This window comes from Anopheles merus, chromosome X (assembly GCF_017562075.2).
Source record: "Anopheles merus strain MAF chromosome X, AmerM5.1, whole genome shotgun sequence".
Classification (NCBI taxonomy): Eukaryota; Metazoa; Arthropoda; class Insecta; order Diptera; family Culicidae; genus Anopheles; species Anopheles merus.
In genome coordinates, this window is record NC_054081.1 from 19290535 (window position 1) to 19362623 (window position 72089).

Sequence of the window (72089 nt, forward strand, 5' to 3'; positions counted from 1 at the left end):
CGGCAGGTTTTGAGTGAATGATTTATGCTTATGATCAATTTCTGGCCGCGCAGGCGCGCACTCCAGCTTGATTTCCGGATTGGACAAACGCACCAATAGATGAAAACCAGAAACAACGAAGGCGGCAGAAAAGTGAAAAAGGGGGGTTTAAAACAAACACTTTCCGCCACCATCCGCTGCCGCTTTTAAAGTGCACGCCGTTGCATGTTTTGCTCATTTTGCTGTTTTATACTCCCCACGGTAATGTTCATGTTCGCCAGCGCGCATGTGATGCATTTGGCGTGGCGAGAGCTTTTTTTTTTGAAAGCACGGCGCCAAGCGATGCTTGCTTTTTTGGCGTTCATGCCGCACATATTTACGTATTTAAATCGCTTAATAAGGTTTAAAATATTGCGATAATATAAATCTCCCTGTTGGAATTATTTGATTCCTTCGATCATATTTTCAGCAGACTCTCTCTCTCTCTCTCTCTCTCTCTCTCTCTCTCTCTCTCTCTCTCTTTCTCTCTCTCTCTCTCCCTATTTCTCTCTTTCTATCTCTCTCTTTCTTTCTTTCTTTCTTTCCATCTTTTATTTTGATTTCTGGCTAAACCTGGACATAACAGTAAAAACACAGAGAACGACAAAAAACAGGCTGTACAGATTGTTTTAAAACACCAATTGTGGAACAGCAGAAAAATGCCGATGGCATAGCAAAAAAAACAATATAAACAATGAATTGGACAGGGGGGAGCCCAGAAGGAAGATTTAACCAAACAGAAATATTTTTCCATTTCATTTTCATCTAAAGCGACTTAAGTACACCGATAACTTATTGCTTTCTTCGTGGCCTCTCTTTATCTGTTCCGTTTCCAGTTTTTTCAGGATTTTGTTTATTTCCTCGTTGTTCATTTTTTTCAGTATGATTATTTGTAGGACCATTTGCATTTGAAACATCATGGAACACAGTTACACTGTGCTGAAAAGGTGACGAAAGAAGAAAAATAAAATGATAAGTTATCTAGTTACAGAGAGCAACTCGTTGACTGATATAAGATAATTTTCATTCTTCTTTTTGGCTTAACGACCTATACTCTTGAAGCTTTCGAGACTTACTAAGTTCCAAGCAGCTGATCAGTCTTTGCTACGGGGCAGGGGCCATACGAAGCATAGGCCCGCCACGGATATGTTGTGAAGTTGTGCAAATCGACGATTGCCCCACTTACCAAAGATAAATTTAATAAAACATCTTATTTTTCTGTTACAACTAAAGGTGATGATGATGATGCATACCTCATACCTCTGCAGATGATTGAGATGACGAAGCTATCTTTAAGTTGAAAACATTTAAAAAAAAAGTTGTTTATTAAAAGAACCACAATAAATATACACACACGAATAAGTTTATGATCAATACACAGAAATGTAGTACAACAGAAAAAACCCGGTCTGTGCGTTGCACCTCTTTAAAGGAAACGAGATTCGTATTTGTATAAACGCGATTTCCACGCAAAAAATACTTCAGATCAAAGACATCAATTGCCGCACAAAATATATTGTTTTCCTGCCGATCGTACTTTGTCATGTTGAAAGCATTTTTTCTCATTTTTGATCATTCTAAAGTTGTGGCTCCTAGAAGCGATGAAAGTCTTTTATCTCTCCTCGAACCACTTTTTTTCTTCCTTTTTCGATTGAAATCTTTTCCTCCGTATTTCTCCGTTAAACCACACTTTTGTTTTAAATATTGATTTCAAGCGTCAGTTCGATTTTGATCGAGTAAATACATTGGCCGATTTGTTGTAGCCTGTAATTCCACCTCCGAGTACCAATCATTCAGTAAGATGCACTCTCCCTCTTTCTTGATCGTTCGTTTCAATGCAACGCATTCTGCTGTCGCTCGCTGTCATGTTAAAGGGTGTGCTGCTGCGCCGTTGCATTTGCGCTTTGTGGTAAGCCGACGCGCATAAATCTCGTCTGCCGTGCACATAAATGGAATACCGATGCAAGCCAAACCGTGTGCAGCAAACTACACCCCATCCAAGCCCGTACAAAACACGCGGAGGTGCGTAGCGTTTGGTCCTTCAAACCGGAATTCGTAGACGAAAAACAAAGTCAGAGATTTGGATTGCGTGAAGCGACCTCTGGCCTGACACATGTTGCTGCTTCATACGCAGTGAGTGGCACGCGAAATGTTAATGGACAATTCTTTGACTGGTAAGAAACTGCCAACGAGGCCATTGTCAACCATGGTACAAAACGTACAGCTGCCAGTAATGGTGGACGGAATGGCTTCGAAATGCTACAAGAAGTACAACATTAGCCTAGTGTTAGAGAACTTGGCGCAGAGATTAAAATGGACAAAGATACATGCAAACAATATTTTAACGGTGCACTGCGTCATAGTTCGTGGTATTTCCGAAGGAATGTTGTTCATCGAACAACAAAGCGAGCTAAACCCAACGAAATTGCGAAAACAAGCAGGAGGAAATCAGATATCTTATCCAATATTAAAAACCCCAAAAACACACCACCAAGTTCACAGTGCAATGTTCATTGGATGGACAACTTGGCGATGCGTTTTTTCCCGTTTGTTTCAGCAAAATACAACAACAACAGCAACACAAACTAGCCCAAGAGGAACAGCCGAAGACGGCGACAATCAGACTCATCTCACGTGGTGGTATCGTATTTCAGGTTCTCGAGATCTTCAATCTGATAGTCTTGCCCCTGCTGTGTGTGTGCTTTGGGGTTTTTTTGTTTTCGTTTCATTTTGTTTCTGGCATGTGACCCGTGCTGGTACGCGGGTGCTGGTCCAAGAGGAAGATCAACGGGTCCCGGGCGATAAGGCCGAGATAAGCGGAGAGAGCAGCATATCATGAAGGAACCAAAAAATACATAATCCTGAAAGGCCTTTCGCTTCCCCCAATGGGATATCGTGTCAGGAATTATTGGGCACCGAAGGAAGACCAAACAAAAAAAAAAACAAGGGGTGCAAAAGGGCAGTAAACGAGGTAAACACGGGCTCCTCTGGAGGCGTGTATGGAACTTAAAGACAGGTTTAACAAGATTCATCCGCCTTAAAAATCAGTTTTAATTTTAATTACTATATAGCATAATAATCAACTAAAAAACAACAAAAAGACAAGCGAATAAAACATGAGCCCCAGAATGAACGGAAAATAAACATAGCAATTCTTTTGCTCACTCTTTCTCTTTCTCTCTATTTCTCTCTCTCTCTCTCTCTCTTTCTCTCTCTCTCTCTCTCTCTCTCTCTCTCTCTCTCTCTCTCTCTCTCTCTCTTAGTGTATTTCCCTCGTTTTCTCTGTTATTCGGGAATGGATTAGTGTTGATTGTTAGATGAGGATCGAAACACGCCGTCGCTGGTGTGTACCGGTGGCCGAGGAAAAAATGTATGTTAATTTTTCCTTACCGTGCCATTCGGCACTTCGAGCCGAGGACTCGAAGGCGAGGCACGAGAACAGGTCGAGTAGCACGGCAGCATATGCAGGGGATGCGAATATGCTGCAGAGCACACAAACTAGATGCCATGGATCAATGCCTATGGTGCGCGCCGAGCCATCATCTGCGCTTGCGGGCCTTAACGTCAACAAAACCAACAGACAACACGTTGTGCGAAGCGGAGTAGTTCATCGATTTAAGACAACGCCTAAGAACAAGACACCTTACCAAACTACACATGCGAATTCGTTGCTGATGCCGTGCATCTTCAAATGTATCTTCTTAATATCGCAAGGCACACGGCGAAAACTAACAAAAATATGCACCGAGAGAGTATGTGTGTGAGTGTGTGTGTGTGAGAGAGAGAGAGAGAGAGAGAGAGAGAGAGTGGGAGAAAGAAAGAAAGAGAAAGAGAGCGATAGAGCGAGAGATAGAGAGAGAGATAGAGAGAGAGAGAGAGAGAGAGAGAGAGAGAGAGAGAGAGAGAGACTGCTGAGTCGTCCGGTCGATTTGTTGGAGAAACACGGGATAAACGGTGGTGCTGCTGCCTTCCTTAGCATGCATATACATGTCTTCATGCCTCTTGTCCGACTCCATGTCGCACAAATGTGATGGTCCAGCAAATTTGAATACAAGAACAGAACAGAATTCCTCTAGATTGGAACGCAACAGGCGCATGCAAAAAGTGCTGGACGAGCGCGATACGGGCACGCTCAAGATCCCGGAGCCGTCTCGTCCCGAGCGAGCGAGCCTCTTCGGGAGATAATTTATGGGACGATGAAGAGGAGATGATTGAAAAATTAGGGTGTAATTATACAGCCCCGCGTGGAGCTGCCTCGATGCGTAGAACTTTCTGCTCTGGCAGTCTTGCAGCCACCAAGGGATTTGCTGCAGCGAGCGATGCTGTGAGATGGCCGAGAAAGCGTTCGCTGTTGCAGTACGTGTTTTTCAGCTGCATAGATGAACATGGAAAGGGATCACTATTGTCACCTTGTGAAGCTTCCGCCCAAGTTCGATTAAATCAAAAATAGGTTATAACAGCAGCCGTTGGCATTCGAAAACCTATGCCTATGGTTTGGAATGCGAACGAATGGCATGCACAGATGTTAATCTCAATTTCCTAGAAACCGATGACTTTTTTATCAACGTCAGCATTCCTACCAACATCATCCGGGACTCTGGGTATGAAAAAGACGTTTGGTAGCGCCGATAGTAACCACCACTGAATGCCTTATGCCGAAGTAATTTATTAAAAATCGGGGTCTCGTCCAAGCGCCCTCCTAATTACAAGACACTGGACACTCATCAACAAATTGCCATAAGACTTTGGCAATCATCATTCCTTCCTCATAGCTTCCCGTTGTTACCGGTCATTGCCTTTTCTTAATTAAATTTAATTGCAAGTGTTCAGTTCGATTGTAATCAGGACAGCCGTTAGTAGCGTAATTTATTATCACATCTCGAAAACCCTTGCAAAACACCCTAATGATAGCCGACAATCCAATCTGGCCACTCGTATTGAACGATGTTTGTATCGCGTTCGACCAGTAGCTTCAGCTGCCGCCGCTACTGCTATCAAAAACTGTATGGGAAAGATGAAAGGATCATCACAACGCAACAGAGTCTTAATCGCTTATCTTCTCAACCCTTATGTGGATGTGCTCCGGAATAAGCGACGAGGATAAACACCGTCTAATATGACTCCCACGTCAACTCGATTTGCATCAAGTTAAATGGAGGCTGCGCATATTGCTGAACACGTTTGCTTCCATGACTGTATGTTTTTGTGACTTCTTGGTGTTTGGTTGGTTGCTTCATTTACTCGCCACGGGCTTAGGGAAATACCACTGCGCGTACTCTCGGTTGGCAATGATTGATGATCATATCACTTCGAAATCAAGTCAGTCAGGCTCCATGATTGGATAATATGCGTGTCCATTAAAGGCTTCTTTTACGACTACTATTTGATGTAGAGCATGACCTGGTGAGCTCGGTTCTCGGCAGCGAGATACAGAAATAAGAAAAAACAAAAACAAAAACACAAACCAATAACATAACCTTTCAGTGAAACGCGAACAAGGGTTGAGGTTATGCGCGTTCACACTGCCAACGCGTTCGGTAGCGTTTTTGGAGCTCGAAAACTTTCATTTTGCCACTAACATTGCAAATGATATGTAAGTTAAGGGTTCTGCTTGTGATAACAGATGAGCCACTGATTTGCCAATATGCGTGCATTGTTCGGGCGTTTAAAATAGTCGTACTAGGTGAAGAGAAGCATGTGCATGAAAACTCGACTACAGAGTCGATCACACGGGCTCCACACACCATATTTCGCATCATCTTCACCGATTTCATTTAGTTACCACCTACTGCTTTTCGTTTTGCGTTCTCCTTTTTCTTATTCCATTTTTATTTTACTAATCATCAATTTGCATGCTGTGCAGCGTGATCCAAAGGTAATTCCATCGCACTGGGCAGACCGGCAGGGCAGACTAGAGCCTGCCATAAGGTATATGAGTATTCTGGGGGAGGGGGATCGTCTGTTGTGTGTGTCGTCTGTTGAATTCAGGGATAAGTAACGTGGAGCAAAGAAGGGCACGTGGCGACATACCATAAAAATCAAAAACAGGGGAAAACAGGAGGAGAGGATTCGAATTTAAATGCCCATTTCGCTTCCATCCTGCTTGACCGAGCTTATACGACCCGATACACCAGTGATTCCAGCAGTTTTCGTTGGGATCCTGGGGTGATGTGTTTGTTTTAGACCTTTGTCGAATCCGGAGCGCTGAGTCAGTCAATCAAACCTGCTGCCTCTCGTAAACGGACGCTGGAGCGTGATAGCTCGAATACGGCTTACCGACGCCTTATTTTACAGATTAAAAAAGCAAAAAACTTGTGCTGGGAATCATTTCGACTATTAGGGAGCACTGGAGTGACATCCAGCTGATCACGAGATCTCACCATGGTTCGAATTACCTCTATACTCAAAGCTGAAAAATTGCTAGGGAAAAACGGTGGATACTCGAAAACCGGGCGCTCTTTTCAGGGAAATGCTCCAGGGATTTGATTGATACGGGTATGCACTGCGGGCGGCAGTGGATTTTTTTGAAGCGACATTCCACGGGATTGCAGAAGCTGATTGATGACATACAAAACGATGTATGGGGCTCGGATTCCCTGCAAATGGCCGAAGGGCACTTCCACGGGTTGATTGATGCCGGAACGAAGATAACCGAGAGCTTGAGGCTCGAGATTACCACTCTTCCGAGTTATAGCTCCCATCTCAAGTAACTTTTGCACAAACAGACCCGATAATTTTTACGAATAGTTACCTAGAAAAGTATCTAAACACACAAAAACAACACACTTAAGAAAAGTAGCTAAACACACGCTGCTGATCATTTAGCTTTATTTACACACTTCTGAACACGGGAGATTTCCTTCCAAAAATAATAATCCTTTAAATTGGATCAAACGCCTTCTGTTAACGATCTCTATCCGTGCTTGGGCAACATCAGCCTCCTCTTTTACTTTTTGCCCTTCTTCTTCTTCTTTTGACCCTCGGGCCAGGCGAACCCACGCGACTTAAGTACATCCTGGATGTTGTGACAGATATAGTACGCGTTCTCCATGGCCGCCTCGTTGAATATGTCACCCTGGAACTTTGACGACTTGCTGCCCTTGCCTTTTCCCTTCTTGCCCTTGCCCTTTTTCGGTTTTGCCTCACCATCCTCTTCGTCGCCCTCTTCCGCCTCTGGTTTGTCCTTTGCTGGTGCACTAGGTCCACATCCGCCACCACTGCCTGCTGGACCGGTCCCAGTAGCGCCCCCGCCGGACGAATCCTTGGCTCCCTTCTTTTTCTTGCCTTTACCAACCATCCGATTGTAGGGAGCTGTGTTTTCACTACGACTATTGCTTGAAAACTGCGTCAGTCATCGCTAAACGCCGACACTATCGATTAAATAGTCAGTGTGGCGGTAGCATGGCAACGAAAGAATGGAACGTTGTTTTTTGCTTACCACAGTGCCCTCTAGTGTTAACTACTTGGAAGTAGGTGTTCGCTAACTAGAGTGTGTGTACAGGGTGGCAACGTAGAATTGATGCACTTACTCGAGAGTGTTTCTTGACACATTGTGTTTCTTCTTGCCTTTATTGTGTTATTTGACACAGCTTGTCAAATACGTGCGTAAATTTTGACGGATTGTCTTATTTACTATTTTTTCGAAATAAACAACGCCAGTTTTTAGTCCAGCTCTCAACACAATTACTATGGATTCAGATAGCAGTAGGCTAGTCGGATCTTGTATGCAGTTGAAAACGCATGCTGGCCAATGTATTATTTTTTGGACATATGATTGATTATTATGGAGATAGCTTTGAACGAGCAAAATGATCATATTTTTGGAGCATGTCTTTGTGATATACCAGCCGTCAAGTAGCAGTCTAACGATATCAAAATGAATCACCAGGGTTGGATTGACGATATCTAGCATAGCATATCTTGGGGACAAACTGTACAAATAAATTAAACTGCTTGAAGATGTTGTAAATATCGATTCCAAGGATAAATAAAATCTGGTTGAAATTTTATAACAAATAACTGTTACGATGCCACCCTGCACATCCAAGATAGCGGACAATATTCATTATGACCTGAATTTATGAAAGTTTTGCGGCAGCACGTTGAGATTTTCATGATTTATCTCGAAGGCGACCGCATATTTGCCCTCTAAATTAATTCGAGATTTTTTTGTATCCGTTTTGGTTTTAAACGTGTGGAATACTGTTCATGAAAGGAATTAAAAATGAAACCAATCGATTTGTTGCTTTGTTCCAACAAAGATGTGAAGGAATAAAAAATCTAATGGTTCTCTGGATGTACTATTTCAGCGGTTTTCAACCGGTGGGGAATCCCCGCCCCACAAAAATATTTTTAATTTTTGGTAGGGAATTTTGGTTAAAAATTTAGCCAAATACCATGGATTGTCATGCTCTCTCCCACTCATGAACTTGAGAGTGGGGAATGAAATCCTACATGCACCCTACATTGGCAGAAAAGCTGCAAAAATTTCGAAAACTACTGTAATATGTTAATTACCGTCTGTTGTGGAGTTTTAATTGGGCTTCATATTTTTTAATTATGAACTTTTTTTATTTCTCGTAATAACGACTTAATCATAAGAACTATTTTAATCTTAAAAACAAAATGGACAGAAAACAAAACATTTATATTTTTTGTTTTACTTTACTTTTTTTATTTATGTTTTAGTATTAATGTAACCCCCGTGCAATATCGCAATCGTTTGAATTTCACAGGGGTCTGAGGTAAGGAGACGGACTCTCCTGTCTGCTCTTCAACATCGCCCTGGAAGCTGTCATTCTAAACGTGGGGCTAGACCACGACATTCGTGCCACGATCCTCTACCGGTCTCTCCAATTTCTTGGCTTGGTGGATGACATCGACATCCTCGCCAGGACAACAACAAGGGTGTGTGAGGCGTACACCCGACTCAAACGCGAAGCAGCAAAAATTGAATTGAAAATCAATGTAACGAAAACGAAGTCCTGCTTCGCTTGTTGGAGACTCAAAACGTCTGGGAAGCAGTGTATTAGATGACGGTGACAATCTCAAGGTAGTAAAGGAGTTCTGCTATCATGGGACGGTCGTTACTTCGGACAAAAACAGCAGCGAAATCCGGAAACGGACATATATGATGAGCGTACCGGACTGATGCCCCACCAAGAAGGTGTTCGACACCGTGCCCATGTTTTTCACGAGGCGCAGGCGTGCACAGCAAGCTCGATGGCTGGATAAGGTTTAGCGAGACCTGAACATCAAAACTAATAATTGACTATTAAATTAGTGCAATATCAAATAAAATAAAGCACTAAAAATTTTAATTTCTACAAAATGGTCATAGCAGAAGCAAACCCGGGTAATATAATCAAACGATAATAAAAAATTGAAAATGAGGAAAGCAAATGTTTAGTTGAGATCAGTATTTCAGTTAGACGTCAAATGTTTACTTATAGTTGAACAATGTTCAAAAGCAGCTTTACATTGCTTATTTGGGTTCGATAACGGTGTATGTCGATAAGTACTTTCAGGCTATAATTCAAACCCTGGGATTTCTCTCATTGGAATCGTTCGAGTATCGACGATCTAACTTGGGTAGCAGGACACAACTAAACTCTTTGAATGAAAAGTCGTTTTATTGCAAGAAGGACATAGTCATATTCTAGTCCGAATTAATCTGACCTGTCATTCACGGAGATGGTTTTAATTATACTAAAAATGATGGGTTTCGTACATTTGGTTTTGTTTTTGTTCTAATTAAAGGTTGTTGATATGTGTCTATGCTGTACTTTTGGGTGTTTACTCTTCCGGGAGTGTTGCTATGGTGTGCTCTGATTTATTGAGTGCGTTATAATCAATGTGTTGCAATGTTGTGCTTTTTTTGGTCGGTCTAGTGGTATAGTCGTCAACTCGTACGACTTAACAACATGCCCGTAATGGGTTAATGCCCCGAATATACTGTCCCCCCATACGTAACACTGACTATTCTGCTATGTGTAATCAATAAGTCACTGAAAGCCAAGCTCACTAGTGGTACAGGTAGGCCTTGTCCGACAACCGTTGTTGTGCCTAATAACAAGAAGAAGAATGGTGTGATTTGGTTTTCTTAAATGATTAACATCATTTACATGCAGCTATACTTTAAATAGTGTATTTTAATAGGACCTTTATAGCAAACTTGCTACACTAAGATATAGTATGATGATCAAAGTATTAAGTTCACGATATCAACACATTTCTTAAAAAATAATTCGTAAGTCCTTGTATTAGGTACAAATTACACTGGCGACGAGTGTGTACCCTTTTTAGCCAGCCGATAAATGATAAATGAGCCATGATAAATGATGGGTAGTGAGTTTTCTTGCAACGTTCGCTTAGCGAACATTCTCAAACCCCCTTCAACTAACCTTTCCTCCCCCTACCCACCAAAATCTTTGAAATTGCCACCCAGTTCTGCAACTCTCCAAAAGGCAAAAAGTATAAATATTCATGTGAGAACCAGAGTAACCACACTCCGTCCAGGTCCTACCCGATCCCGCATCGATTTTATCTGGATCTCCACTTTTTCACGTCCATGAGATGTGGTCAATAAATATCGAAATTAAATTTTGCGCTCTCGCCTACCCCTATTTTTTCGTGCGATCATCATCGCTCGTTCCAGCAGCAGCAAGTGTGCTCGGCTGTCATCGAGGGATGGGGATAGGGCATGTCTAACAAAAGCTCGTAACTCTTATCGCCCAGCACGGCCGGAGGTCTTAGTGCGGGAAAATGAAAATTCTTGTCTTTTTTTTATTTTTAGGAAAACGATGTTCGTCATATTAGCTGAATACTTTGTTTATCAGCGCCTACACACATTACCAGCAACGTGTGGTAATTGCGCAATGAGGTTAAGAGAAATGAAGAGGGGGATATAATAAGACAATAACCATCATCCCATTCTTGCCGTCCAATGGCAGAAAAACAGCCAAAGCGAAAATATAGAGGAGATTCTTAGAGAGTAACAGAGTTGGTGCCGTGACCAGGATCCAAGATCCGAATTTTGCTGGGACCGATAAATCATGTATCAGTGCAACACTGCCTAAACTATAGCCCTGAATAAAACGACGTGGTTGGTCCTAAAGGGGGTGTCTGGCGAAACATCGTCCCCATTCTGGTCCTTCCCATGGCAAATCACGCGCCATCTGCGCCATCGGCGGCCACGATCCGGAGCTGCCGTGTTTGAAGATTTATGAGCACATTGCCACCTGAAAGCTAACGGTGTGGAAGAGAAGATCCAGAGGATCCCCTCCTTCTATCTCCCGCTCTCTTTTCTCTCTCTCTCTCTCTATATATATATATCTCTCTCTTTCTTTCTCTTTTCCTCTCTCTCTCTTTCTGTCTCATTATTTCACGATACCGAAGCGGAAAGGTCGTAGCCGTAATTAAACGGGGTGTTTGCGAAATTGACCCGGAATCTTTCACCACGTTGACCTTATGGAATCCTTGCTGAATTGCTCAGTATGGATCGTAACACCTCTTTACCAAGGCCAAAGTACTGACAGTAAAACCAAGTGAGCTCAGTGCACAAGGTGCCAAGTGCTGAATCGATCCCGTAATCCAAACCCTAGTACAAGAAAAGGGGCATTGCCAAACACGCGGGTGCAAGAAAGAGACACTCAATTTACAAGAATAACAAAAAAGCTTAAGACAAGCAAAATAAACGTCTAACAAGGCTCCGACAGACAACGGCTGCATAAAATCAGGAGGATGTGCTACTCAGCATCCACGCCACTCTACGCCATCCTTTCGCCCTCTTCTATTACCACCATGGGCGATGCATTTCAGCGCAACGGTGCCAACGTGGGTGCTACAAGCTCCGGACGCACTCTATAATTAGGGCTTCATTAAAGGGGTGGTCCTATCAATTTTTCCATTTTCGTGAAACCTGCAGACGCGCTTTTGCGGGAACGTGGACAGATAGCAGCACAAAAAAGGACGCACATCAGAGCCGCTGTTATTGTGGATGTTGGATGGTTGGTTCATGCCCCGCGGTCACCCCTTGCACAAGCGCGGCGACGCTGCGGCTTTGTGTTTGCACACTGTACTATCTTCAGGTTGTGTGCAGGCACGCGGTTTTGGTTTGCCATTAATACTTTATTGTTTCTATTACTGTTACTGTAGCTGTGCTATTATGCTGTTCCCTTCTTTTCATCAATTTGCGTTTTCTGCTTTGCTTCTTTTTGGGCGCTACGTTGACCAAACTGCAGCTTGAAGGACGAGATGTTTGGTTTGCCGGAACGGTTTGTGTATTTAAGCAACTGATTTTTAGGACGCATCGATGCTCCTGGGAAACGAACGAAGGGCTTGAAGTAGGGAAAACCCTGTAGTTCTGTTGCAAAATTGTGCGAGCTGCAAATAGGACGTGGAAGAGGAAAGATTAGTCTGTCTATGCTTTCGGTGGGATCAAGTATTGGGAGAAATTTGAATTTAAAGCGCCTATAATGTTACGGTGTAGTTTGCAGCGCTGAATGTGGTGAATATTTCAACAGGGTTAAGAAATATAAATTTATTAGCCTTCAAAGTTCTAGAAGATTTATACTGGTAGTTTACATGCTCTAGAGCAGGGGTCTCCAAACTTTTCAGATCGTGAGCCTTATTGCTTCACAAAAAAAATGTTGAGGGTCATTTTAAAGACAATTTAGCTATAGAGTGATCTTTTTAAAATCGTTTCGATGAGAAAATTATCTAATTTCATCTTATTTTTAATGCTTTCAATTATCAAAGTTTGATTTAGGTCTTTAAATAAAATCAATGATCCAAATAATAAAGTCATCGTGGGCCGCATTACAGGCACTCGAGAGTCGCACGCGGCACGCGGGCCGATGTTTGGAGATGCCTGTTTTAGAGACATATTCAAATTTCTACATTATCTATGATTTATATATGATTATAGAAATTATTATTTTAATATATTTGAAATTTTCTAATGTCACGTCATTTACTAAATTATTCTATACTTCCTACAAAAGTTTTTTTCTATTTTGGTCATTATGGTTGAGCTCGCTGCTCGAAATAACAGGCTTTTCTGCCATTCCTCTCCAGCCACGGACCTCAAAAAGCTGCGTCAGAAATTAAGAATATGCAAAAGATTCTGACTCTCCCGTGCACACACTACATCATACACAACATACTTGCACAGGGTGAGCAGGAATGAATTATGGACAACAAAATAACGGAATTCCTTGCAGCTTGCCCAAGCTCTCCAAAACTTATATGACTTGGTCTGGCGCGATTAAGCCTGGCGCTAGCAGGACAGCGAATATGCACAAATTAGCACGGTGGACAATGAAGCAAAGTGGGCAGGGGTGATTATTTTAGTTATTACTCACCGTTTTGCATGCCCTTTCTATGTCCCTAAGAAGAAGGAACTAGCTATTCATATGAAGAGAGAGAGAGAGAGAGAGAGAGAGAGAGAGAAAGAGGAAGAAAAAGAAAAAGAGAGAAAGTAAGAAAGAGAGAAAGAAAGAAATAGAGAGTAGCCTTGTGAAGCAGCCTCTCTATCTGGTTGGTAATCAATTTTCCTGTTAGAAATAAATTGACAATTAACATACTAATTAGGGACAAGCTGCCCGTTCTCATATAAATTTTGCACATGTGTAATGCTCCACTCTTCGCCCTGCACGGGACCACCGGAACATCCTCGAGGTCTCCCCACTGTCTCGAAAACGGTTTAAGGTGTATCGTTAATATTGATTTATGTGCGTGGAACCGCCCCGATCTGAACTGGCCTCTACCGTGAACGTGTGTCTTACGCGGTGTGTTCTTCCCTTTTGGAGCAGGACTGGTGATTTTTATTGTTATTTACTTTTTTTGTTTGCCACCACCTCGTCGACGTTCATAAATGGTAGCCAGCCCAAGAGGGCGTATACAGTTTGCACCATAGACACGTTGCTTCCGATCCGTGTGATCTGAGCTGTTTTTTATTTGCTTTTTAAGGCAAATAAGCGTTTGGGACGGGTAAACTAAGATCGGCTTGGAGCCTGAAGGTCTGTCTTATAGAAGGTTCTCTAAACTTTTTCACTAGCACGTATAAGAGGCCCCAATAAGCTTTCAATCGATCATCCCCCAGTTATTTCGGCCGCTTCTATCTAACTCCAACGGATTTATGAGATTTTTTAGGCGATGCACAGTTATAGAGATTTTAATCGCTTATCACGTTAGTACCAGACCATTATTATGTTTCTCTGGGAGCCAAACACTTTTTGTTTACATTTTTATGAGAAGTGATTAGTGACAGAGTGTAATTGAATATAAACAAACTAAAGGATGGCAAAAATAATTAATTTTAATACAATTTTGGCTGATTTAGTGTTATATTTTCATTGTTTTGATCATTAAATCGGGAAAAAAACAGTTCATTTCATTGAAAAGCGATCATGTAAACAACGTATGTTGACATTTACATTATATTTGAACTAATATCTGCTGTATATTAGACAATTTGAGAACTCACATTATAACTAAAATATATGTGGCTGCATTATATTGATTGAAGGAATTGTTAATTTGCATTTATATTCTCGATGTTTGATCGTTTATGGGCATCAATGAATTATTCTATAAAAAGGAAATAAATAAAAATTTGCTAAAATCGTATACATTACAAAGTTATTTAACATTTTTGAACTGTTTGAAAAAAATCATAATAATACGCCCTATGTGTTACAAGATATTAAGATTTCAAGTCAAGTTATCCCTGGCTATCATATATGATAGCCATGGCACTCAAAGTGTTATAGAGGTATCCAAATACATCTTGTTATTCTTTTTGGCGTTACGATATACGCAGTCATGCCGACCTTAATAAGCTTCCACGAATTGTTAGTACAACACAGTCCTTACGGTACGGATGGGAATCGAACATCGCGAACGAAAATAATGTATTTTTCATATATATCTGAAAGAAATTCTGGTCATACTGGGAACATTTATGGTGCCATAATGTGTAATTAACTGAATTCAATAGCGTATACACCCTTTATGTATGCTTTTGAAGAATCGGTTCCCTCGCCATCACAGATGTCTCTTATATTCGGTTCCAACCATTCGGAGCTTATCCTAACCTGGAACTTGAAGTTGAACGTTGAACACACTCATTGAAGGCTGATTGCAAACTGGTCTCCGAGATGTGGTATCTAGAAAGCAGAGCCGTTGCTGCCGTCCTGTTGCAACAATCATTCAGTTGATCCCAGTGCGACGGAGAGATGGAGATACCTACATTACTACGAGAGATACCAATGTCCCATTGAAGGCGGTAGTAGGTCTCGGATTTTGCTTAATTAATGCAGACCACAAACTGTGCGTGGATGCATTTTTATTACCATGCACACATTCTACGTCGGGTTTTTGGTGTGCCTCCCTTTCCTCGCCATCACCACTGCCAGCGCCAACCAGCGGTTGTCATCACTTTCTTTCGGTTCGTTGACGTTTCGACACGCTGCACGATGATTGGCCCACGGAAACTCGATACGGTTACTGCATGGCAGCGAGTATCTTACCAGGCGCTAAACAACTCTTCCACCAGAAGATCTTCTCGAGATCCGAACAAACGTATGGACGGTTTTACTCTTTTGCGATTCGAGCAAATCGTAGGATCTCTTACATCATAACCGCTACGACCACCATTGCCGAAGCAGCTGTACGACATGCTTCCAAAACGGTTCCAGTATTCGTGACATCTCTACTTGAGATCCACCTTGAATATCTACTTTTCCTGAACAAACGGCTGGGTGCACAGGGAACCGCAGCAGTCGGCTTCTCACAAACCCTGAGAAAAAGCAAGATAGGAAGGAAAAACTAAGAAAAAAGAACAACGTTTGCAGCCGTTCCGTTAATATCCCAAATGGTTGTTGTTTTTTATGCCTCTTTCCTTGTCTCTTATATTTGTTTATTCCTGCCTCTAAAGCTCCATCACGGGAACCTACCGGTCAATCGTTACGGGCGATTTCTTTGACACGAAGAAGTATGTGTGTCACTTCATATTGTATCCAGCAAAAAGCTCTATCGGGCTCATGTAATGATGAAACAAATCAATCCCGCCTCTGGTCATACCTCAATGTGATGAGACCATTGGCTAAGTTAATTATTCGCATATTAATTTGAACCCAGCCTAAAAGTCCGGATCACTCTGGAAAACGCTAGAATGCCTCGTACGGGGATGGTAAGGTTATGTTAAAAACAATACCGAATGATGTCGTTATAAAAATGTAAACAGTCAACTAATTTGAAGAATTGATCAAAAATCAAGGCTGTCGCCGGATCTTGATTTTTTTGTTGTAAACATTTTTTTTTGTTTCACATTTTGCCGTACTGCATGTAAAATATAATAATTCCCGCGGCACTGCTAATGACAATCACTTTAACTGCACGAAAAAGCGTGAACACTTCCGGTACAGAAGCCACCGGCTAAGTGACGAACGCTCTTAACCTTTTGGTACACGGGGTAATTATTGTATCTCAACTTCACGCAAATCCACTTCACGCGGCGTTGTCAATTAACCCGTCTGTTTTGACAAACGATAACTCTTATGTGAGCGTCTCTGGGAGAAAAAGAGCAGACAAAATACATCCCAACTGCAGCACGCCACGGCAAAGATTTATGGATCAGTACCTGCAATAGGGGCCTCACACCAGCGGCACTTATTAACCCTTTCAAATTACAGAGGGCACCCCAAAACATTCGCATGGTGCTCTACGATGACTCTAGGGAGCTTGGATTTTCATCCCTTTCTGATTTTCCCCCGCCTTGAAAAGCGGTTTGAGCGAAAGTTTCACCAACCAGCATGAAAGAAGTGCCATCATATGGGAAATGTAATTTTCATTTGACTTTTAACGGTTCACTTGAGTTAGCGCCATCAACAACGGAACGGAACTCTCCAGTTACAGCCCCCTAGTGGCACGTGCGGTGTTTGTAGCGCTCGGAATTATTTTGCAATATTTTAACACTGTAAGTCTTTAGGTTTGCATTACTCTATTGCACTTGTTTTGGACGGAAAGGTCGGTTTTATTCATTCCTCCTCGAGATGCTGAGGAGTGAATTCACCCCTCTGAGCAAACGGCGCGCCGTGTGCAGTGAACGGTAAAGTCATTTGTTACCATCCCACCTCCCAGTTCCTGAACCTAATACAATTCGAGAGTCGGATCAGGTGGATTTTGGGTTTTGGTCCGGGGATTACGCACAGGCTTCTCCCTGATATAAATGAGACATCAAAAAAGCAGGATAACGAGCCGTTCAGCCTCGAAGTTCGAGAGCGAGAAAAGCAACCCATCGGGGTAATACAATTTTCTGCGCCAACGAAGCCGAACGATGAAGTTGTGACACTGTAGTCGCTAAAGTTGGGTTGGTAGGGGAGTACTTGAGGTACTAGAATTTCGCAAAAAGTTAGTTATTCCCGCAATGTCCATGATTTCTGTACATTTTTTACATACATACATTTTTACAGTAAATTTACATTACAGTAAATTACATTCAAGCCAGTTTTTCTTAACATTAGGTATCGTTTAGCACAAATTTTAGTTTAATATTATAACATTCAAAAATAGGTTCCTCTCACTGGTACGGTGGCAGCCTCTTTGAACCATTTATCTTCCTAAAAGTGGCCAAAAGCTAATCCCACGAAACGAATCCCACACCGCACACGTGACGTTACGCATCAGGCATCCTGCCTGCCGTCACATATTGGGATTTCCTCGCAGCATCCCTCATCGCATTCCACACAGAGAACATTATGGTTACCAACGAAAGTCATCGAAATTAATTTTTAAAATTCGTTGTCTGATTTCCCGCAGGACTAATAAACGGGACCACTGCTCAAGGAAGCAAAACTGAAGGGCCGTGCCAGCCTGGTAACAATTTCCTCGAAAGCACAGTAATTCCTAAGTCAAAGAGCAGTCAGAAAGAGAGAAAGACTACGTATAACAAAAATAACAGCCAGCATATGCGGTGGGAAACGGGATTAGCTTCCGGTGTGAGTACCAAAACCGATGTCGGAAATCCGGTGACTCCGAGGGTTTCGGTACACACATCGGAAGTCTATAAAATGGTTAACGAAAAACTGTACGCTTCAAACTCGCGCTTGTTGTTGGGACATATTTTTCCACTTAGCATCCGAGAAAACAGGAGACAACAAACAACGACAACAACAAAAAAAACTTTAAAATAAAAGGGTGTAATTGAGTGCAGTTGACAAACGTGCGACGACGCATGGCACCGTACCGCGACGACATGGTCCCATTAGGCTAATGTGACCCCGCGGCAAACCCCGCAGATGCTTGCGCAGAGTGGTCCAGAATGAAGTTTGTTGTGACTCGTGGCGTGGAATTCGCTCTTGGTGTGCGTGCTGTTATCATTCCCCCGGTGATGGATGTTACCCAATGGGAGCCCGGCTGTAGTCCATACTGTACAAGAGTTTATCCACTCCTCTACGACGGCTACGACGACGGTGGTGTTGTGTGTTTGCCAGTACTAGAGAATTTTGAAATTTTCCTTTTTTTTTGTTTGCTGACAAGCTAGGCCAGGGAACGGGTGAGATAGAAGTAGGGACTGCCGGAATGTGGTAAGCGATGACATGAAGTGGCGGCGTAAGTGGCCATAAGTATAACGATCTTGAGGCAATTGCTACCGAGCAGACAGCATGCAATACAAAAAAAAGATCGTTATATTACGCTGTCAGCAACTTCAGTTTCGGCAGCTAGTTGACTGTTAATGGAAGTGGAGTGCTTGTATGCACTGCTTATTTAGCGGTATTTCATTAACTATCTAGAGGTCACGTGGTAGGAGGTCCCATGGTAGTCTTCAACTCGCTCGTCTCAAAAACATATCAGTCATGGGTTCAAGCCTTATGTGAACCGGTAAATATAATAAAAAGTGGAAATGATGAACTAAAGAACAATTTGGAAGACTTTTTGAAGTTCTTTTAAACACATATTCAAAATATTTATCTTTCGTTTGGAAAAAATGGATATTAATTTACAGGGTTTTCATATCCAATTCGACATTGTAAAGTAGTTATCAGTTTTAGTCAAATGTGACTTTGATGTTATATGAATAATTTTTAAGTTGTATGAAATATACAAGCTATAAACCTGTGTTCCCGGTATTCATTATACAAGCAGTAAAACAATACAATTTTTTTTAAATAGTACTGCTGGAAATTAGAGATTTTTAATAACCATAGCTGCATTTTTTAAATTCTTTACTTCGGCGAGACTTAGCTACGGACAATAAATTACAACCTTATTTACTATTCATTAAATAAACATTAACAACGAAGCGAATATTTAAGAATTTCCTCATCAATTGCAGTAGTGTTGTCACCAGCAATGTGGACGATGTAGTTGGCTTTAGTAGTTTAAGAATTTTAGTGCTTGTATGCACTGCTTATTTAGCGGTATTTCATTAACTATCTAGAGGTCACGTGGTAGGAGGTCCCATGGTAGTCTTCAACTCGCTCGTCTCAAAAACATATCAGTCATGGGTTCAAGCCTTATGTGAACCGGTAAATATAATAAAAAGTGGAAATGATGAACTAAAGAACAATTTGGAAGACTTTTTGAAGTTCTTTTAAACACATATTCAAAATATTTATCTTTCGTTTGGAAAAAATGGATATTAATTTACAGGGTTTTCATATCCAATTCGACATTGTAAAGTAGTTATCAGTTTTAGTCAAATGTGACTTTGATGTTATATGAATAATTTTTAAGTTGTATGAAATATACAAGCTATAAACCTGTGTTCCCGGTATTCATTATACAAGCAGTAAAACAATACAATTTTTTTTAAATAGTACTGCTGGAAATTAGAGATTTTTAATAACCATAGCTGCATTTTTAAATTCTTTACTTCGGCGAGACTTAGCTACGGACAATAAATTACAACCTTATTTACTATTCATTAAATAAACATTAACAACGAAGCGAATATTTAAGAATTTCCTCATCAATTGCAGTAGTGTTGTCACCAGCAATGTGGACGATGTAGTTGGCTTTAGTAGTTTAAGAATTTTACGACACTTTTTCGTACTAAGGCCGTGAAAGACTCTGCAACTTTGAGAAACTAGACGCAGCTTTTGGAAGTGAAATGAGACGACAGAGGATCATGTGGACCTATGCTACCAACACATTGCTACATATAACTTCACACTGAGGCAACCTTTCTACAGCTAGAGAATGTATGTTTTAGTGTTTCATTTTCGTTGCAGTATAGACAGTTGAACGATGAGACGCGCCCCATTTTGTGGAGTAGTTTTTGATGAGGGAGTTTTTTTTATGTATTATTAGGTATATTATACTTCGCTGTGTGGACCATAAGTTTTGTTGGAGAATGTTTTTTTGCCAAATCTTCCTACAGTCTATTAAGGGCAATTCTGATACTATCTTCGGTAACCCAGCAATTTTGAACAGCGGCCGAGACGAGAAAGCGATGAATCATTGTAAAATGTTTATTCTTGTTGCAAAATAGTATAAAATGATTAATTATCTAAGGACTTCACATCAAAATTTACCATCATTTCATCAAAAATGTGCCTAATTGATTCAACAACCATCAGTGTACCAAATATCGTAGTATACCATGAACGCGTTGTTTACAACTGTCGTATTGGTCGAAGTGCGTAGTTTACAATTGAACAAATTGGGTTTCTTGTTGTTATTTTTGCATTGTAAAGCGTTAAAGGTGTTTTGAGCATCATTTATGGAATCGAATCAGGTTCATCAAGCAACGCAATCTTGAATGACTTTCATACGAAAAAAGTGTAATCTGAACGCCTCTGGTGACATCCTATTGCCAAGTGCGCTCTTGTTCTTCCCTGATCGATAGTTAGATTAAGTCTTGGCTGGAACCACCACCAGACCAGACCACCCCGTGTTGCGCTTCTTTGCGTCTCGTGCATAAACTGTAGCTGGATTCCATTTAACTTCCAGGCAGTGGCGGATTAAGTTGAGTTGAGGCTCTAAGCGGTCACACGGATGTAGATCTTGTTGTAGCGTCGAGGGGGTTGTATCAAATATTCTCAACCAGAGAAGGTATTGAGTATCACTTTTACTTGTGAGTGGGGTCCTCCAGATCGCCGGGCCCCTTAGTTTGCGTAGTGCGCCGCTGCATCCAGGTGATATGAAGAATTGTCAGGAGATATTAAGTGTGTCCTATTCTACTGATTCTTTCTTATTCTACTGATAACACGGTGTTTTCAGTAAAATAAGAAAGTAAAATTTTAGAAGGATTACTCCATCAATTGTGCGATTACGTGGTTTGCAATCATATAATGGAATACTTGAATGCTTCAAATATTTGAAATGTTTCAAATATTTAGGGGATGTTTGCAACGTTGCAATAAAGATTTGCAAGTATATATGGCAACGGTCGGCAAAGTCCGGCCCGCCGCAACATTCAATCCGGCCCGCGAAAGGTTTTGACTGATTTTGAAAGATGGGAAGAAACTATTCCTATAAAAATTACTGAATATCTTTTAGAATATCATTTTACTCCATCGTACTCTTTCAACTTTAATTAAAGTACTATGGAATGACGGATCGTTCGGTATGTTCGAACTCGTGATCAATATACCCGTAACTAGGAGACATAACTGTAGAAAAAAACTAGGAGAGATCATTTCTTAACATGTACATCATTTGAAAGGTAATTATTTAAGCTTCCTTGGACAAATAAATCTAAGACTTTTGGAGTTGTCTTTTATCAGTTATCCGGAAATTTTGCCATTATGGACGAAGACATGTCTATAGACATCCTAAGTTTTCGTGACAAAATTGTTAAAGTAGAGCTTTTGCATCATCTTCTTCTTCTTCTTCTTCTTGTTTGGCTCAACAACCGATGCCGGTCAAGGCCTGCCAACCCACTTGTGGGGTTGGCTTTCAGTGACTTATTGATTTCCCCCCATAGCAGGATAGTCAGTCCTACGTATGGCGGCACGGTCTATTTGGGGCTTGAACCCATGACGGGCATGTTGTTAAGTCGTACAAGTTGACGACTGTACCATGAGACCGGCTCCCATGCATCATCTTAGTCCAGAAAAATTCGATGGAACACATGTGATGGATGTTGTACCAGTTTGCGGGCTAGACCAGGTCAGTTTGCGGGCTAGGGCTATTTTGTTTTATTAGTTTTTCTTAATTTGATACAAATCAGTTGGGTTGCTTCTTCAAATCAAAGTGCTTTTTCATAAGGAATCAGATAACAATTGATCTGACATGGCATGACTTATCCATAAAGAATTATTATAATTACTGAATCTATTTTTATTTCGATATTTTTTCAGCCGTTCGGACTTTTGTATCATCCCCGGAATATCTTAAATATTTTTTGTGGCGTGGGAGGATGGGGTCTTCAGGAAGCGATATTGATCCCTTTTTGTTATGTTTTGACTGATCACATTTTTGGCCATCTATTGCCTATTCTCAAATGATTAAAAATTATAATTAGTTTTTAAAGTAGGTATCATTAATTTTGAACCATACTTGGATGATATAATTACAGAAAAAACAACAATAATAACTAAAATGTTTCTAAAAGATTAAAATGTAATAATTTAAGCGCGATAATTAAAAAAAAAACACATTCGCCTGATCCGCGACACTCGACCATTTACTAAAGTTGGCCCTTTGTCTCAATAGTTTGGCGACCGCTGATATAGGGGAATATTTCAAACGTTCAGGAGAAGTATGTAAAAAGCTATGGAGATTTGTATCCAGCTAAGGAGCGCTCGGTTATAGTGTTGTAGAAATTAAACTAAGATTGTTTTTAAAGCACCGGTTAAAGATTTGTGTGTTTGGGGTGATTACACACATGTGTTTGAAATATTCCCTTATGCTAGCAAACCTCCATAGCAATGTTGTAATCATCCCTTAAGTATTTCAAACATTCCACCGAGTGGATCAAGTAGTCCATTATATGATTTGAAACCCTGTATTTCAACGAGACTACCAATACAACCAGTTATAGAAAACGAAGATTTGAGACTATTTTTTTTATTTGATTATTTGATGGTACTTTCATACTTATTTTGGTACAGTGAACCTATTATTATTTGATTGGAGTTAAAAAATGTCACAAAATGATTTTGTTGTGTTAATATCCTCAAGTGTTGATGTACAGCCACAATGGGTATAGTTTTAGAAAATTGCTAGGAACACTATAGCCATAAGCCAAAATAAAAACATCTCTCGTTTTCTACACATTTTGGGCTTCAAAAAAACATATACATTTTTGAAATTTTTGTCAATACTCATTTTTACTGGAGTAAGTCTTCATGATATAATATAGCCATAATTGGTGCACTTACCCAATGAGCGTCACTTACTCACCTGTCATAATCAAAGGTAATGCTCAAACAGTTGGTCGGACCAATACATGTTTTTTGACGTTTTAGCAACTAATGCTTGGTCAGTCACTTTTTCCCATTTCCCTCACGTTTGAAAATAGCATCTCGTGAAACATCAACTTTTATTTTACACTGTTTTCTTATGTTTACGTTATTTTTAAGCTAAGTTGCAACTTTAATCCATAGATAAATGGTGGACCCATATAAATATGTAAAAATAATTGTGTTTTGTGGCAAAAGAATTATCATTAAACTGCTTTCATGCCCATTTTGCCCCGCTTTCCCCAACATACGTGACAGGATTCGGAAATCACGTCCACTGGTTTCGCAGCGGCAAACAACGACGCCACAACTCAAAGCTATGAAGCTGCTAAATCTTGAAAACCTAGTCAGCGAACCGCTTCCCCATTTTCGCCCTATCACCTCCCCCCAACATTCCCCATCTCCGTCTCATTGAGATTTTCTGGCAAAAGATCTTCTCGAACATTTTTTTTTTGCGAAAAATGAGAAGGAATTGTTAAAAATCAAACGCATATTTTCTTCTGCTATGGTATGGTAGGAATGCAGCTCGAAGGGTCGTAGATTTATTTTTCATCAGTCACGGGGCCTTACTTTCTCATAGACGGCCGTACTGTGCCTCCTGTTGTACATACTGGACAAACAATCCACGGGACCCGCAAATCGACAGGGACCCAGGGGTCCGCCTAGTCCGTCCATCGTTATATTCACTATGGATTTTAGTGGACTTCAACAATTCACAACTTTTTTACACTTTTGCATAATTATTCGAGTAATTTTAAGATTCGAGTATTTTTTTACAGAAGCATAGCTAAAGAGTACCCTCAACAATGAGGTGAAGAAAGTGGTATTCCGATATATGACTTAAGAAACTGTGCAAAATGCCTAAAAGTCAGATGATGAGAGAAAATATGAGGATCCGACATAAAAATGCCACTACTAAACAACTACTAAATCACATGTAACATTTCATTTTTGTAGTTACTTAATACAATATAAATTTACGACTTTGCGAGCTGCCTTTCGTGAGGGTTGTTACGCCTGGTAACAATTTGTTTATTTGAGTAGCGTTTTGGACCTTCTTAGAACTGGCGCTCGCGTATTATAAGTTTTCGCCGCACAGCTTAAAAATTGTCTGTTTTCTCTCGTAGATAATTCGCAACTAACTTTCTCGATGGTGCCTATTCTTCGTCAGCTGATCAGTCTTGACCTCGCTTGACCCTGTTTTGTGATCGCTGCCGAACTTGTTTCTTAACGTCAACGATGACTCCATAATATTGACAGTTTGGGGGTGGTGTTTTGTCCAGCATATGCTCGTGAGTGAGGCGAGTATATCGACTTAATTTTTGTTGGTGAGAGCTATTTTGATAATCTATGAATGGATCTGTGGTGGTTTTAATTGTTTTTAGGAATCTATTTCTTGCTGCCCAGACCCAGTCGATTAATTTTGGTTCTGCACCATTTTATTGCGTCGCTTTTGGAAAGGGTGCCTAGTGATTCTGATGGTTTTAGTCTACCGTTTTTAGCTAAATCATCAGCTTTTTCATTCCCTTTGATCCCTACGTGTCCTGGGATCCAGCAGTAGGTGATGGCTGGTGTTATTTGTTCGATTTGCTGAATGAGAAAATATGGTATTCTGCAGAAAATATGGTGGTGTTGTCTGGGAGCTTTATTTCACAGTTGTCTGTTGAGGAATGGATACCACATCCTGCTGTTGTTTGTTGGACTGAGAGATCTGTGTACAGGTATTCCCCGATATTCGCCATACTCGATATACGCCATTTCGCTATACGCTATTTTCTAAATTTGGGATCCTTTCCGTTTTAAGTTCATAGGCTGAAATTTCAACCTGTCACCTGTTTGCATTATATAGCAGTTTTCGAGCAGCTATCTAAGTGGGTATAATATACAGGTGGGTGTATTAATTTAGAAGGCTGATTTTTATCACTTCTGCTTCTGAATGAAGATTTTAAGAGTGGTTTGTGTATTCGTCAAGCCTCCAGAAAGCTTGTTTTAACAAAATCATCCTGTCATATCCTGTCAGAACGTGATATTCAAATTTGGTTATAAAAAAACATGCTATGAGACCACCTGGACTACATACACTTTGATTCTGAATTCCATCACCAGATCTCTTTAATGCACCTTGGGATAAATGTAAACATCACCTTGTTTTGCCATTTTTCGATCAGATACTCGAGTCTAATGCAAGCTTTGAGGCTAGAATAATCTTGACTGAAAATTGTAGGCTAGTTTTGTATGTGGTTTTGTATGGAGTGTTTACATGATTTCAGCATCCAACGGTCAAACTCCATACAAAAACTGACTAGAATCGTGAAGGGCCCCTTTGACAGTACTTTGAGCTAATTTGATTAATTTTGACACATCGAATTAGCGTTGGGAATTTCGTTAAAAAAAGGAACGGAACGGAACTAGTTCATTTTTCAAAAAGAACGGAACGTGAACCTGGGGTGCAAAAGTACCGACCCAGAGCTTAGAAGCCAAACTGTCAGCCTTCCTGTACCACTAATAGGCTTGACTATTAGTAACTTAAATGCCCATAGCAGGATAATCATCCCAGCGTATGGGGGCACGATCCATTCGAGGCTTTTACCCATGCCGATGTTATTGAGTGGTACGAGTTGACGATTGTATCACGAGATTGACTAATTATTTGAATTTCACTTACTATTTAAAACAAATAGATTTTTTTCTTCACATAAATCATTTACAACATCACGGTACTCAAACGGTTGTCGAATGGAACAGAATGCTTCGAATCGAATGGCTAAATATTGGAATCATGCCGAGTGCCTAGATCAAGTGGATATCGTGGCATAAAAAATAAATACATTTTATTTTTCTTTGTTCATACAGGCGTCCCCCGAGTTACGACCCCCTCGAGTTGCGACAATTCGCAGATACGACGATTTTGATTTTGATAGTGAAAAGTTGTCATCGAGAAGAAATTGATGTATATTTTTGAATTTCCGAGCTGATAACCGTTACACACACATTTCCAAAGATTCCACAACTACCCGATATTGAATATCTATATCGTGTAAACGACTTTTGTGTAAAATTAATACATTATCGAACATTGTTTCAAATAAAAACACGATATGATAGATTTCGACTTTTCAACTTCGGTTATAAACTTTACATTGACAGATATTCGACATACGACTTTTCCGACATACGCCTTGCGTTGGGACTTTTTTTCGGTCCCAAATACAGTCGTATCTCGGGGGACACCTGTCCTGTGAGTATGGGAGAGTGCACGGGCAACACATACTGTGTGCGAGAAAGAGTGAACAGTTATCTTGTATGCAGCCAGCAACAGCCGGACAAAGCCGGTTTTTTTTTTTTCAAGGAACGGAACGCACGAACGATAGCACCTTGCTAACAATATTGAAGCGGCAAAGACCGGAACGGAGTGAACGGAAAGAACGAATTGAACGGAACGGAAAGAACGGAATGAACGGAAAGAACGAAATGAACGGAACGGAACGGAATGAACGGAATGAACAGAATGAACGGAACGGAACGGAATGAACGGAAAGAACGGAAAGAACGGAATGAACGGAACGGAACGATTTTGTATAAAGGATCGGAACGGAACGGCCTACATAAAGAACGGAACTTTTTTATTAGGTTCGGACCGGAACGGCCAGTACTACATCGAATGTCGAATCCAAAATAAATTCTCTTTTGGTCGAATATTAAAAACCATTTAATCATCAAATAACTCATTTAGTGGCTAAAACCTACCTAAAACCAATTCAAGCAAAATTATACGAAAATTAGCTATAATTTGACTGAAATTCGACTTACGCTAATATTCGAGATACGCTATTGCCTCCGATACGCATTAATAGCATATATCGGGGAGTACCTGTATATGTGGTGGTATGTTTTGTATCTATTGTTTTTTAGATGAAGAAAATTTGAGTTATAGTACTATTGCCTCCTGCTCTTATTTTTTCTTTGAGGGCCCAGTCTATGGTTGGTGTGGGGTGATACCATGGTCTTTCGTTAGTGTAGCACAGTTTCGCTATTACTGGGAGTTCATGGTCAGAGAGGTTATTGAAAGCTTCTTTGGATAAGTGTTAGATCTTCATATCCATTTTCCATACATCTACTTGCTGCTGCTAATAGTTTTTCTGTTAGGATATAGTCTATGAAATCCCATTTATTTTTGCAGTGAGATGATTTCGTTACCGTAAGTTGCTGTTGGAATAAGCCATGAATTTAAAATGTATAGAAGGGTTTTTTTTTCTAAATGCTCTTTCTTTTCCACAGCTAAGCATTTTAATGAGGTTGATTTTGGTTTTACATGTTTGTTTTAAATGTGCTAGGTGTGGCTTAAAAGTAATAATTTTGTCTATTATGATTCCTAAAGTTTTTGCTGATATTACTTCTGATATGGAAGAATTGTTTAAGGTATTTTTTTTGTGATTTGTTTATGATGAAAAAGAACTTGTATGCGGGAGGTGCAGGATTTCACTCTTGGATGAGGAAACTTCATATCCGGTACATCTGGACCACTGTTTAACTTTATAAAGGCTATTTTGAAGATTTAATCTGGAAGATCATGTGTAGTTTGCATGCATCGATTTCTATCAATTCCTCCTCAATTTTCGCGACATAATTGTTGGAGTAGAGCTTTTGCATCATATTGGTCTAGAAAATTTCGATGCGTCGCAGCTGGGGGATCTTGGAACTTCGCGTGCTAGGGTGTCATTTCGAAATTCAGTCAAAATTCACCTAAAATGGTCGCATTCAGTTTTGGCGTATTTGCTTGCCGCTGGACGACAATTCTGCTTTCTGTTGTGTTTGTTCATGTTCCCTAGATACTATTTCATTGTTTGGGCGGTTGCATTAACCTTCTGACCAAGCTAACGCAGCAATGTAGTCAGACGTAGCTCGATCTTCATTTTCCTCTTCCATTTGATCCTCAAATCGCTAGCAATACGGCCTTCTTGAACCGTTCCTCTTGAATAAAAAAAATCGCTTATGGTCGTCGATCATTCGGAACTGGGCGATGCTCTGATTGTTGTCTAATAGTGCCAAGATGTTTTAGATGCCAGAACAGGCTTGTACGATGTCCAAAAACTGCCGCACGGTGTCCGTTTGAAACGCTACGGGGTGCTGTTCTCCTTCATCCCCATACGCCACGTAGTGTCACGATCGGTGAAAATTGGACTTAATTTACACCTATCTTACCGCAGCATTACCGGTAATTTAAGAGTAATTTAATGGTAAATTAGCAGTCGTTAATTTACCCATTCGAGCAGTTTTGATGTTAGACTTAGCTTGTATTAACGTGCCATTTCCAGATTTCCAATTGTCTCAAGAACATTAAACGTGTTAGATTTTATAAAAATTCTATAATGGATGTATGAATTGAGCTAAATACTATTTTACATATTTGTATATTTTTGCAAAATTTTGCGACAATTATTACATAAATTATTACAAAAACTAATTTAGAGTTGTACCATAGCTATGGAGACACTTTAAAAGTTTTTATATAAACTAATGTATTTAAAAATCGTCCAAAAAACAAAAAAACATAATTTAAGAAGGTTTTACAGATATACGGATAAGTAAGTAAGTACATTTTTACAGAAATACATTTTTAATTTAAAAAGTGTTTTTATTATTCCTTTTTTGTTTTATGCATTTTATTAGGATAATTATCTACATACAATTTTTAAGATATCACAAATTATCAACACTTGATACAGGTGGTTTATGTGGACGAGAAAGATGAACCATTACGTGATCCGTTGCTTCTATGTTGACGAAAATGTCCGGCAGAGCGGCGATGCTGAGTATGTTCAATGACCGTTTCCTTCAGTTTGCGTACCAGCTTGACCTGAACAAGTTGTATACACGGCAACAAGCTATAATTTCGCGTAATATGCTAACGCCTGAGGAACTGGAGTTTATCAAGCTGGAGGTGTGGAGGGAATTTGGGGAGGAAGATGCAGGCTCGCGCGAGTCGAGTAAGATTTCTGTTGAGCTTAATACAATTCACCAAAATACATCAAGGTTGAGTGAGGATCGTGATTTGGATGAACCCACCGCTCCAGGATTGTCAGTGGATACTCAGCACCGACAATTACGAGACGAACTAGCCCTCCAGATGGCCACAGCTGTTACGGAGTTCCATGGGACAGACCCCTTGCCTCGTCATCAGATACCAAAATTCATACCGCCTTAAAACTGCAGTAAGTATTATAAAGCAAGATGTTCTACCTCAGTATTTTGATAGCGTGGGGAACATTGACGATCTGCAGTTAATTGTGTATTCGGCTGCGGTGGATGTTGTACGAACGCTAGGATTGCGGACCTATCCACTAGGAGACAGTGAAGGTCGACTATGTTCCGAGACTGAAAAGCCCGCTTGGATGCGACGTCTGGAAAACCGGATCAACGCAACACGGACAAAGATTGGTCGACTGAAGGAATATCAACGGGGAAATTGATCTATGAGGGTGGTCCGTAAGATTGCTGAAATTGTTAAAGCTAAAGAACTACGAGACCTCACTGCTGCCAACATAACGGAGGTACTCGACATCCATGTACAACGGTTGAGCACCCTTCCAAAACGATTACGATGTTATGCTGAATGCTCGAAGCGAAAAGAACGAAATCGAATGTGTGATGAACACTACACACCGTCTAGGCAGGTCTAGTTTCGATACACACACGCACTGCCCTGTGCCGCAATAGCTAACGCTAAAACGGACTGCGGCTGCAGTGTGCAATAATGCGTGCAAAGATGCGTGTCCGCGACTTTAGCGAATGGTTCCCACATTTTGCCACCTTACAAAATAACAAGGAACCGATGACAATTTTGGTTCCCACAACAAAATGCAACTTTGGCAAAACAGCTTAAGGTATCTCGCCTGATGTGAAACTAATGAAACTAATAAATAGAACGCATCGTGTCCGGAACTAGGACAGTTATGAATGAAGAAACAAACAAAAAGGTTGTTTTAAGTGTTGACTATTCATAATATCACAAAGTTGTTTCTAAGATATTACAAATGTCCCACATTAACGAGAAGGAATTTTACAACCGCATCCGAAACGACAAGCCCGATTTTAGAGAAGGGCTCCCGGATATTGGCGACTTTACACAGTTTTGGGCCAATCTATGAGAAACCTGTCCAACACAACCGCGAAGGAATGTGGTTAGCAGACGTGGAGCGATTCAGTGATGGTATCGAAGATATGCCCGTGTTAGTGGAGACTGTTCAAGACATACGCGAGGCAACGTAGTACACCAGGAATTTGGCTGCACCGATGCACCGAGCACCCGATTTCGTTAACAATTTTTGGTATAAAAAGCTAACCACAGTCCATGAGCAGATAGCGGCATGCTTCAATGCGGTGTTAGAAGACCCTAGGAGGCTACCACAATTTATCAACAGGGGAGTTACTTACTTTCTACCAAAAGATCAATACACAAAAAATCCTGCCAAGTATAGATCGATTCCCTGTCTTTCTAACTTATACAAAGTGCTGTCATCAGTGATAACGCAGGAAGTGAAAGATCATTGCGACACAACAACGTAATGAACGAAGAACAGAAAGGATGTCGAAAAAACACGCAGGTCCCCAGGTCATCATTGGTGCAGTCATTGTTGGTCAGGCAGCCAAGAAGCAGAGACATCTGAGTATGACATACATCGTTTAAAATAAGGCGTATTATTCAGTACCCCATTCATACACTGCTGGATAAAAAAATTGTAGGTGTTTTTTTTGTTTTTGGCTCAATGCATGCACTAGATGTGTCATCGGCAAGAGTGCAAGGCGTACTGAAATTGCAATCGCCGTTTTTTGCCTTATATACTACCATTTTTGGTGCGCTACTAACCTGAGTTACGAGTGCCGATGACGTGCCGCGGCAGTATAAAAGGAGATTCAAATCGTTTTGCACTTCATTCTTCAGTCAATAAGAGGCGAAAGAACTCCGATGGAGCCAAAGCCTCTCAAAACTATTCAAACAAACAAACATTCTTCAGTCAGTGGTCAAAGTGTAACGTTGCTGTTAAAAAATTCCACAAAATCACCATGGGTCGCGGTAAGCACTACACACCAGAGGAGCGAAAACTCATTCAGGGGCTGTTTCGTGAGAACGTCCCAATTAGACATGGGCAAAATGAATCAGAACTGAATGATTCATTCCAATCTTTACACTGAGTGAACGAGTACCGCACCGCCAGATAAATGGAAATAATTCTTCCGCACGCTAGCGGTGCGGTAGTGATTCTTCGTGCGGACGCTCTCCCTGTCGACTATGAATGTGTTCGATACATCTCCGCATGCTAGCGGTGCGGTATTGATTCTCCGTGCGGAAACTCTCCATACTGATCATGAAAGTGTGCAACAAACCACCGCACGCGGTGTGGAGTTCATTCTCCTACTCAGAAAATCAGCATGCTTTTTCGATATGATAGAGTGTTGACTAGAACGAGAAAGCTTCTGTTATCCATGTCTTCTTTCCCGTTCCGCAAAATAGCGATACACTCTCGCTCTAGTAGTTTTTTTCACCAGACCGAAACTGCAGGTAATTTTTCATAAGTTAGAAGCACCCCATGTCGGCTTTGGATATATGAAAAACCTCCTCATGGGCTATAGTTAACCACATTTTTTTTAACTGTACGATTAATTTTATGAGTGTTATGAATCCGTTGTTTTGAACGGCGATAAATTTACATTTTTATAAAAAATACTTTAAACAAGTAGATCACAAAATAAATAATGATATAAGAAAATTAAACAATTCGATAAATTTAAAGTTTAATTGAGCATTAAAACAACTTTGATTTCCTTTTCTCTGATTGTAAATGTAACTATATAAAAAAAAATAAAAAAAGGGTTGTACATTCTTGCAGCATAAAATCGATATTTAAAAACATACTGCACCTCGGGCGTGCGGAAGAATCACCACAAGCGTTCAGTTCATTTCACTGAGCGAACTGGACCGCACCTGATCTTTAAAAAGAATCATTTTTCTCATGACTAGTCCCAATAAAGACAATCTGCAAGGCGTTCGGCCGTTGGCAGACGTTTGTGGACAACGCCATTCGTAGCGAGCCTACGGGTAAGTCGACCGGTCGTCCGCGAAAAACTACGGCTAACGTTGACGAGCAGATTGTTGAAAAGGTCAGGGCGGACCCTTTCAAAACTTGCACTCGTATCAAGCAGGAGCTTGGATTGCTAGTTTCGTCGAAGACGGTGTCTCGCCGTTTACACGCGGCTGGGTTCTGTGCCCGGAGACCACGGAAGGTTCGGAAGCTGTAGCCGCACCACGTAGAAGCGCGCATTCGGTTTGCCGAATAACATCTAACTGCATCCATCACTTGGTTAATGAAAATATTTTTTTCGGATGAGTCCAGAATCAATCTGGATGGTTCGGACGGCATAAAATACGTCTGGCGCCTTCCCAATCAGGCGTATCATCCAAAAAACACGATAAAAACCCTTAGTCACGAAGGCGGCCACGTAATGGTGTGGGGTTGCTTCTCCTAGCACGGCCCGGGTACTTTGGTCCGTATTATCGGGACACTGAACTCGGAAGGGTACTGAAAAATACTTAGTCGTAAGATGTTGCCATACGCTCGACAAACATTCGGCGACGAAGAGCATTACATCTTTCAGCATGATAACGACTCAAAGCACACATCACGAACAGTTAGATGTTATTTGGCAAACCAGGATGTGCAAGTTCTACCGTGGCCTGCGTTGAGTCCTGACCTCAATCCGATAGAAAATCTGTGGTCGATTCTTAAGGACAAGCTCAAGAACCAGCATGCATTCTCAGCCGATGAGCTATGGGCACGCTGCGAGGAATTGTCGAAACGCATACCTCCAGAAACCTGTCAGAATCTCATCGAGGATATGGCTACTCCAGGCAGTGATAGAAAATAATGGTCAACATATTGACCGTTAGAATGTGTTTTCGCTCTGTGGAACACCGCAAAACCACCTCCCAACCACCACTTAATCAGCTCTTTTCAGGGCTTCCAAAAAATTATGAAAAGAACTATGTCTTTCCGTCAGAAAAAAGTTCCTATTTTTATGTCCACAGGTGTACCTTCTTAATGTATTCAAGTTGTACAAAGTAGACGGGAATGTCATCAATCTAATGCAGCACGCGATAAGTATGTGGAGTACATCTCTACACGTTACTAACGTAAAAGTTGTACTACGGTCCAGAACTCTCAATATCAGGAGGGGTATTTTCTAAGGCGACCCCTTTAGTCCGCTGTGGTTTTACCTTGCTATGAACCCGCTTAGCAGAACACTCAACTAGCAATGTAACTTTGGGTATTTATTCAAGAGTGATGAAATAAGCACGAGAATTTCCTACAACTTCTTTATGGATGACTTGAAACTGTTCGCATAAACAGTACAGAAGCTGCTCCACCTGTTAAAGTCCGTGCAGGGATTCAGCAACGACATCCATATGGAGTTTGGTAGAAATAAATGTCGATCAATTCATCTACACCGAGGTCAAGTAGTGGATGCCGATAGCTTCTGTGTCAACAAACAAGAGGAAATTCGCAACATGGTTCAAGGTGAAACATACAAGTTCTTCGGTTTCCTGCAGCTGAAGGGTATTCATAAAACAGCGATCAAGAAGGAGCTGCAGGACAAGTTCTTACATCGTGTTAGCTGTATCCTGAAGAGATTCTTGTCAGCCGGCAACAAGGTGAAAGCAATAAAGACATTTGCGGTGCCTCTGTTGAGCTTTGGGGTGGTGAAATGGTCCAAGGCTAACTTGGAAGCGTTGGAGCGAACAATTCCACTAAGCACTGAATGCGTCACCCAAAAGCGTCCGTCGAGAGAGTAAGGCTGCGCTCTGGCATCAATCGAACACGACATCCGACTCGAACAAACCTATATAATCATATGGAGGTGCACTGTCTGACACAAAAAAACAAACAAGACAAACATGTCAAATCCCATACATTTTTCATGTACGATGTCGTGTTCGATTGGTGCTAGAGCGCCGGATAACCCTGCCACGAAAAATAGGAGTGGTAGACATCATTGACATTCAGGCACTTTGTGTTTCTCAGATCCAATAGCTGCGAAGTTACTTCGTGGAAAGCCAAGACCGACATGAACTATACCGCACTGTGTGTAAAGCAGATCATGGATTCAGCGCCTTGCATCTAGCGCAGCAAGATTACCAGCTGAATTGTAACATTAAAATTGCCGATGAAAAAGTCGCAACGTGGAAACAGGAGGCCGCGGGGCCACGGGGCTTTCTCAAGCTGAGAAAACATTCTCAAGCACTCATTTAAGTTTCTCAAGCACTCAAAACTTGTTCTCAGACGCGAGCTCGTGGCCGTCGTTAATTTGTCTTACTCTGAGAAACTGATAAAGCCACTCAAGCTTTATTAGGAGCTTTAAATAGAAAATAAGCTTTTGATCGCCTTTTTTCAATTATAAACATTGAATACACTTTCCAAAATGATTACCGATAAACGAATAGAAAAATTACTGATTTTTCAGTTAGCCGATCGCTGCATCCTCAATTTTCTCAAAGATTCTCAAAGATTCTCAAAACCGATTTTGTTCCGATTCGACAAACGCTGAGAACGAGGATTTCTCAAAAGCACTCAAGAGTGCTTGAGAAAATGAGCGTTGAGAATCCCCATGGCCCCGCGGCCGAAGGAGTAACATGGGATGCACCCCCATCAACTGGACCTGCAACATATCGAAAAAGTGTAATCTAACAATTGGCTATTATTATTGTTGTGGCACGTGCCGAGCCCTGGATTCGCCGTAGCAGTTGCGCTGCTGCTGATCGACATCCAGGGATAGACACTGCGCTCACGCACACTACCACGCCACACTAAGCGATGCGCGCTAAGTGTATGCAGAGTAGTGATGAGAATAGTTCCGAAAATTAAGGAACGGAACGAACCTGCCAATCTGGAGAAAAAGAACGGAACGCGGAACGCAGGTTCAAGGGAACGCAGTTGCTCACTTTATATATGGTTAACTTGAAAGTATTCATTGAATATCGTGTATTATATTTTTTGTGCAGTAATCACACAGTTACAATTAAAACAAAGCTAAATGATAGTTTACTGAATGTGTAAAACTATTCTTCTACTAAAATATAAACGCTTAACTTAAGCAGCCCGCTATACAGTTCCTTGATTCCAGTTCTCTTGATGCAAAATCAAAAAGCTTACAAGTTTAATCTTACAAAAAAATGTATTTTATAAAAAGCTTACAAGGTTTATATAAAATACATAGACTGTTAAGTTGTTTCTGTAGGGTTGACATTATACTGTACGGTGAACTACCCGTATGAAAGTGTCCGGTAGTGCACTTTAATTGTCCATAAGAATAGCGCTGTTTCACGGGCCGATAAACAGCGTTAAAGAAATTATTGCGGAAGGCTAAACGTGTCATGCACCCTCAATATTGAGTTGCACAAAGAAGATCTCAGGTAAAAATTCAAACGAGTTCATTGGAGATGCATGCGCAACGAAGCAGCTTAGCACCAGACACATAGCAATTCATTGACTACGACAATGCAGTCCAAATAACGCACCTATACTGATAACATCCATATGGCAGAAAAGAAACGTTTCAACGCGCTTACCGCTAGTGCGCTCTCTTTAAATTTTGGCGATTAGCTTCCCACCCACAAATCTCTATCCTTCTCTGGCTTCACGGCTCAGGTGTTGTACCGTTATCTCTTTGACTGAGAGAGTATGGTTTGCGCTGTTATCACTCACATAGACAAAATGTGTGTGTGTGTGTCCATACCAGAAAGAAGCAAAAGAGAAGAGAACGCCGTTCTTTACCGGAACGAAAAGAACGCAGAGAGAAACAGGTTCAGATTTTACCTGCTTCCTTTGTACGTACCAAATCGGCACATCGTATGAAAGAGAGCAGATGATCGTGCGTTCCAGACTGGATCGAAAAGAACGCTGAGAGAAACAGGTTTAAATTGAACCGGCAAACCGGCTCATCAATACAAAGAGAGTAGAATGTCGTGCGTTCTAGGCCGGATCGCAAAGAGCACAGAGAGCAACCGGCCCAGCACAGATCGCCGAGAACGCTGAGAGCAGCCGGTTCAGATCGGATCGATAAGATCGTTGATAACAGTCGGTTCAGGTCGGATCGCAAAGAACGGTGGGAGCAACAGGTTCAGTTTGAACCTGCTTGGGTTAAAAATAAGGATCGCGGTCCGGATGCTTGCATGCTGGAACGGATCGCACCTGGCAGGTTCGGAACGCAACGCGCATCACTAGTGCAGAGCGCACCTTACTACTCAAGTGACATTTGTGCGAAATTGTTTATCCATATCTGCTCGATTAGTACTCGATACGCCTGAAAAGGTGGATTTCTGTGCGATCAAGTGTGTTGAAAGCGCTAAGATTTGGTGTGTTCGTAAATTTGACTTTCTTCTATCGATGGATGATGCCGTCGAGCTCATTTTACATTCAAAGCTTTGGTATTTTATAAAAAAACAAAAGTGAATTTTGTGTGACGTTATTTTATAAAAAAAATCGATATTATTTAAGTATAAAATGGCTATATGACCAACTATAACGATAGAAAACATAATTTCCGATCGAATTTTGAATAAATCAACGAAAATCCTGCATCACAGTTGATTTTACAGGATTTTTTTTTAATTTTCTAATTTCTGGTGCAGTTTAAGGGAAGTTCAAGGCTCCAGTTAAAGGGAATTAGCTTGAATTCCCGATTATTGGTGCTCGAAAATGTCAATTGGGTAGTGATTGGGTCAAGTCTACTGTGCTGTGTGTGCGTGGTACCACACTTAATGTGTTATCGCACAGTTACTGTGTTACCGCACAGTTACGGTGTTATCGCACAGTTAGGGTGCTTTGAACACTTTTTGTGCTCCGCACATTTTTTGTGCTCCGCACACTTGTCTGGTTGAAATCCAGTTTACGCCAAAGTTTACGCCTCGTATGACGTCCGTATGATGTCTGGTTCGATTGATTCGAGAGCGCGGTGTAACTGTGTGCGCACAATAACTGTGTGAAACACAACACCTGTCCGGAGCACAATAGCTGTGCGGAGCACAATAGCTGTTCGAAGCACAATAACTGTGTGAAGCACAATCGCTGTGCAGACAAAAAAAGTGTGTGGAGCACAAAAAGAATGCGAAGCACAGTAACTGTGCTGAGCACGAAAATTGTGCATAGCACAGATACGTGGAGAACAGCTACTGTTCGGAGCACAAGCACTGTGCGGAGCACAAAAACTGTGCGAGCACAAAAATTGTGCAGAGCACAAGCGCTGTGCGAACCACAAAAACTGTGTGGAGCGCAAAAACTGTGCAGAACATAAAAACTGTACGGAGCACAAAAACTGTGCGGAGCACAAAAATTGTGTGAAGTATTTCACCACAATTTTATAAAATGTGCAATTGTGCTCGCACATGTAACTGTGCTGTATGTGCGTGGTGGCACAGTGCTGCTTGACCCATCACTACACCTAACACAGGGATGTGTTACAGGCTACTGGTCGAGCAGGGCTCCCAGTAGGGCTCACGGTCCGGCCCGTGCACGCTGCCCATTATAAGTTGTAATTTGTTGTGTTTTGTATTATTAAAAATGATAACAGTAACAGTCTTTCCCCGAGTTATGCTAATTTTGATGTTGATACGTCAAATTAGTACAATTATATCCATCAATTGTCAAATGAAAAATAATTTGCAATTTTTTTAAAAACTTTATATCACTAAAATACATAAATAATCTAATTTTCTACAGGCATTAAATAAGTTACAACTTTGAGTTACGCGAATGTCTCCGGAACGCAGTATTTGCGTAACTCGGGGAAAGACTGTATTATAATATTAGGTTAGTTCATGGGTGGGAGCACAAATAACGCAACTCCTGAGCGTTCATCAAGTTCCTAGGCGACCAAGTGAAACCATGTGATAGACCCCATGTCTTGTAACCGAATACCATTCAAAATAAGCATGTTTAACCAAGATGATGAGTCACAACTCTTATCTCGACGATTGAGAAGAATGAATGTATCACTTGGATATTTAAATTTAAATCAATGATAAAATAACAACCGGATCTAGATACAGTTAGCGAGTTATAGTATCATCGAAAAGACCCAGCATTTAAAGAGCGTGGACAACATTGAGGTTCTATAGTTAATCGTGAATTCAGCTGCAATAGCTATTGTACGAACGCTTGGAGTGCAGGCCTACACTTAATGAGACAGAGTCGTCGTCGTCGAGAGTCGTCAACACTCCAAGGTGATAAAGCCCGGCGGATACGACGTCTGGAAAGCCGGACTAATGCAACACGGACAAAGATTGGCGAATTGAGGCAGTTCCAACCAATTGGGAAATCGATCTACGAGGGAGGTCCGTAAGATTGCTGAAATTGTTAAGCAAGCAAAACTACGTGACCTTAGAAACAGAAAGATCAGAATAAAATTTTCATTATAGACGAGAGGGAATTCTACATCCGCACTCAGACATTGGCGGCCCTACACAGTTTTGGGCCAATCTATGTGAGAATAATGTCCAACACAGTGGCGAGGGAATGTGGTAAGCCGAGGAGGAGCGATTAAGTGTTGGAATCGAAGACATGCCCGTGTTAGTGTTGACCGCTCAGGACATATGTAAGGCAACGCAGTGTACCAGGAATTGGGCTGCACAAGGACCCGATTTTGTGCACAATTTCTGATATAAAAAACAAACCACAATCCATGAGCGGATAGCGGCGTGCTTCAATACGTGCTTGAAGACCTCAAAAAGCTACCAGAATTTAATACCAGGGAAGTTACTTATCTTCTGCCGAAGAATACAACAAATCCAGCCAAGTGTAGACCAATTACATGCCTTTCCAGCTTATAAAAAATGTTATCATCAGTGATAATTCAGAAGGTGCAGCCATTGCGACACCAAGAACATAGTGACCGAAGAACGTCATCTACCTTGCAGTGGCGGATTTAGGGTGTCGGGGGCCCTAAGCGGTTAAAGGAGTTGAGGCATCCTGTTGGTGTCAAGCAGCGGGGGGGTCTATACTTTTGCGCACGTTTCGTGAAATATATTTTCGTTTTATCTTTTGTTTTGCTGTTCAGGAAAGCCCTTAAAATTCTTTTTAAAATATGTTATCAAAATAAAACAGTTTATACACGTTTTAATCAACAAAATCGAATCTTTGGAAGCTGTACCTGTTATCATTATTGAGGCGACAAATACAACAACATATTCTCACCAAGCGTCGTATGCCAAAAGCATCTGCCCATTTTGCCCCACGTGAAGCATTTTTGTATTTTTTGTTATATTATTAAAAATACGGATTCGCCTTGCTTTCTTCAGAAAAATTTTATACAAATATCATATCTTTAAAAATATATCAAGTAAAACTTCCACGCATCCCAGTGACACTGGTTTAAGCTTATTTTCATTCATCTATTTTGCATTCTTCTTGGTAGTTTGTTATGTAAGGGTTATGAAACTTACATGGTATTCGTAGAACACTCTAATGAATGCATTTTGAGCATTGGAAATTATCTTTGTAGTGAAATAATGCTTAAATAGAAGGTGCCCATTTAGCCTCACATGCTCATTTTGACCCGCTTTCCTATATTACTAATTTAACGATAGAAGGTAACGTGAGCGATAACTTGGCATGGTTGTGAGTCCTCTGAATTGGTCGCATTTTAAATCAAGTCTTGTAAACTTCCGTTGTATTGCCTCTATTGTGTTAATCATCGTAGTGCAATTAGGGAACCAAAGTACTGAGCAGTACTTCACCCACTAGCGCAAAAGATAAATAAACAACGACATAAGACTTAAGACATGATTAAATTATCGGTATTGTCCAAAGATAAAACCTAGCATCTTTTATGCCTTGTTAACAGTGTTGTCAACGTGTAAACGGAAATTTAAACTAGAGTCCAGTGTAACGCCTAGATCACAAACTTCTTCATGACGATGTAACACACTGACTAACAACGAATTACGAATTATACTTTATCGTTTTTTCAAGTCTATGAAACGATATACAGGGTGTTCGAGATAAATTTGACACCTTGCCTTTGGGTTTATATCTCAGGGTTGAGTTGACGTATCGAAATGATTGATATGTCATTCGATTGCTAAAAGTTGTGCGAACAAGTGAAAAAAATGTCTAGCTCCGTAAATATGTGTAACCCGTCCGAATTGTACAAACGCGTAACGTGTGTTGTGATGGTTCGTGCCGGCCATACGAATGCCGAAATTCGGAAGGCGGCGATGTGTTCGCTGAACACCGTAAAAACAATACGTTGGACAATGGGCGGCCGTACGTTTGGCAGCAGGATTCTGCACCATGCCATACGGCCGCAAAATCACGCCAATGGCTCACTGCCAATTTCGACCGATACACCAGCACCGACGTTTGGCCACCCAGCTCCCCTGACCTTAATCCTATGGATTACTTTGTGTGGGGCACAGTTGAGCGGGACACCAACAGGGCGTCCTGCAATACTAAAGCGGAGCTGGTGGCCAGAATAAAGGCCGTATTTGCGGCCATCCCCAGAGACATGGTTGTCCGGGCTTGCGCGCGGTTCCGGAAGCGGGTGCAGGCGGCCATCGACGCGGAGGGGGGGTACTTCGAATAAAAAATGCGGCAAACATGGTAAGCTAAACTTTGTAGAAAAATATTTTTTTTTAATATTTAACATAAGTTTGATAAAAAATCCTTTCCTATTCCCTCAGAAACTGTCAAATTTACCTCGAACACCCTGTACAGTAGAACGTCGATTATCCGGGCAGCTCGGGACCGGACTATTGCCGGTTAATCGATTTGCACGGATAATCGTTCAAGAAATGTCAAATCCATAAAAAAATTATAAAATTCACTAGTTTTATGATAAATTCACCTTGAATCAATGGATTAATCGTTGGTAGAATATTATTTTAATCAATAACTATAGGTTTAACAGCTGTTCATGAACAAAAATGAATTTCGAATATACCACTAGACACTACAGAGATGCACAAAAAACTGGGTTTCCACTTGACTATCGCTGCAAATGTTCGCCGTACGTTTGAACAGCTGTCACATTTATAAGCACGGTTAAGCCGCCCACCGGTTAATCCGCCTCCGGATAATCGACGTTCAACTGTAATAAAAAAAAAAACCAAGGGCTAGCTAGGAACCTCCCTTCCTGCCAAGGTGTTATAAATGACAAGGTAAAGTTGTTCAGTGCAAAATGACATTTCTCGACTTGACATTTCTCTTCGGGGGCTCCGGTATAAAAATCGGGGAGGGCTGGTGCGGGGTAATGAAATTTGTATCCAGAGAGTGACAGATGTCCCCCACAATGTCGCCCAGCAAAAGCGATAAAAATCAACCTTCTAAATACATTATCCTTGCTTCCTGCTAAAGACAACATTTGACATCAGTTTGACACCTATACGGAATCTCGCATAATTAGAGTGCCATAATTTGGCGGCCATCAACGCGTTGGTTGGTGTGCGTGAGAGGGCAACAGCAGAAAGGTGATTGCCCGAACAGCGGCAATCTTCTTTCACGAACGGCAACGGCGTTTTCAACGTAAATGCATCGTCTACTACGTCAGCATCTGGCTCTAACATTATTAGAAACCTCTACACGTGAATTGAACGTATCCCTGTAAATACTTAGTACTTCTTAAGTTGCACTATGTACATAAGTTTCATTTCATTTCATTTCATTTCATTTAGATAAGTTTATTATTATAAGTTCATATGTATAAGGAAGTTTTGATTAGATTAGTATTTCAAAAAGAGATAACATTCTCCACAAATGAGGGCTTCCCCTGCGTTCATATAGCTAAAAGCTAAAATTCAGAATCACTGAAAATACCTCATAAATCTTAGAAAGGCTGCTGCCAAATCAATGCGTAAACACTCTAAAGAGCAGGAAACCAAAAGACGTGTAGACCATTAGAAACTATGATCCCAAATGTATTTTCAAATTTTTTATACACCAATAAAAATAAGACAAATTGAATTTACAAAAAACGGCAACGGCAGCGATCGGACGCGCGCGCAATCCGCCTAGTTTTTAAGTTATTCGTTAAAATAAATTTATATGTACAAAAATACCGCAACGTCCAACCCTAGAGTGATCATATGGTGCCGTGACCAGGATTGCCTTTTTCGATAAGCCAGCCTTTTTCGATAAGCTTTATGTGATAAGATTTATTCGTTGAGCTTTTTTGTTTTGTGATTTAAAGCGTACCGTGCAAAGGAACGATCGTTAATACGTGTTTGAGTGTACGAACTTTGGCGGCCAGTAAATGTAAAATTTTCAACCTGCAAAAGGACAATCGTGTCGTTTATTAATCTTCATTGATTGCGTGTCCGTGTCTCCGTCTTATTCAGTCCGTTGCCAAAAGGAAAGGCTCACTGCCGCCTTCCTCGGTGTCTTGCCATCGTAAAAGCTACGATGGCAAGAAGCGTCCTACCGCAGCCATCGCGTTTTTTTTTTACACAAATCAGCGATTCACCGCAGTCGCGTTAAAAAAACTGTGAGGCGTCTTGCGTTTATTATAATATAAGATTTCGTTCGTCTTTGAATCGTGTAACGTTTTGTTACAAAGAACACTGAAGTTAAGCTACTATCCAATACGTTGAGCATTAGTGTGAAATAACGTCGACTTATCTTCCGTGTCGCAACCGTTTACTTTCACACGTGTGATATTTTGCCGTCTTCGTAATCGTGTGTTTTGCGCCAGTCGCAGTTTGGAGCAGCCATCCGTCGTCACCTGTGCGTGTTTCCCGCCAATTGCAGTTTGGAGCAGCCATCCGTCGTCATGTGTGTGTTTCCCCGCCATCTTCGTTGCAAGGGTTTTCCGAGTCCCGCCATCTCAACAGGTCAAGTAAAAGGTGGCCGAAATTGCGAGCCTAAGGCAGGAGTTGAATTCCTTATTCACTGAGAAGCTAGAGGAAGAGGAGTTGATGAACAATTTTGAGGAAAGGTTCATAGCTATGAAAGGTGCCATGCTATCGCACCTGCCTACTCAAACAGCTCAAGCCGTTAGCTCTGAGTTTGGCTCAAGCCACGCTCAAAACCCAAGCCACTCTCCCATCCAAAACCACGTTAAATTACCAGCCATCTCTTTGCCCGAATTTAACGGTGATATAATGCACTGGATGGCATTTCATGATACCTTTGAAGCATTAGTTCACAACAATGCAAGTGTTTTGGATATACAAAAATTCCATTACTTGAGAGCTTCATTAACTGGTGAGGCCGCTAGATTGATATAGTCGATCCCGTTGTGCGCATCGAATTACTCCATCGCTTGGCAGGAGCTCATGGAGCGATTTTCAAATGAATACCTTCTGCAAAAGATGCACTTTAAGCAAATGTTCGGCATCCCATAATTGCGAAAAGAAACGTCAGTTGACTTGCATAGATTGGTAAATGAATTTAATCGGCATGTAAAAAATGATTCAAAAGCTAGGAGAGCCAACCGACCAATGGAGCTCAATGTTAGAATATGTTTTGTGCTCCAAACTACCAGCGGAAACTCTTACGCATTGGGAAGACAAGGCAGCTAGCATGAAAAAGCCAATATATGAGACGTTAATAGAATTTCTGCAAAGAAGAATGAAGACATTAGACTCCGTTTATATGAGTAAATCTGCGGATGTAAGCTCTACATCTTTGCCTGCCGTAAGGCCCTCTTCACATCTTTCGTACTATTCGTACACCGCAAATAATACAAAACGATGTCCTTGCTGTCGATTAGATCGTTTATTATGGTACTGCAACCAATTTATGCGGCTTCCGCAATCTGAGCGAACTCAGATAGTGCGAGCGAAGAATCTCTGTGCAATAGTGCAGTTTTGTAAGGCAGAAGAGCTACATGCATGCGAACCATATTCACTGGAAGAGAAGCATTGCGAAGAGCTGTATAGATTGAAGACTGGAAGAAATAGTGACGAACGATAAGTGGTGCAGATGCCTAAACATCCAGAGTTCTCGATACGCTTGGGCGAGTCAAAAGGCCAGGCGTTGCGCCGATTTTACGCATTAGAAAAGCGCCTATCCCGAAATTCGCAATTGAAGAAGGAGTATCATGCCCTCATGCAGGAATACATGGATCTCGGACACATGGAACCTGTTAATGAAAATGCGTCAAGCTCCATGAAAACCTACTATCTGCCTTATCACCCAGTCACAAAGGAGAGCAGTTCCACTACCAAAGTAAGAGTAGTCTTTGACGGCTCCGCGAAAACATCTACAGGCTACTCCCTCAACAAAGCACTATGTGTGGGACCTATTGTGCAAGATGAGCTGTTGGACATTATTTTGCGTTTTCGCTCCATTTTTGTGGCCTTAGTCGGAGATATAGACAAAATGTACCGTCAAATCCTTTTGCATGAAGATGAGCGCTCATTAGTGAGAATATTGTTTCGATTCTCCTCAACATCACCAGCACAAGAGTATGAACTAAATACTGTCACATACGGTTTGGCTTCTTCCTCTTTCCTAGCTACGCGCACGTTGCTTCAATTAGTGCAGGACGAAGGAAGCAATTACCCTCTTGCCAGTCGTGCTATTCGCAATTTCTACGTAGATGACCTCATTGACGGGGCATCATCTGTTGAGGAAGCTATACAGCTCCGATCTGAGCTAACTGGAATAATGTTAAAGGGCGGCTTTCCATTACGAAATAGATAGCTCGATTATTTGACCCGTTGGGTCTTATCGCTCCTGTCGTAGTGCGAGCAAAAATAATGATGCAGCAGCTTTGGGCGTTATCGGTTGGCTGGGATGAGACTGTACCAGAGTCATTTTGGTTGAAATAGAAAGATTTTTATGAGAAGTTGGAGTTTTTGGCTTGTTAAAGAATCGAACGATACTGTTTCGCCTTACGATCGAATGTGCAGCTGCACATATTTACTGATGTTTCAGAGGCGGCATATGGCTCATGCGTTTATGCAAGGTGCGAGGATGCCGAGGGGAATATTAAAATATCTTTGCTTGCGTCGAAATCTAGAGTAGCTCCATTGAAGCGTACAAGCCTGCCTCGATTAGAACTCTGCGGTGCCGTATTAGGGGCTCATCTGTACGAGCATATTGCCAAAGCCATTGAGCTTATTGTGCAGTCGGTACATTTCTGGTCCGATTCCAGTATTACGCTACATTGGATCAGAGCGGCTCCAAATACCTGGAAAACATATGTGGCAAATAGAGTAGCAGACATTCAACAATGTACGAAGGGCCACACGTGGAGGCATGTACCTAGACAGCAGAACCCGGCTGATCTCGTTTCACGAGGCATGACAGCACCCGATTTTATAAAAAGTAGCATTTGGCTCTCTGGGCCAGCTTGGCTGGCGCTACCTTCTACTGAATGGCCTGCGTCTGAACCTCTACTACCGACCGGCATCGAAAAGGAAACGCGCTTGTTAGTTGCGGTTGCCAGCGTATCGCCTGCAGTTAACCCTAGGTTCAAAAGGTGGTCATCATACTCCCAATTACTGCACATTATTGCATACTGCAAGCGATTTATAAAGAATCTAAGGTTTAAGGCTAGAACGAAGCCTTCTTGTGATCCGGTATACATCGTACTGACACCCGAGCAGATTGAGGAGGCAAAGGCATTTCTGGTCAAGACTGCTCAAGATGATGCCTTCCGAAACGAAATTTTATCCCTTCGGAACGGACAACCTATAAAGAAAAACTTGTCGATTAGAAATCTCAACCCATTTTTGGACAACCAAGGTGTGCTTAGAGTCGGAGGAAGGTTAAACTTAGCTGATTTGCCATTCCAGTCAAATCATCCGGCTCCAAAGGGGCATCCTTTTACGCGCAACCTAGTGGTTCACTATCACTGGAAACTTCTTCAAGCTGGAGGGCGAAATCTCATAAGCAACATCAGAGAGGAGTTTTGGCCGTTGGACGCTCGACGGTTAGTTAGAAGCATATCGCGGGAATGTTTCCGGTGTTTTCGGTCGGAACCTTTAATCACATGCCAGCGAATTGGACAACTACCCGCATCCAGAGTGACCCCTAGCCAACTTTTCAGCAACGTGGGCATCGACTACGCCAGCCCATTTTATTTAAAACCGGTACACAGAAGAGCAGCCGCCTGCAAGCCTTATCTCTGCCTTTTTGTATGTTTCGCTACAAAGGCGGTACATCTCGAGTTGGTATGTGACTTGTCTACCCTTTATCAGCCTTTTTAGCAGCTCTACGATGATTCATTGCTCGCCGTGGTAAGCCGTGTCACATTCACTCCGATAATGGAAAAAAACTTCGAAGGAGCTAATAACGAAATAACAGAATTGGCATCGCTCATCGCTAGAAAGGAAGAAGAACAACAAATGAATGAGTTCTGCACGACCCAAGGGATATCATGGCACTTTAATCCCCCAAGGGCTCCTCATTTCGGCGGGCTGTGGGAATCTGCGGTGAAGGTAGCTAAAAGGCATCTGTATCGTATCTTCGGTGCATCTCGTTCATCGTTTGAAGATTTTTATACGGTACTAACGCAAATCGAAGCGGTCATGAATTCGCGACCGTTGCTTCCTCTTTCAGAAAATCCCGATGAACTGGCGGCGCCAACTCCGGGCCACTTTCTGATCGGCACCTCCATGCAAGCACTTCCCGAACCTAACTTGTGTGACGTTCCCTTAAACCGGTTGGAGCTACAAGACTACGTGCAGCGTTTCTGGGTCCACTGGAAAGGCGAATATTTACAAGAGCTGCAAAAGGACACGGTGGGACATGAACCGAATCCTCAGTTCGCGATCGGCAGGATGGTCATTCTCATCGGTGAACTGTACCCGCAACCCGATGGCCTTTGGCACGTACTGTGGAGACGCATGCTGGAAGGGACGGAATAACGAGAGTAGTATCTGTGCGCACCAGTAAAGGTATATACAAACGTCCCATCACAAAAATATGTCTGTTACCGATACCATCTTCAATAGACGACGCAGCTTCAGAGCAGGTTGATTGAACAAAGTAAAATTGATAGGAGAATAGTTATCAACGCTGAATGCACGTGCAGCAGTCTGTATTTTTTGTTTGCACCGTTCTGACGGGAGTTTGTTGTGTTGTGCTTGTTCCGGTAGCAATCGATTTGTTGATATGCCATATCAAGGGGGGGAGGATGTTTATACATAAGAGTTAGGATCTGCAGATGAGGATATTCGCAATGCTATAATTAGCGAATATAATGATAATTAGCGAATTGAACCATAATAAGAGAAATGCTATAATTAAAGTGCCATAATTTGGCGGCCATCAACGCGTTGGTTGGTGTGCGTGAGAGGGCAACAGCAGAAAAGTTATCGTCCGAACAGCGGGAACCTTCTTCCACGAACGGCAACGGCAGCGATCGGACGCGCGCGCAATTCACCTAGTTTTAAAGTTATTCATTAAAATAAACTTATATGTACAAAAATACCACAACGTCCAACCCTAGATCACATTTTTAGACACCAAGTATCCAAGTACACCAAGTACCAAACACCACGTATGTGTCTCTTCGTCCATGGGGCCCCTATTGGGCATAGAAGTTCTCGATGAGACTACTGTACACATTATTGTACATGCTGGAATTACCATCCACGGGGCCCCTCGTGGCCGCTCAGTCCGCGTACCGTTAAACCACGTACCGCGTACCGCGCTTAGTTCCTGCTACCCTGCACTCGACAACGGAAATCAAATTGATGTCGTGTACACATACAGTGGAGTGCCGTTTATCCGGGGACCTTTTATCCGGCTGTCCGTTAATCCGTGCTGTCGAAAAATGACAGTTCAATACAAAGGTGACATTGCGTTATAAGGAAGATATTTGAAAAAGCAGTTATAAGAGCACATTGTCATAACAAAAAACACTATAATTCATGGCAAATTTCAAATATTCTAATTGTAAAAACAAGAAGTTAATAAAAACTGGGTTATTTTTATCAAAAAATAATAAAATTTTCCAAAAGTTAATCAGGAATTGGTGATAAAATATATCATTTGACTCATTATCCGTGTTATTCGCATATCCGGGCGAGGTCAAGTCCCGAGAAGCCCGGATAAACGGCGCTCCACTGTACTTCCATGCCGCTTTCAAGGTGAAGATTAATTCTACGTATTCTACGTTCTACACTAATAGTTCAAAGGTACCGCAAGGCAGCAGTCTGTTGGTCAATGCTGTTTATCATCTTTGTAAACGACATCGTCAATATGATTCCTGATTGCCAAAATCTGTTATATGCCGGTGATCTATAAATTTACACATTTTTTTTCTGATACTGGGGCTCTTCGCGATTCTAGTCAGTTTTTTGTTTAGAGTTTGATCGTTGGAGGCTGAAATCATGTAAACACTCCATACAAAACTACACATAAAACTAGCCTGAAATTTTCAGTCTAGATTATTCTAGCCTCAGAGCTAGAATTAGATTGATATATATGTGATAGTGATTCGTGTAAAACTCATCTACAGATTGACATCTTGTTTTTTTTCCTGCCTAGTTATTGTTGTTGTCAAAAAAGATCATTATTTCAGTAATGAAGTCCTACGTATGGGGGCACAGTATATTTGGGGCTTGAACCCATGTCAGGCATGTTTTTGGTAGGATAACACCTATTTACACCTACGGGGCGGTCCCGTGGTACAGTCGTCAACTCGAAGGACTCAATTACATGCCCGTCATGGGTTCAAGCCTAGAATGGACCATCCCCCCGTAGCAAGGATTGACTATCCGGCTACGTGGTAATGAATTAAGTCACGAAAGCCTGTATAAGTCGGCAAGTCCGCGTAGGACGTTACGCCAAATAGAAGAAGAAGAAGAACACCTATTTACATACACCGTCCTTATCAATGCATGGTTATCGCGAGTGGAAGAAACAGCACTAGCCAAATGCACCCCTTTGGTATGGTGGCGGCACAAAAAGGCTCTGACAATAGGCAAATGAAGCGTTTAGACTCAAAGTCTCTCAAAATAAATGAAAAAGGATGTAGGAAAAGGCCCATTGGGCACGAAAAAATGGTTGTAAAAGCGAAATTCATGCTACTATGATAGTGTATTTACGAGCCTTATAAAATTTTAACACGATTGGCGTTAATGAGTTAAAAATTAACACGATGGCATTAAATATCTAGCGGAATTATAGAAATCATTATAGGCCGGGTTTATGGACGAGCAGAAGTAGTCTGGTTCGTTTTGTAGCGTTTGATCTAAGTAGAAAGGACAGTCTGACATAACAGAAACCGCTAGATGTTGTCATACCTTCCAATCTGTATCGGTTCCCATCGAGCCGGTGTACCGAAACCTCAGCCTGATTACCAAGTCACTTTTAAAACCGTGTATTCGCAAATTAAGCGATAAACTAACCTGAACCAACGCTATTTCCACGACCATTATACGACTTATTAATTGCACCATTCGTATGGCTTTCTAACAAACGTGAGAAACACAACACAAAACACACAATAAACATCTTCACGATTGTGCTCCAATCTGATGCAATCGTTTGACGAAACCATACACTGGAAGAATGGCAAAGATGCAACAGCAGCAGCATAAGCATAAACCAAACGACAACCTCCCCAAAACTGCGAAACGCTAAGGCGATTAAGCTAATGTAAATGAATACTTAACGCTATCTCTATGGCTCCATAAAATACGCATTAAATTGCCAATAAATTAGATGTCACCGGTCTCCACTCAGCCCGCACGATTGAGGCTCGACTGCGTGCTTTATCGTGTTCCACACACAACAACAACAATTTTGGTGCGGATTTTTTGTGACAAGAATGCGGTCTTCCCAAGTACTGTAAATACACAGCGTGCTTGGCAATTATGCTTTCGCCGATCGGTGTTGGGTGAATAGGGAAATTAAAAATTAGCGTTGCAAACAGACGCCTCTCACGCTCCATCGTCCAGCAGATAAAGCACACAATTAAGATAATTAATAGCCACGGTGTACAGTGAGACATGCGGTACGCCGGATCCTCCCAAAATTGAAACAGCGCAATATGTCATGCTAACGGATGGTTTAGTTTTTGAACGAGAAGATGTTACATTAAAGTAAAGTAGTCAAACAAATACGCCAATACCCTGTCCCGACCCGAAGAAAGAAAGACAACGAAAAATGCCGAGAAAACAATGGGACAAAGAAACGAAATGAAGAAAGGCACACTGTAGTAACCCATCTTCGGCGTTGGGAAAACATTTTTTTTCTGGGCAGAAGAGAGGGAACAAAAATGGAACCGCTTAAAAGAGAAAACCCTAAACAATTATTGAGGAAATAGGCAAGAGAAACGGTTAACACAGCTCGAACGATCGATCTATCGGGCGATAACGCGCGGAAAGAATGATGACTAGTTGGACGAGGCGGAGCAGCACCTGACGGCCAGGAATCGATGACACGATACACCTGATGACATTTCGGATTTGGGACGCGTTACAATGCTACCGTCGTATGCTCATAAAAGGCAAATGTCACCAAGCGTTTTCCATTCCTTCCTTCCACCCGGTTTGTAATGGCAAGGAGGATAATACGCAATTTAACAAATGATACAGAGAGCTTCAAAGGACTCTTCGTTTCTTATGTCAAGATACTCTTAGGAATGCTAATGATTCACGGCATCCATACACTCACCTCACAACTCAAGTCTTTCGATTAATTCTACTATAAAAAAATCACCTTGCATTCACAAGTCTCGTGCAACGGATGTGCATTGAGCATAAAAAGGTTCGTCGTCTGATTAATATCCACTAGGCAGGTAGCAGACAGAACCATGAAAAAAAACGAGCATGCGATCCTCTAAAACCCCGGCAGCTCTTTCAACAAAAGCGCTGATAGTGGATACATTTTATCGCTCGAATAAATGCAACTCAGTCTGGTAGAAAACATTCAAAATGCATTTGAAACAGGCGCTCCGGCTTCATCGTTGTTTGCCATTCCGGTTTTCGCTCAGCAGACGCATTCCGGGCGGCGTCCGATGAATCGGCTCGATCTAAGCTCACAACGATGCAAGACACGCTCCTCTTGCGCTTGTGCTCTAATCTATCATTCTGATGGTTAATGCGGTTACCGGTCCCCACGATCTGCGCTTACTTCTAACCCCCTCTCGTTAAAAGTATTATCTTGGTTCCAGCGCGCTGCTTCTACGCACAGCCTGACCCAAAATACAACACGATCTCGCTCTTTTATTCGAGAAGCAGCATTTAATCGCATTAATTATTTTGAATTGCATAAATTAACGGGTGCCTGAAAGGTGAAATAACCGGCAGTCGGACACCGAAAAGCTATTACGGGCACACCCGTAAAATGTGTTCCATTTATGTTTTGCTGTGAGGGGCAGATCCTTTTTTATTGTAACTTCAATTAGTAATTTGCGAGTATTGCACGTACGAGTATAGCAGAAATGACAAATAAAAAAAAGTCGTATCAACTACTACTGAAGACATCAAAACCATCAGCAACCCTCAGCCTGTCGACCATCTCCTGGAAGTGACACGGAAACTGACAATCACTCGGCATTCTTAGTCTCCTAGCTCGCCTACTGAGCGCCACCAATTAATCATTCCAGCACTATCGGACGGGTAGCGTCAGCTCCTGGACCGGGCATTCGAAACAAAGCCTCCGACGGTGGATCCTATACGGCGGTTTACTCACCGCCATTATGCATTGTATACTGATAAATTCTTGGTGGCTTTACAGCAGCAAATGGTGCTTTCCACCTACCTAAGCAACACAAAAACCGCTGATTATCGGGCTGATCAGCAGTTTTTTTGAGGGAGATATATCTTTCACCAATTAGTGGGACCCCTCGTGGCGTCATAATTGCCGATGTCGGTGTGCCGGCGCAACCGTATGCACAGCCGGTGTACACTGAAAAAAGTCTAGCCGAAGGGTTTGTCTTGAAGCGTGGTTCATTGGTTAATAAAGTTATTACTGTTGGCTGCAAACGAACGCGGTTTAATTTTGATATGATTCTTTCGACAGTTTTGAGCTTATTTTTCATATTGCGGACGTTTTGATGCAAATTCCGGACAACCTTAAAATTTTGTCAATAATCTTAACCTACACACGCACACACGCCACTCCTCTTTGTCACATATTAACCGAATGCTATGAATTCATTGCGGAACGTACCACCTGCAAATTGGACAACAGCATCGACACCATTCTCTCACCTGACCACCTCACCACATCGATTGCCAGCGTAAACTGTAAAAATTCCTTCGTATCCATTACTAACCAGCCATTACTAAGAGCTCTAACCAAAACCACATTTTTAATAAAATCAACAAATTTTAGCTTTAAGTAAACCGATACTACCAGGTTTAAGGTAATTTGCAAGCCACAAATGGCAAGAAGAATAATGAAGAAGAACCAAGAAGAATGTTAGATTTTAATTATAAAATTAATTAAATTATTAAAAGAGGCGAATGAAGCCAACCGGCTCAAAGTTTAAAAATAAAAAAAAATCAATATTAGTTAAAAACAAAAGCAACTAAATGTCTTGACCTTTTAATAAAAAAATGCACTGTATAGCGGGTTACCTAAGTGAAACGTTTTTCTTTCAGTAGTAAAATAGCTTTAAACATTCAATAAACTATTATTTAGCTTTGTTTAAATTGAAACTGTGAATTGAAAAGATCCTACACAATATTGAATGGATACTTTCAAGTTATCCATATATAAAGTAAGCAACAGAAAAAAGCGTAAACATGACAGGTTATCTTGAACCTGCCTTCGGCGTTCCATCCTTTTTTCCAGATTGGCAGGTTCGTTCTGTTCTTCAATTTTCGGAACTATTCCCATCACTAGTCAATAAACAATCGTAGCTTGGGTACTCGGACTAATTCCTACCCCTCGGGCGGATGACGAACCAGGAGGGGGGTTGGCATCCTGGAAAACTGGTTGCCTGACTATTGAGGGAACAACCCGACCCTAAATAAAACTGTTACTTGGGCGCGAGTCCAGTCACCCTGTCCCTTGTGTTAAAAAAATACGGAAAGCCACAGAAGCGTGCCAAATAGACACCACAATACAGACACTATTCCCCACGTTGTAAAATCGCATTTCGCAATCGCGCTATGGGCTCTTTTCGATTCCAGGCCAAATTGATAAGGCTAGTTAGAATGACCAACGTCACTTACAAGGTGTAGGTGGATGGAAAACTGTCCACTAAAGACTCGCCTGTCTCCTATTTCTATTTTTGCCTTTTTTGATAAATTACATACTGGAAAATACATTTCAGTTACAGGCGTCCCCCGAGTTACGACCCTCTCGAGTTACGACGATTCGCAGATACGACGATTTTGATTTTGACATTGAAAAGTTGTCATCGAGAAGAAATTGATGTATATTTTTGAATTTCCGAGCTGATAACCGTTACACACACATTTCCAAAGATTCCACAACTACCCGATATTGAATATCTATATCGTGTAAACGACTTTTTGTGTAAAATTAATACATTATCGAACATTATTTCAAATAAAAAACACGATATAATAGATTTCGACTCTTCAACTTCGGTTATAAACTTTACATTGACAATTATTCGACATACGACTTTTTCGACTTACGCCTTGCGTTGGGACTTTTTTTCGGTCCCAAATACAGTCGTATCTCGGGGGACACCTGTACTTATTTTTGCGAAAACAGTACGACATGTCAAAAATATTCTGAAATCAATCTAAAATGTCATATTTTTATTGATTTTATGACTATAACGTACTATAACTCGCGTTCTTTCGAAGTGAATATTGGCAGTTTTTGCTAGGTACTGCATCGTTTCCGTTGTTGCACTCGATTTCGAAAAGGCAGTTCTTTCGTTTGGTTTAGCGGTGGATTCGTGAACTTTTTCACTATATTATGAAGCCCGTTTGTTGCACCATTTGTTTGCCTGGTTCGGCTTGTAACACCGTTTCTGTGATGGCTGATATTATTTGCAAGAAGTGTGAGAGGGTAATGGTGAACGATCCCATTTCTTGTTTTGGTGTGTGTGATCATTTTTATCGCGATAAATGCATCGGTCTGTCGAACGTGTTGCTGCGTGACTATAAAAAGCCCCATAACTTGTTCTAGGCGTGCACCGACTGTTCAAAACGCCTTAAGGCCATCGACACAACTCGCATTACGCATAACGTCTCACGTGACACGGCGTTCCTGCTCGAAGCTTTGCAACATGAGTATCGTTCTTTGGCAAGGTCGACATCATCATTGTTATCCGATCTACAGAAGGAGTTCTCGTCTATATTGTGTCAGGTCAAATATGAAATTTATAAATTGAAGCAGGATTCGGCATCTTCGATAAAAACAATCGAAAGTCTCGTCGATGATTCTAACTCATCGGATTGCAGTGTCTCACACACACTTCTTCGCACTCTAATTAATGAGATCGACAACGACATTAAAACGCTCGATCTCACCAAACGCGAGCTTCTTACTTCTTTTAATGCGTTAGTGGATAGGCTCGACGCACGCCTTGCCTCACACACACTGCCACTAAACGTTCATGAAGAGACTAATCCGGCTACGCTCTCTAAACCTTCTGCGCTAGGAGAGAACTAGAGTTGTGCCTCAAGTACCAGAACTGTACGATTCATTCAATTCATCCTAAAGAACGAACGACCTATGTCCATCTAATCAACGTTCATCGATTCTTGATAAATCATAATGTACTGAGTTGGTCATCAAAATAAACGTCCTACCCGCCGACATAACGAACGCCGACATTATAGTACGCTAGGTCGTTCATTCCCGTTATACAAATATGAACATGAACCGTAATACCAGGACGTTCATGAAAAGAACGTCCTACTAATCGTAATAAGGATCTTCCTGGTCTGCCTAATATTTTTCAAGATGCAATGCACTAATTGTGTTCTTCTTCCAAAATAAAACAATTTACCATATTTTCTTCATGCTTTTATTAACCTGAAATTTTCCATAGCCTCTCAACTTTTAATTTATGATTTTTTGGTGCATAAGTTGTAATTTTAAGCAACCTGTAAGTATATTATTTTGAATTTTTTTTTTAACTTTACCACGTAAGTTGGCAACCAGCATACCCGGGTATTCCATACATTTTGTATGGAGAATGACGTTTCTCTTCATCCTCTTTTCGTATTGTGCTTATTTTCGAGTCAAATTCAAGGGATTCCAAATTTCGATTTGACCGTTATTTTTATAATAAAATGAAAAAACTTAATGAATAAATGAAATGGAAGAGAATATATGGTCGGCATTACTTGCTTACAGCATTAAAATATAGAGAGCATTGTTTACCTATGAAAATCGATAATTTTTTTGCATCAAAACGTGTGGAATACCCGGGTATGCCGGTTGCCAACTTACGTGTGTAAATCTGGTTGCCAACTCTACGGTTAAGGCTCTCTACTGCTGCTGGGTACGTGCCATCCTTGACTATGCATGCATAGTCTGAACTCCGTCCGGTACTACAGCCATGCAAAGGCTTGAGAACATACAACGTAAATTCTCTCGTATCGCAGTCCGTAGATTCCTGCATGGTTACAATAGCAGCATGCCTCCTTACTCGGTACGCTGCCGGTTGTTGGGTTTGACTGACATCAAGACTCATCATTTACATGCTCAGGCTATGTTTATTGCCGGTTTACATACCATATTGATGTTCCTTCCTTACTGTCCAATATTCCGTTGTATGCTCCTTCCCACTGTCTTCGTGACGCACCCCCCCCCTCCTCCTCCATTTTCATTCCTTGGATGCGTTATACTTTCGCACAGAACGAATCTTTAATCTTCCTTTATCCCGCTTCCGTGCTCTCTTACTGGATTCGTCCTAACCTATTCTCTCCACACATTTTTCCATCTCTCAATCCTCCTTCCCTAGTTTTAAGTAAAAATTGTAAAGCCCAGTGAGGCAAACAACTAAGAAATAAATAAATAAATAAATAATAAATAATGGCCACTGAAAGAACATGCCTATTTTGAGTGCCGATAATGGCACTATGGTAAAAATACTCTTAAAAATGCCGAAATATAATCTAAAGGAATAAATATGACTAAAAAAAATAAAATTTTATAAAAGTGATGTTAAAAAACTAAAAAAATGCGTTGTTATGAAATCATTTACAGCGTTAACAAAGATATGATTTTCGTTATGAAATCCTAAAGATTTTGGAAAAATGAGAACAACTTTCACAAAATAATTAATTTTACTGTCACTATGTAACGAAATGGTTCTGTTTAACTTTTAAACCCTTTGTAAAAGACCAGAGAACATTTTACAAGAACATAAATAGCTTAATTACTCTTAAATTATCATATGAAGCGCATTTTAATGTAATACCACCACTATATGCACTACTACCACTATATGTACGTTTACCCTAAACCAGTGCTGCAAAATGTCATGAGCATCACGAGATATTCACCAACGAAAATAATGCACATATCCATGGTAGCCTGAAGTTCATTGTTGATACTCAATGGAAGTACGTTATGACTTGCCAAACACGACATGCGAGTGCTTGAGTCAAATGCAAAACTCTGATTGACAAGTTGAGCTTAATGCCGGCGCAAGCATAATCATAAAGCATAATGCCACTGTTTCATTCACTAACACTCGTGACTGAGACAAAGTTCAAATGAGCTCACGTACACAACTGAGATGATCAGAGGTGGGACTCAAACAGCTGATGAATCAATCACATACTTGGTAACATTTTGTTTAGCACCCATCTCTTGATCATTCACTTGATCACGACATTTTATGTCGGTGATAATCACGACATTCATGGAATATACTTGACGTGTGTCTATCTACTTTACTTACTCTAATTGTCTGTCGGGTTAAACAGAACGAGAAAACATGCTCATTTTGTTTCTTGGAACAAATCACAAGCACGGCATATCATCCATGACTATCGTGATGATCACCAACACAAAATGTCGTAACCAACTGACTGACCAAGATTTGGTAGCTCAAAATGACACCAAGCCTCTGGTCTGGTGATCTGGTCATTGAGTGCGTGACGCTAACATGGATTTTGTTTCAGTCATATTTTGTTATGACATTGACCGTGACATTTTGCAGCACTGCCCTAGACATCGCTCTGTGGCTCTCCTACGTAGCAGAAACCTACCAAGAGATCGAATAAACTAGGAAAAGATCAAACTGATGTTGACAACATGAGCGCCCCTTCCAATAAATAACCCAAACTTACGTAGGGGTGACGTGCAGATAAGAGGTGTGCCCCATGAACCAGAACTGTACGATTCATTCAGTTTATTCGTTCATCGGCTCTTTGTAAATCATTATGTATAGAGTTGTTACAACAAATCATGTCCCACCCGTCGAAATAAACAACGTTCTAGTGCTCCAGGTCTTTGATCTTCCCCAATAGAGAGATTAACGAGGAATGTAACACTAGGACGTTCATGAAAAGAATAAATAATCACAAAATAAAGATGGTCCTGGTCTGCCAAATAATTTTCAAGAATTGTAATAAACTATTCACCATACTTTCATCAACTGAACTGAACGAATTAATCGCGATTTACGTTCAGTTCATCGAAATGTAAGAATTAGGGTTGTGGTCCGACCTTGCATAGCCATTCTGTCCACCTGGGTGTGCCACTCAGCGATAGCAGTCGACGGCTTCCGTATGATGTGTGCGTGGGAGGATGGGCGTGAGTCACAAGGTCATTGACCACAGGATCGAGAAAGAGAGAGAGAGAGAGAGAGAGAGAGAGAGAGAGATAGAGAGAGAGAGAGAGATAGAGAGAGAGAGAGAGAGAGAGACAGAGCAAAATAGAGGGAGAGCTATCTTACAGCACGCATGTAGTGAGTATTTGCATTTGTGCGGCTGAGCTAAGGCAGTTTAGGTAAAACCGGGCTCGCGGTACTTAATTATAATTAGGGAATAAATATTTTAATACATTTGTGTCGATGTATATTAGTCCTTTTTGTCATTTTGTTAACGTCCGTGCATCCTACATAAAAATTAGTACGTTCACGTTCATAAAAATGAACCGAATTGCCGGAGCCTAAAGCGGACCTGAAGTTAAAACCATCGGTCGGTTTTAAAAGCAAGAGTCCTCACTGCTGATTGCTATCAGTTGGAGGTGTTTCATATGACTATATAAGCAGTGTGCTAGTGTGTTGTAGAGTTTATGCCAGGGAATTGATCGAAATATTTAAAAAAAAGTTATTCGTGCTGAAGAATATCTAGCACAAATAATTTTCAATTGTGAATAAACTGGCTAATTTTGGAAGATAAGTCTGTTGAGAAACATTCAACAGCGAAGCAATTGAATTACATTCTTTGAAATTGTATATATTATTAGTATTAAGTTGTTTTTTCTGTAGCGGTTCTGGAACTAATTATTTCTCTATTCATAAAAATTATATGGAAAAAGAATGGTCCCACAAATAGTGTTGTTGTGGGAACGCAGCCTCAGCAGCGCCAGCTGCTCGACGTCGACATTCGCCTGTCGACTATTGAAGCACGATCGTGTTGAGTGCCTGAGTGTTCCCGTATTGGCCAACAAGGACCGGAGCCGCCCCGAGAGTTGATACGAGAGTTGAGTGCTCAAGGGCAACGAACGGTTGCACACCCATACACCGGTATTCGTGTATCGTCCTATGTGTAATTTAACGTGTTTTCTATTAGGTTTTAAATCAAGTGTAAGAACCACAACAGTTGGCTACGAGGATTTGTAAAGTTTGTGACTAATTTTTATCGGAAGTGAATTTCGCGTAGTGCAAAGCAATTCCACCGACAAGGAAACGCCGCAGGATGAGCCAAGAAGAAGATGAACGTCGATCATCGCAAGGTTGACAAAACGTGATGGCCCGGTTACAGTGCACGCACCGCAAGATACAGGTCAACGTCCCCAAGTGCCACTGACCCAGTTCGTACAGCAAAATGGTTCGGTCCCACCAATTTCTGCATCGTCAGTACAGAATGTTCCGGAAAGTGATAATTCTGCAACGGCACAAATTTTGCATCTAATGCAACAGCAGCAAATTTTGTTGCAATTAATGCAGGAAACGAAAGCGCCTATCGAACAAACGCCCCATGAGTAAATACTCGATTCCTTATGCGATCACATTAAGGAATTCAGGTATGACGAAGAAAATGGTTCAACTTTCGCTGCATGGTACACGAGATACGAGGATCTTTCCCTGAAAGCCGCTACACGCATGAAAGACGAGGCAAAAGTGCGTTTATTGATGAGAAAGTTGGGAACCTCTGAACACGACCGTTACACCAGCTACATATTGCCAAAGCATCCATGATTACGGTTTGCAGGAAACAGTTGCTAAATTGACCAGCTTATTAGGCACGAAAGAATCCTTGCTTCATCGACGATACAAGTGTTTGAAGCTAACCAAACTTCGCACCGAGGATTTTATCACTTTCGCGTGCCGGGTCAATCGTGGCATCGTCGATTTTGAGCTGGGAAGGCTAACGAAAGAGCAGTCTTTTACACGTCTTTTACATCGCATCGAGGAGAACCAGGATGTAACCCTTGACCAACTTTCTGCAGAGTGTCAGCGTATGACGAATTTGCGTCAGAATAGTGCGATGATTGAACGTGACCGCAGTGAACAAGTATTTTTTAATATTTTAATACAAGTAAAGCCCAGTGAGGCAAACAACTAAGAAATAAATAAATAAATAAATAATAAATAATGGCCACTGAAAGAACATGCCTATTTTGAGTGCCGATAATGGCACTATGGTAAAAATACTCTTAAAAATGCCGAAATATAATCTAAAGGAATAAATATGACTAAAAAAAATAAAATTTTATAAAAGTGATGTTAAAAAACTAAAAAAATGCGTTGTTATGAAATCATTTACAGCGTTAACAAAGATATGATTTTCGTTATGAAATCCTAAAGATTTTGGAAAAATGAGAACAACTTTCACAAAATAATTAATTTTACTGTCACTATGTAACGAAATGGTTCTGTTTAACTTTTAAACCCTTTGTAAAAGACCAGAGAACATTTTACAAGAACATAAATAGCTTAATTACTCTTAAATTATCATATGAAGCGCATTTTAATGTAATACCACCACTATATGCACTACTACCACTATATGTACGTTTACCCTAAACCAGTGCTGCAAAATGTCATGAGCATCACGAGATATTCACCAACGAAAATAATGCACATATCCATGGTAGCCTGAAGTTCATTGTTGATACTCAATGGAAGTACGTTATGACTTGCCAAACACGACATGCGAGTGCTTGAGTCAAATGCAAAACTCTGATTGACAAGTTGAGCTTAATGCCGGCGCAAGCATAATCATAAAGCATAATGCCACTGTTTCATTCACTAACACTCGTGACTGAGACAAAGTTCAAATGAGCTCACGTACACAACTGAGATGATCAGAGGTGGGACTCAAACAGCTGATGAATCAATCACATACTTGGTAACATTTTGTTTAGCACCCATCTCTTGATCATTCACTTGATCACGACATTTTATGTCGGTGATAATCACGACATTCATGGAATATACTTGACGTGTGTCTATCTACTTTACTTACTCTAATTGTCTGTCGGGTTAAACAGAACGAGAAAACATGCTCATTTTGTTTCTTGGAACAAATCACAAGCACGGCATATCATCCATGACTATCGTGATGATCACCAACACAAAATGTCGTAACCAACTGACTGACCAAGATTTGGTAGCTCAAAATGACACCAAGCCTCTGGTCTGGTGATCTGGTCATTGAGTGCGTGACGCTAACATGGATTTTGTTTCAGTCATATTTTGTTATGACATTGACCGTGACATTTTGCAGCACTGCCCTAGACATCGCTCTGTGGCTCTCCTACGTAGCAGAAACCTACCAAGAGATCGAATAAACTAGGAAAAGATCAAACTGATGTTGACAACATGAGCGCCCCTTCCAATAAATAACCCAAACTTACGTAGGGGTGACGTGCAGATAAGAGGTGTGCCCCATGAACCAGAACTGTACGATTCATTCAGTTTATTCGTTCATCGGCTCTTTGTAAATCATTATGTATAGAGTTGTTACAACAAATCATGTCCCACCCGTCGAAATAAACAACGTTCTAGTGCTCCAGGTCTTTGATCTTCCCCAATAGAGAGATTAACGAGGAATGTAACACTAGGACGTTCATGAAAAGAATAAATAATCACAAAATAAAGATGGTCCTGGTCTGCCAAATAATTTTCAAGAATTGTAATAAACTATTCACCATACTTTCATCAACTGAACTGAACGAATTAATCGCGATTTACGTTCAGTTCATCGAAATGTAAGAATTAGGGTTGTGGTCCGACCTTGCATAGCCATTCTGTCCACCTGGGTGTGCCACTCAGCGATAGCAGTCGACGGCTTCCGTATGATGTGTGCGTGGGAGGATGGGCGTGAGTCACAAGGTCATTGACCACAGGATCGAGAAAGAGAGAGAGGGAGAGAGAGATAGAGAGAGAGAGAGAGAGATAGAGAGAGAGAGAGAGAGAGACAGAGCAAAATAGAGGGAGAGCTATCTTACAGCACGCATGTAGTGAGTATTTGCATTTGTGCGGCTGAGCCAAGGCAGTTTAGGTAAAACCGGGCTCGCGGTACTTAATTATAATTAGGGAATAAATATTTTAATACATTTGTGTCGATGTATATTAGTCCTTTTTGTCATTTTGTTAACGTCCGTGCATCCTACATAAAAATTAGTACGTTCACGTTCATAAAAATGAACCGAATTGCCGGAGCCTAAAGCGGACCTGAAGTTAAAACCATCGGTCGGTTTTAAAAGCAAGAGTCCTCACTGCTGATTGCTATCAGTTGGAGGTGTTTCATATGACTATATAAGCAGTGTGCTAGTGTGTTGTAGAGTTTATGCCAGGGAATTGATCGAAATATTTAAAAAAAAGTTATTCGTGCTGAAGAATATCTAGCACAAATAATTTTCAATTGTGAATAAACTGGCTAATTTTGGAAGATAAGTCTGTTGAGAAACATTCAACAGCGAAGCAATTGAATTACATTCTTTGAAATTGTATATATTATTAGTATTAAGTTGTTTTTTCTGTAGCGGTTCTGGAACTAATTATTTCTCTATTCATAAAAATTATATGGAAAAAGAATGGTCCCACAAATAGTGTTGTTGTGGGAACGCAGCCTCAGCAGCGCCAGCTGCTCGACGTCGACATTCGCCTGTCGACTATTGAAGCACGATCGTGTTGAGTGCCTGAGTGTTCCCGTATTGGCCAACAAGGACCGGAGCCGCCCCGAGAGTTGATACCGAGCGCTCAAGGGCAACGAACGGTTGCACACCCATACACCGGTATTCGTGTATCGTCCTATGTGCAATTTAACGTGTTTTCTATTAGGTTTTAAATCAAGTGTAAGAACCACAACAGTTGGCTACGAGGATTTGTAAAGTTTGTGACTAATTTTTATCGGAAGTGAATTTCGCGTAGTGCAAAGCAATTCCACCGACAAGGAAACGCCGCAGGATGAGCCAAGAAGAAGATGAACGTCGATCATCGCAAGGTTGACAAAACGTGATGGCCCGGTTACAGTGCACGCACCGCAAGATACAGGTCAACGTCCCCAAGTGCCACTGACCCAGTTCGTACAGCAAAATGGTTCGGTCCCACCAATTTCTGCATCGTCAGTACAGAATGTTCCGGAAAGTGATAATTCTGCAACGGCACAAATTTTGCATCTAATGCAACAGCAGCAAATTTTGTTGCAATTAATGCAGGAAACGAAAGCGCCTATCGAACAAACGCCCCATGAGTAAATACTCGATTCCTTATGCGATCACATTAAGGAATTCAGGTATGACGAAGAAAATGGTTCAACTTTCGCTGCATGGTACACGAGATACGAGGATCTTTCCCTGAAAGCCGCTACACGCATGAAAGACGAGGCAAAAGTGCGTTTATTGATGAGAAAGTTGGGAACCTCTGAACACGACCGTTACACCAGCTACATATTGCCAAAGCATCCATGATTACGGTTTGCAGGAAACAGTTGCTAAATTGACCAGCTTATTAGGCACGAAAGAATCCTTGCTTCATCGACGATACAAGTGTTTGAAGCTAACCAAACTTCGCACCGAGGATTTTATCACTTTCGCGTGCCGGGTCAATCGTGGCATCGTCGATTTTGAGCTGGGAAGGCTAACGAAAGAGCAGTCTTTTACACGTCTTTTACATCGCATCGAGGAGAACCAGGATGTAACCCTTGACCAACTTTCTGCAGAGTGTCAGCGTATGACGAATTTGCGTCAGAATAGTGCGATGATTGAACGTGACCGCAGTGAACAAGTATTTTTTAATATTTTAATACAAGTAAAGCCCAGTGAGGCAAACAACTAAGAAATAAATAAATAAATAAATAATAAATAATGGCCACTGAAAGAACATGCCTATTTTGAGTGCCGATAATGGCACTATGGTAAAAATACTCTTAAAAATGCCGAAATATAATCTAAAGGAATAAATATGACTAAAAAAAATAACATTTTATAAAAGTGATGTTAAAAAACTAAAAAAATGCGTTGTTATGAAATCATTTACAGCGTTAACAAAGATATGATTTTCGTTATGAAATCCTAAAGATTTTGGAAAAATGAGAACAACTTTCACAAAATAATTAATTTTACTGTCACTATGTAACGAAATGGTTCTGTTTAACTTTTAAACCCTTTGTAAAAGACCAGAGAACATTTTACAAGAACATAAATAGCTTAATTACTCTTAAATTATCATATGAAGCGCATTTTAATGTAATACCACCACTATATGCACTACTACCACTATATGTACGTTTACCCTAAACCAGTGCTGCAAAATGTCATGAGCATCACGAGATATTCACCAACGAAAATAATGCACATATCCATGGTAGCCTGAAGTTCATTGTTGATACTCAATGGAAGTACGTTATGACTTGCCAAACACGACATGCGAGTGCTTGAGTCAAATGCAAAACTCTGATTGACAAGTTGAGCTTAATGCCGGCGCAAGCATAATCATAAAGCATAATGCCACTGTTTCATTCACTAACACTCGTGACTGAGACAAAGTTCAAATGAGCTCACGTACACAACTGAGATGATCAGAGGTGGGACTCAAACAGCTGATGAATCAATCACATACTTGGTAACATTTTGTTTAGCACCCATCTCTTGATCATTCACTTGATCACGACATTTTATGTCGGTGATAATCACGACATTCATGGAATATACTTGACGTGTGTCTATCTACTTTACTTACTCTAATTGTCTGTCGGGTTAAACAGAACGAGAAAACATGCTCATTTTGTTTCTTGGAACAAATCACAAGCACGGCATATCATCCATGACTATCGTGATGATCACCAACACAAAATGTCGTAACCAACTGACTGACCAAGATTTGGTAGCTCAAAATGACACCAAGCCTCTGGTCTGGTGATCTGGTCATTGAGTGCGTGACGCTAACATGGATTTTGTTTCAGTCATATTTTGTTATGACATTGACCGTGACATTTTGCAGCACTGCCCTAGACATCGCTCTGTGGCTCTCCTACGTAGCAGAAACCTACCAAGAGATCGAATAAACTAGGAAAAGATCAAACTGATGTTGACAACATGAGCGCCCCTTCCAATAAATAACCCAAACTTACGTAGGGGTGACGTGCAGATAAGAGGTGTGCCCCATGAACCAGAACTGTACGATTCATTCAGTTTATTCGTTCATCGGCTCTTTGTAAATCATTATGTATAGAGTTGTTACAACAAATCATGTCCCACCCGTCGAAATAAACAACGTTCTAGTGCTCCAGGTCTTTGATCTTCCCCAATAGAGAGATTAACGAGGAATGTAACACTAGGACGTTCATGAAAAGAATAAATAATCACAAAATAAAGATGGTCCTGGTCTGCCAAATAATTTTCAAGAATTGTAATAAACTATTCACCATACTTTCATCAACTGAACTGAACGAATTAATCGCGATTTACGTTCAGTTCATCGAAATGTAAGAATTAGGGTTGTGGTCCGACCTTGCATAGCCATTCTGTCCACCTGGGTGTGCCACTCAGCGATAGCAGTCGACGGCTTCCGTATGATGTGTGCGTGGGAGGATGGGCGTGAGTCACAAGGTCATTGACCACAGGATCGAGAAAGAGAGAGAGAGAGAGAGAGAGAGAGAGAGAGATAGAGAGAGAGAGAGATAGAGAGAGAGAGAGAGAGAGAGACAGAGCAAAATAGAGGGAGAGCTATCTTACAGCACGCATGTAGTGAGTATTTGCATTTGTGCGGCTGAGCCAAGGCAGTTTAGGTAAAACCGGGCTCGCGGTACTTAATTATAATTAGGGAATAAATATTTTAATACATTTGTGTCGATGTATATTAGTCCTTTTTGTCATTTTGTTAACGTCCGTGCATCCTACATAAAAATTAGTACGTTCACGTTCATAAAAATGAACCGAATTGCCGGAGCCTAAAGCGGACCTGAAGTTAAAACCATCGGTCGGTTTTAAAAGCAAGAGTCCTCACTGCTGATTGCTATCAGTTGGAGGTGTTTCATATGACTATATAAGCAGTGTGCTAGTGTGTTGTAGAGTTTATGCCAGGGAATTGATCGAAATATTTAAAAAAAAGTTATTCGTGCTGAAGAATATCTAGCACAAATAATTTTCAATTGTGAATAAACTGGCTAATTTTGGAAGATAAGTCTGTTGAGAAACATTCAACAGCGAAGCAATTGAATTACATTCTTTGAAATTGTATATATTATTAGTATTAAGTTGTTTTTTCTGTAGCGGTTCTGGAACTAATTATTTCTCTATTCATAAAAATTATATGGAAAAAGAATGGTCCCACAAATAGTGTTGTTGTGGGAACGCAGCCTCAGCAGCGCCAGCTGCTCGACGTCGACATTCGCCTGTCGACTATTGAAGCACGATCGTGTTGAGTGCCTGAGTGTTCCCGTATTGGCCAACAAGGACCGGAGCCGCCCCGAGAGTTGATACGAGAGTTGAGCGCTCAAGGGCAACGAACGGTTGTACACCCATACACCGGTATTCGTGTATCGTCCTATGTGTAATTTAACGTGTTTTCTATTAGGTTTTAAATCAAGTGTAAGAACCACAACAGTTGGCTACGAGGATTTGTAAAGTTTGTGACTAATTTTTATCGGAAGTGAATTTCGCGTAGTGCAAAGCAATTCCACCGACAAGGAAACGCCGCAGGATGAGCCAAGAAGAAGATGAACGTCGATCATCGCAAGGTTGACAAAACGTGATGGCCCGGTTACAGTGCACGCACCGCAAGATACAGGTCAACGTCCCCAAGTGCCACTGACCCAGTTCGTACAGCAAAATGGTTCGGTCCCACCAATTTCTGCATCGTCAGTACAGAATGTTCCGGAAAGTGATAATTCTGCAACGGCACAAATTTTGCATCTAATGCAACAGCAGCAAATTTTGTTGCAATTAATGCAGGAAACGAAAGCGCCTATCGAACAAACGCCCCATGAGTAAATACTCGATTCCTTATGCGATCACATTAAGGAATTCAGGTATGACGAAGAAAATGGTTCAACTTTCGCTGCATGGTACACGAGATACGAGGATCTTTCCCTGAAAGCCGCTACACGCATGAAAGACGAGGCAAAAGTGCGTTTATTGATGAGAAAGTTGGGAACCTCTGAACACGACCGTTACACCAGCTACATATTGCCAAAGCATCCATGATTACGGTTTGCAGGAAACAGTTGCTAAATTGACCAGCTTATTAGGCACGAAAGAATCCTTGCTTCATCGACGATACAAGTGTTTGAAGCTAACCAAACTTCGCACCGAGGATTTTATCACTTTCGCGTGCCGGGTCAATCGTGGCATCGTCGATTTTGAGCTGGGAAGGCTAACGAAAGAGCAGTCTTTTACACGTCTTTTACATCGCATCGAGGAGAACCAGGATGTAACCCTTGACCAACTTTCTGCAGAGTGTCAGCGTATGACGAATTTGCGTCAGAATAGTGCGATGATTGAACGTGACCGCAGTGAACAAGTATTTTTTAATATTTTAATACAAGTAAAGCCCAGTGAGGCAAACAACTAAGAAATAAATAAATAAATAAATAATAAATAATGGCCACTGAAAGAACATGCCTATTTTGAGTGCCGATAATGGCACTATGGTAAAAATACTCTTAAAAATGCCGAAATATAATCTAAAGGAATAAATATGACTAAAAAAAATAACATTTTATAAAAGTGATGTTAAAAAACTAAAAAAATGCGTTGTTATGAAATCATTTACAGCGTTAACAAAGATATGATTTTCGTTATGAAATCCTAAAGATTTTGGAAAAATGAGAACAACTTTCACAAAATAATTAATTTTACTGTCACTATGTAACGAAATGGTTCTGTTTAACTTTTAAACCCTTTGTAAAAGACCAGAGAACATTTTACAAGAACATAAATAGCTTAATTACTCTTAAATTATCATATGAAGCGCATTTTAATGTAATACCACCACTATATGCACTACTACCACTATATGTACGTTTACCCTAAACCAGTGCTGCAAAATGTCATGAGCATCACGAGATATTCACCAACAAAAATAATGCACATATCCATGGTAGCCTGAAGTTCATTGTTGATACTCAATGGAAGTACGTTATGACTTGCCAAACACGACATGCGAGTGCTTGAGTCAAATGCAAAACTCTGATTGACAAGTTGAGCTTAATGCCGGCGCAAGCATAATCATAAAGCATAATGCCACTGTTTCATTCACTAACACTCGTGACTGAGACAAAGTTCAAATGAGCTCACGTACACAACTGAGATGATCAGAGGTGGGACTCAAACAGCTGATGAATCAATCACATACTTGGTAACATTTTGTTTAGCACCCATCTCTTGATCATTCACTTGATCACGACATTTTATGTCGGTGATAATCACGACATTCATGGAATATACTTGACGTGTGTCTATCTACTTTACTTACTCTAATTGTCTGTCGGGTTAAACAGAACGAGAAAACATGCTCATTTTGTTTCTTGGAACAAATCACAAGCACGGCATATCATCCATGACTATCGTGATGATCACCAACACAAAATGTCGTAACCAACTGACTGACCAAGATTTGGTAGCTCAAAATGACACCAAGCCTCTGGTCTGGTGATCTGGTCATTGAGTGCGTGACGCTAACATGGATTTTGTTTCAGTCATATTTTGTTATGACATTGACCGTGACATTTTGCAGCACTGCCCTAGACATCGCTCTGTGGCTCTCCTACGTAGCAGAAACCTACCAAGAGATCGAATAAACTAGGAAAAGATCAAACTGATGTTGACAACATGAGCGCCCCTTCCAATAAATAACCCAAACTTACGTAGGGGTGACGTGCAGATAAGAGGTGTGCCCCATGAACCAGAACTGTACGATTCATTCAGTTTATTCGTTCATCGGCTCTTTGTAAATCATTATGTATAGAGTTGTTACAACAAATCATGTCCCACCCGTCGAAATAAACAACGTTCTAGTGCTCCAGGTCTTTGATCTTCCCCAATAGAGAGATTAACGAGGAATGTAACACTAGGACGTTCATGAAAAGAATAAATAATCACAAAATAAAGATGGTCCTGGTCTGCCAAATAATTTTCAAGAATTGTAATAAACTATTCACCATACTTTCATCAACTGAACTGAACGAATTAATCGCGATTTACGTTCAGTTCATCGAAATGTAAGAATTAGGGTTGTGGTCCGACCTTGCATAGCCATTCTGTCCACCTGGGTGTGCCACTCAGCGATAGCAGTCGACGGCTTCCGTATGATGTGTGCGTGGGAGGATGGGCGTGAGTCACAAGGTCATTGACCACAGGATCGAGAAAGAGAGAGAGAGAGAGAGAGAGAGAGAGAGATAGAGAGAGAGAGATAGAGAGAGAGAGATAGAGAGAGAGAGAGAGAGAGAGAGAGAGACAGAGCAAAATAGAGGGAGAGCTATCTTACAGCACGCATGTAGTGAGTATTTGCATTTGTGCGGCTGAGCCAAGGCAGTTTAGGTAAAACCGGGCTCGCGGTACTTAATTATAATTAGGGAATAAATATTTTAATACATTTGTGTCGATGTATATTAGTCCTTTTTGTCATTTTGTTAACGTCCGTGCATCCTACATAAAAATTAGTACGTTCACGTTCATAAAAATGAACCGAATTGCCGGAGCCTAAAGCGGACCTGAAGTTAAAACCATCGGTCGGTTTTAAAAGCAAGAGTCCTCACTGCTGATTGCTATCAGTTGGAGGTGTTTCATATGACTATATAAGCAGTGTGCTAGTGTGTTGTAGAGTTTATGCCAGGGAATTGATCGAAATATTTAAAAAAAAGTTATTCGTGCTGAAGAATATCTAGCACAAATAATTTTCAATTGTGAATAAACTGGCTAATTTTGGAAGATAAGTCTGTTGAGAAACATTCAACAGCGAAGCAATTGAATTACATTCTTTGAAATTGTATATATTATTAGTATTAAGTTGTTTTTTCTGTAGCGGTTCTGGAACTAATTATTTCTCTATTCATAAAAATTATATGGAAAAAGAATGGTCCCACAAATAGTGTTGTTGTGGGAACGCAGCCTCAGCAGCGCCAGCTGCTCGACGTCGACATTCGCCTGTCGACTATTGAAGCACGATCGTGTTGAGTGCCTGAGTGTTCCCGTATTGGCCAACAAGGACCGGAGCCGCCCCGAGAGTTGATACCGAGCGCTCAAGGGCAACGAACGGTTGCACACCCATACACCGGTATTCGTGTATCGTCCTATGTGTAATTTAACGTGTTTTCTATTAGGTTTTAAATCAAGTGTAAGAACCACAACAGTTGGCTACGAGGATTTGTAAAGTTTGTGACTAATTTTTATCGGAAGTGAATTTCGCGTAGTGCAAAGCAATTCCACCGACAAGGAAACGCCGCAGGATGAGCCAAGAAGAAGATGAACGTCGATCATCGCAAGGTTGACAAAACGTGATGGCCCGGTTACAGTGCACGCACCGCAAGATACAGGTCAACGTCCCCAAGTGCCACTGACCCAGTTCGTACAGCAAAATGGTTCGGTCCCACCAATTTCTGCATCGTCAGTACAGAATGTTCCGGAAAGTGATAATTCTGCAACGGCACAAATTTTGCATCTAATGCAACAGCAGCAAATTTTGTTGCAATTAATGCAGGAAACGAAAGCGCCTATCGAACAAACGCCCCATGAGTAAATACTCGATTCCTTATGCGATCACATTAAGGAATTCAGGTATGACGAAGAAAATGGTTCAACTTTCGCTGCATGGTACACGAGATACGAGGATCTTTCCCTGAAAGCCGCTACACGCATGAAAGACGAGGCAAAAGTGCGTTTATTGATGAGAAAGTTGGGAACCTCTGAACACGACCGTTACACCAGCTACATATTGCCAAAGCATCCATGATTACGGTTTGCAGGAAACAGTTGCTAAATTGACCAGCTTATTAGGCACGAAAGAATCCTTGCTTCATCGACGATACAAGTGTTTGAAGCTAACCAAACTTCGCACCGAGGATTTTATCACTTTCGCGTGCCGGGTCAATCGTGGCATCGTCGATTTTGAGCTGGGAAGGCTAACGAAAGAGCAGTCTTTTACACGTCTTTTACATCGCATCGAGGAGAACCAGGATGTAACCCTTGACCAACTTTCTGCAGAGTGTCAGCGTATGACGAATTTGCGTCAGAATAGTGCGATGATTGAACGTGACCGCAGTGAACAAGTATTTTTTAATATTTTAATACAAGTAAAGCCCAGTGAGGCAAACAACTAAGAAATAAATAAATAAATAAATAATAAATAATGGCCACTGAAAGAACATGCCTATTTTGAGTGCCGATAATGGCACTATGGTAAAAATACTCTTAAAAATGCCGAAATATAATCTAAAGGAATAAATATGACTAAAAAAAATAAAATTTTATAAAAGTGATGTTAAAAAACTAAAAAAATGCGTTGTTATGAAATCATTTACAGCGTTAACAAAGATATGATTTTCGTTATGAAATCCTAAAGATTTTGGAAAAATGAGAACAACTTTCACAAAATAATTAATTTTACTGTCACTATGTAACGAAATGGTTCTGTTTAACTTTTAAACCCTTTGTAAAAGACCAGAGAACATTTTACAAGAACATAAATAGCTTAATTACTCTTAAATTATCATATGAAGCGCATTTTAATGTAATACCACCACTATATGCACTACTACCACTATATGTACGTTTACCCTAAACCAGTGCTGCAAAATGTCATGAGCATCACGAGATATTCACCAACGAAAATAATGCACATATCCATGGTAGCCTGAAGTTCATTGTTGATACTCAATGGAAGTACGTTATGACTTGCCAAACACGACATGCGAGTGCTTGAGTCAAATGCAAAACTCTGATTGACAAGTTGAGCTTAATGCCGGCGCAAGCATAATCATAAAGCATAATGCCACTGTTTCATTCACTAACACTCGTGACTGAGACAAAGTTCAAATGAGCTCACGTACACAACTGAGATGATCAGAGGTGGGACTCAAACAGCTGATGAATAAATCACATACTTGGTAACATTTTGTTTAGCACCCATCTCTTGATCATTCAC

General features: G+C 41.0%; 1 protein-coding gene and 1 pseudogene across 1 annotated transcript; one reads left to right on the forward strand and one right to left on the reverse strand.

The window, feature by feature from the left end:
• Positions 1-6834: 6834 nt before the first annotated feature.
• Positions 6835-7379, reverse strand: LOC121593855 (small lysine-rich protein 1). The gene has a single exon (XM_041916600.1). The coding sequence runs from the start codon at positions 7313-7315 to the stop codon at positions 6965-6967; it is 351 nt and encodes a 116-aa protein (XP_041772534.1). The 5' UTR covers positions 7316-7379; the 3' UTR covers positions 6835-6964.
• Positions 7380-29165: 21786 nt separating this feature from the next.
• LOC121590308 lies at positions 29166-37144 on the forward strand (annotated as a pseudogene).
• Positions 37145-72089: the final 34945 nt, after the last annotated feature.

Bases quoted from the DNA above. Each gene is read 5' to 3' on its own strand.
- LOC121593855 (XM_041916600.1), bottom strand. From the start codon at position 7,315: ATGGTTGGTAAAGGCAAGAAAAAGAAGGGAGCCAAGGATTCGTCCGGC.